This window comes from Salvelinus namaycush, chromosome 34, assembly GCF_016432855.1.
Source record: "Salvelinus namaycush isolate Seneca chromosome 34, SaNama_1.0, whole genome shotgun sequence".
Lineage (NCBI taxonomy): Eukaryota > Metazoa > Chordata > Actinopteri > Salmoniformes > Salmonidae > Salvelinus > Salvelinus namaycush.
In genome coordinates this window covers 16,012,311-16,084,399 of record NC_052340.1, presented here as the reverse complement: position 1 = coordinate 16,084,399, position 72,089 = coordinate 16,012,311, and the positions used below count along the sequence as shown (strand labels likewise).

Below are 72,089 nucleotides of genomic sequence, written 5' to 3'. Positions count from 1 at the left end.
ATACATATAGAGTTTGTTCGAAAATGTGCATATTTAGCGGCACAAATCGTGGTTATACAATGAGAATAGTAGCCAAGCTGCCAACAAAATGTCGGGAGAAATCTTGGGAGAGGCACCTAATCTAATCAGTAACTAATCATAAACTTGACAAAAAAATACAGGTTGGACAGCAAATGAAAGATACATTAGTTCTTAATGCAACCGCTGTGTTAGATTTTTAAAATTAAAGTTACTACGACATACAGCGTGCGTTAAAGCGAGACCGCACCGAAATTAATGGCGGAATAGTAGTTTCACATTTTTCAACAGAACAACGAATTAACATCATAAATAGTTCTTACTTTTTGATGAGCTTCCATCAGAATCTTGGGCAAGTTGTCCTTTGTCCAGAAGAATCGTTGCTCGGTTGTAGATTGTTGCCTTCAACTTTGGAATTAGCAGTAAACATTAGCTATGTGGCGAAGACGTGCCCAACTCACTATAACGCAGCACTAAGAAATATCCGAAAATCGCAATATACTGATATAACTCGGTTTAAAATAACTACATTATGATGTCTTTAACACCTATATCGAATAAAATCAGAGCCGGATATATCTAAGGCCTATAACGAGAGCTTTTCAGAATGCAATCCTGAGGTCTGTCTTGCGTCATGGCGAATGTTGAAAAGAGTGTACCCCACGTACCCAGACCCTTTATATGGCCTCAGATCTGCCTAGCAACTCCATTCCAATTCTCACTACTTGCTGACATCTAGGGGAAGGCGTATGCAGTGCATGTCGACCAATATGCATGTCGACATGCAAATTAATAAACTGACCCTAGAACAGACTGCCTGATTTCAGATTTCTCACTTCCTGACAGGAAGCTTTCTCCAACTTGAGTTCTGTTTTACTCACAGATATAATTCAAACGGTTTTAGAAACTAGAGAGTGTTTTCTATCCAATAGTAATAATAATATGCATATTGTACGAGCAAGAATTGAGTACGAGGCAGTTTAATTTGGGAACGAAATTTTTACAAAGTGAAAACAGCACCCCCTATTGAGAAAAGGTTAAACTTCTTCTTGATAGGGGGCGCAATTTAAACATCTGGCAAAATATGCGTACCCATTTTAAACTGCCTATTTCTCATCCCCCGAAACTAGAATATGCATATAATAGTCAGATTAGGATAGAAAACACTCTGAAGTTTCCAAAACTGTAAGAATTTTGTCTGTGAGTTAAACAGAACTTTTATTGCAGGTGAAAACCTGAGAAAATTTCAAGCAGGAAGTGGCACTAATTTTGAGAGCTCTGTGTTTCAAAGCCTTCCTATTGCATATGTGAAGTCTCATCAAAAATACCTCTTTTTCTATGTCTTCCCTAAGGTGTCAACAGCTTTTAGACGTAGTTTCAGGCCTTTATTTTGAAGGATGAGCTCGCAAGAGCACGTTGAGTAAGTGGACAGGTGGGGGCTCTCCGGGTGAATCATGCGTAAATCTGAAAAGGTAGCCATTGTTTCTCTAGCTTTACTGAAAAGCAAACTGTCCCGGTTGATTTATTATCGAATAGATATGTGAAAAACTCAATGAAGTTGGATCAGAAACAACGTTTGGCATGTTTATGTGGACATTATGGATATAATCTGGATTTTTTTTCGCCGTTGTCGCGAACGCTTTTTCGAGTGGATTCCTGGGTCATGACGCATCAAACAAACTGAGTTATTTGGATATAAAACATATCTTTATGGAACAAAAGGAACATGCTGTCTAACTGGGAGTCTCATGAGTGAAACCAACCGAAAAAGAAATAAGGTAAAAGACTCATTTATTTGCTTTGCTGGTTGTTGTTACCGAATTACCTGACGTTAGCTGTTCTTATTGTTTTGTCGAGTGATCGATACATTTACACAAATGCATGTATTGCTTTCGCTGTAAAGCATCATTTCAAAATCTGAGACGACAGATGGATTAACAAAAGACTAAGCTGTGTATTGCAATGTTCCACTTGTGATTTCATGAAATTATATTTTATGATTACCCTCTGGCGCTTGGCTACGCTATGCTAGTCAGGGTTTTTAATGACAGAAATCCCGGATCCGGGAGGAGTAGCAATGAAAGGTTAATCTACCCATCGTGTCCGATTTAAAAAATGTTTTACAGCGAAAACACAACATATGATTATGTTAGATCACCGCCAAGTCCAAAAAACACACAGCCATTTTCCCAGCCAAAGATAGGAGTCACAAAAAGCAGAAATAGAGATACAATTAATCACTAACCTTTGATGATCTTCATCAGATGACACTCATAGGACATAATGTTACACAATACATGTATGTTTTGTTCGATAATGTGCATATTTATATTAAAAAAATCTCAGTTTACATTGGCGCCATGTTCAGAAATGCCTCAAATATCCGGAGAAATTGCAGCGAGCCACATCAAATAACAGAAATACTCATCATAAACTTTGATGAAAGATACATGTTTTACATAGAATTAAAAATACACTTGTTCTTAACTTCTTTGGGCTGCAAGCCCGAAGCCGGGCACAATATGACAACAGCCACTTCAAGTGCAGGGCGCGAAATTCAAAATATATTTTTTAGAAATATTTAACTTTCACACATTAACAAGTCCAATACAGCATATGAAAGATAAACATCTTGTGAATCCAGCCAACATGTCCGATTTTTAAAATGTTTTACAGCGAAAACACCACGTATATTTATGTTAGCTCACCACCAAATACAAAAAAGGACAGACATTTTTCACAGCACAGGTAGCATGCACAAAACCAACCTAACTAACCAAGAACCAACCAAACTAACCAAGAAACAACTTCATCAGATGACAGTCTTATAACATGTTATTCAATAAATCTATGTTTTGTTTGAAAAATGTGCATATACGAGCTATAAATCAGTTTTACATCACAGCTACCGTCAGAAATAGCACCGAAGCAGCCAGAGTAATTACAGACACCAACGTCAAATACCTAAATACTCATCATAAAACATTTCTGAAAAATACATGGTGTACAGCAAATGAAAGACAGGCATCTTGTGATTCCAGCCAATATTTCCGATTTCTTAAGTGTTTTACAGCGAAAACACAATATAGCATTATATTAGCTTACCACAATAGCCAGAAACACAAGCCATTTACCAGCAGCAAAAGTTAGCGATCGTAACAAACCAGCAAAAGATATATAATTTTTGACTAACCTTGATAAGCTTCATCAGATGACAGTCCTATAACATCAGGTTATACATACACTTATGTTTTGTTCGAAAATGTGCATATTTAGAGCTGAAATCAGTGGTTATACATTGTGCTAACGTAGCATCTTTTTCCCAGAATGTGCGGATATTTTTATGACACTCAACTATTCTGACCAAATAACTATACATAAACGTTACTAAAAAATACATGTTGTATAGGAAATGATAGATACACTAGTTCTTAATGCAATCGCCATGTTAGAATTCTAAAAATAACTTCATTACGACATCCAGCTTAGTTATAGCGAGAGAGTGCCCAAAATCTGGGCGCAAACTACTAGTACAACATGTTCGACAGATATATGAAATAGCATCATAAAATGGGTCCTACTTTTGATGATCTTCCATCAGAATGTTGTACAAGGGGTCCTTTGTCCAGAACAATTGTTGTTTGGATTTAGAATGTCCTCTTCTCCAGTCAATTAGCACGGAAAGCTAGCAAAGTAGCGCGAAGCTCTCCTTCGTGAACAAACGCAGAAAAAGCAACACGCCCAACGTCCCGAAAAAATTTCAATAATCTAATAAAACTATATTGAAAAAACATACTTTACGATGATATTGTCACATGTATCAAATAAAATCAAAGCCGGAGATATTATTCGTCTATAACGACAGCTTTTCAGAAGGCAATACCAGGTCCCTTCTCGCTCGCTCCAGAAAACAGGAAACTGGTGACACGTCATACAAAGAGCTTTTATTCGACCCCAGATCAAGTTATACACTCCATTTCTTCTCTCACTGCCTGTCGACATCTAGTGGAAGACGTATGAAGTGCATGTATACTAATAAATATCAAGGACATTTATAGGCAGGCCCTAGAACAGAGCATCGATTTCAGATTTTCCACTTCCTGTCAGGAAGTTTGCTGCAAAATGAGTTCTGTTTTACTCACAGATATAATTCAAACGGTTTTAGAAACTAGAGAGTGTTTTCTATCCAATAGTAATAATAATATGCATATTGTACAAGCAAGAATTGAGTACGAGGCCGTTTGAAATGGGCACCTTTTATCCAGGCTACTCAATACTGCCCCTGCAGCCCAAAGAGGTTAATGCAACCGCTGTGTCAGATTACGGAAAAAGCACACCATGCAATAATCTGAGATGGCGCTCAGATAGAAATAACATTTCTCCGCCATGTTAGAGTCAAAGGAAATACGAAATTACATCATAAATATTCCCTTACCTTTGATGATCTTCATCAGAATGCACTCCCAGGAATCCTAGTTCTACAATAAATTGTTGTTTTGTTCGATTATGTCCAAGTAGCTACTTTCGTTAGCACGTTTAGTACACATATCCAAACGCTCGTGCAGATCCAGGCGAACGTCGGACGAAAACTTCAAAAAGTTATATTACAGGTCGAATAAACTTGTCAAACTAAGTAAAGAATCAATTTTTAGGATGTTGTTATCATAAATATTGAATAACGTTCCAACCAGAGAATTCCTTTGTGTCTATAGAAGTATTGGAAAGCAAGTCGATATCATGTGGAATGCGCATGACCAGGACCTGGCACTCTGCCAGACCACTGACTCAAACAGCTCCCATCCGGCTCAACATCACAGTAGAAGCTTCATTCAACGTTCTACAGACTGTTGACATCTAGTGGAAGGCGTAGGAAGTGCAAACAGATCCATATCCCACTTGGATTTCAATAGGCGATGAGTCGAAAAACTACGAACCTCAGATTTCCCACTTCCTGGTTGGATTTTTTCTCAGGTTTTTGCCTGCCATATGGGTTCTGTTATACTCAGACATCATTCAAACAGTTTTAGAAACGTCAGAGTGTTTTATATCCAATAATAATAATAATATGCATATACACTGCTCAAAAAAATAAAGGGAACACTTAAACAACACAATGTAACTCCAAGTCAATCACACTTCTGTGGAAGCAACACTGATTGACAATAAATTTCACATGCTGTTGTGCAAATGGAATAGACAAAAGGTGGAAATTATAGGCAATTAGCAAGACACCCCCAATAAAGGAGTGGTTCTGCAGGTGGTGACCACAGACCACTTCTCAGTTCCTATGCTTCCTGGCTGATGTTTTGGTCACTTTTGAATGCTGGCGGTGCTTTCACTCTAGTGGTAGCATGAGACGGAGTCTACAACCCACACAAGTGGCTCAGGTAGTGCAGCTCATCCAGGATGGCACATCAATGCGAGCTGTGGCAAGAAGGTTTGCTGTGTCTGTCAGCGTAGTGTCCAGAGCATGGAGGCGCTACCAGGAGACAGGCCAGTACATCAGGAGACGTGGAGGAGGCCGTAGGAGGGCAACAACCCAGCAGCAGGACCGCTACCTCCGCCTTTGTGCAAGGAGGAGCACTGCCAGAGCCCTGCAAAATGACCTCCAGCAGGCCACAAATGTGCATGTGTCAGCATATGGTCTCACAAGGGGTCTGAGGATCTCATCTCGGTATCTAATGGCAGTCAGGCTACCTCTGGCGAGCACATGGAGGGCTGTGCGGCCCCACAAAGAAATGCCACCCCACACCATGACTGACCCACCGCCAAACCGGTCATGCTGGAGGATGTTGCAGGCATCAGAATGTTCTCCACGGCGTCTCCAGACTCTGTCACGTCTGTCACATGTGCTCATGTGCTCAGTGTGAACCTGCTTTAATCTGTGAAGAGCACAGGGCGCCAGTGGCGAATTTGCCAATCTTGGTGTTCTCTGGCAAATGCCAAACGTCCTGCACGGTGTTGGGCTGTAAGCACCACATGTCCATATATTCTTTTTAATTGTTGTATCATCATATTTAAAATGAACAAGATAAAACAAACATTCAGATATGAATATGGGGACAATTTCAGTGAAAAACATAAGAGGGCAACAGTACTTGTGCAAAGTTTCAGAATAATAACTTCCAAAATGAGTGTGCTACATGACATTTATCATGAAGTCACCCAGGTGTCCCACACAAGTAGCCCAAATGTACCCAAGTGGCCAAATTGGTGAAGGTATACATTTTGAAACAAAATGCTTTTCATCCAAACGTGAAAATGCTATCCATAAGAAGTTAACCACTTCCGGTTGCTCCAGGAAGCTTAGAATCAACACAGGTAGTCCTCATAGTAGCCTGATGGATTGTCATCGAAGACAGTTTTATATGGCATTCATAACCCACATAGGCTTCAGGTTGAAGTTAGGGCAGCAGGCAATGTATTCCTATGGGGAGAGATGTCATTGTAAACTGTTAACAGTGAAGACAGGGTGTTTTCATCTAAGGGTTAATTCTACACGGTCAAGGTTAGGCTTGCGCAGATCAGGAGGACCTTAGGAACGTTCCTGTGGTTGAATTATGCTTTTAGCCTTAATAGGGGGCGCAGTTTTCGCTTTTGGCTAAAAAGGCGTACCCATTTGAAACTGCCAATTTCTCAGCCCCCGAAACTAGAATATGCATATAATAGTCAGTTTAGGATAGAAAACACTCTGAAGTTTCCAAAACTGTAAAAATTTTGTCTGTGAGTTAAACAGAACTGGTATTGCAGGCTAAAACCTGAGGAAAATCCAACCAGGAAGTGGCCCTGTTTTTGAGACCTCTCTGTTCCCATGCATACCTATTGCACATTGAAAGGGATATCAACCAGACTTCTTTTTCTATGTCTTCCCTAAGGTGTCAACAGCCTTTAGACATAGTTTCAGGCTTTTATTTTGAAGAATGAGCGTGAAAGGGCACATTGGATAGGTGGGGGCTCTGAGTGATTTTTGCGCAAAAGTGAAAGGCAGCCATTGTTTCTCTCGGTCCTAGTGAAAAGCCAACTGTCCCGGTTGATATATTATCGAATAGATATTTGAAAAACACCCTGAAGATGGATTATAAACAACGTTTGACATGTTTCTGTGGACATTATGGCTATAATTTGGAATTTCTTCCGTCGTTGTCGCGAACGCTTTTTCCGGTGGATCCCTGGGCATAACAAACGGAGGTATTTGGATATAAAAAATATCTTTATGGAACAAAAGGAACATTTGCTGTCTAACTGGGAGTCTCGTGAGTGAAACCATCCGAAGATCATCAAAGGTAAACGATTAATTTGATTGCTTTTCTGAATTTCGTGACCAAGTTACCTGACGCTAAGTGTTCTTATTGTTTTGTCGAGCGATCGATAAATTTACACAAATGCAAGTATTGCTTGCGCTGTAAAGCATAATTTCAACATCTGAGACGACAGATGGATTAACAAAAGGCTACGCTGTGTTTTGCAGTATTGCACTTGTGATTTCATGAAATTATATTTTATTATATACCGTTCGCGCTAGGCTACGCTATGCTAGTCAGCGTTTCTGATGACAAATATCCCGGATCCGGGATGGGGAGTCCAGAAAGGACGGTTCTGCCGCTGTCACCCAAAAGCACCTCAAATTTAGGTCAGGCATCATTTTGGGCCTACTTTTTGGCACGGTCGCTGGTCAGACCGAGCGTGCTATGGTCAAGTGGGGCATCTCGTTGAACTCGGCATGGCCTAGAGATTATGGTGATGCCATTTGTTTCCATTTCTGTAATGATTTAAGCCTCCCCATTTGGGGATTTCAGCCCTATTTGATGGTAAAGTTCACATTTCCCCTTTAGGATATAAAGGGGACCATTCAATATTTTCATGTTGATATCTGTAGAGGTACAGGTGACCCTGAACATGTGGCAAAAGGAATTTTGAAAATGGCCTGCACAGAAGCAGTTAGAGCATAACCTGTAAACCCATGTTAACACTAGAGAGAAACTCTGATGTGTCAGACTTCATGAACCGGTGCACGCAGCTAGAATAACTCTGTGGTTTGTCCACCCCTACCTCCCCCCGATTAGCCCATCGAAAATGGCATGTCTCTGTGTGACCCAGAGGCCACAATATGTCCAAAGCATCATTAAATCACTACTAGTCAGGCTTCATTCCGGTCCTGCTATTTGCACGGCCGCTGCGGTCAGACAGAGCGAGCTATGGTCAAGTGGGACATCTCCTTGAACTCGGCACAGCCTAGAGACTACGGTGATGCCATTTGCCAAAACTTTCAGTGTTGATTTCAGTCTGTCCATTTGGTGATGGTTCATCACTGTTGAAACTTATTGCAAACTGACAAAAGTCAGCCATCAAGTCAGGATCCGACACCAAACTGATACATATTGACACCAAACCCACTTTGTCCAACTCGTTTAGAAGCCAACTATCACATATTTCAGAGCAGGCCCAAAATTCACAGCGCCTTCTGTTAAAACCATAAAAAAATGTAAACACGTAGTTATGTTCTAGCTGCGGATCCAGTTTCGGCTCAATAGGTCATTCAGAGCCAGAGCAGCGACCTTAATTAGTGCTAGTAAATCACTTTTTCCGGGGGTTTCTGCGGGGTCCCTGAAAGAGCTATCAGACAGAAACTTTAGGGTCCATCTTTATGGGCCGAGGTGGTTTCATTGCACCTAGTCTTGTGATTCTGGGACTTTTCTAAAGGTCGTAATTTTTGCGATGTTCAAAATGAATTGAAGTCATTGCAAATGGATGAGGCTGTTTCTCTGCCTGAGAACCTTCTAGAGCCCCATAACTCACCGTACACTATCGACTTAAGCTCTAGAACATGTATATAATGTTTCAAAGCTCTAGGTCTGACGGTTCTTTGATAGTTCGAACGCAGGTAACCATCTTCAATAAGAATGCCCCATTCAAAAATGTAGAACCAGGAACAGCTATAGCCCTTGGTTCACCCCAGACCTGACTGACCAGCACAAAAACATCCTGTGGCTTACTGCATTAGCATCGAATAGCCCCTGTGATATGCAACTTTTCAGGGAAGTTAGGAACCAATATATTGTATACAGGCAGTTAGGAAAGCAAGGCTAGCTTTTTCAAACAGAAATTGACATCCTGTAGCACAAACTCACAAACAAAAAGTTCTGGGACACTGTAAAGTCAATAGAGAATAAGAGCACCACCTCCCAGCTGCCCACTGCCCTGAGGCTAGGAAACACTGTCACCACTGATAAATCCACGATAATTGAGAATTTCGAAAAGCATTTTTCTACGGCTGGCCATGCTTTCCACCTGGCTACCCTTACCCCGGTCAACAGCTCTGCACTCCCCACAGCAACTTGCCCAAGCCTCCCCCATTTCTCCTTCACCCAAATCCAGATAGCTGATGTTCTGAAAGAGCTGCAAAATTAGGACCCCTACAAATCAGCTGGGCTAGACAATCTGGACTCTCTCTTTCTAAAATTATCCGGCGCGATTGTTGCAACCCCTATTACTAGCCTGTTCAACCTCTCTTTCATATCGTCTGAGATCCCCAAAGATTGGAACGCTGCCGCGGTCATCCCCCTCTTCAAAGGGGGAGACACTCTAGACCCAAACTGCTACAGACCTATATCTATCCTACCCTGCCTTTCTAAGGTCTTCGAAAGCCAAGTTAACAAACAGATCACCGACCATTTCGAATTCCACCGTACCTTCTCCACTATGCAATCTGGGTTCTGAGCTGGTCATGGACAATAGGCCCTCCGTTTTACACACTGAACTCTGTCTGAGAAGCAGTTAGTGAACCAGGCGAGACAGTCATTTGAGAAACCAAGGCTGTTGAGTCTGCCGATAAGAATGCCGTGATTGACAGAGTTGGAAGCCTTGGCCAGGTCGATGAGCGTGGCTGAAGTCCCGCTGGCGGGACGCCTAGCCCTAAGAATTAACTAACCTCCAGACGAGCTTCAATGCTATACAACTCTCCTTCCGTGGCCTCCAACTGCTCTTAAATGCAAGTAAAACTAAATGCATGCTCTTCAACCAATCGCTGCCCACACCTGCCCGCCCGTCTAGCATCACTACTCTGCGCGGTTCTGATTTAGAATATGTGGACAACTACAAATACCTAGGTGTCTGGTTAGACTGTAAACTCTCCTTCCAGACTCACATTAAGCATCTCCAAACCAAAATTAAATCTAGAATTGGCTTCCTATTTCACAACAAAGCATCCTTCACTCATGCTGCCAAACATACCCTCGTAAAACTGACTATCCTACCGATCCTTGACTTCGGGGATGTCATTTACAAAATAGACTCCAACACTCTACTCAGCAAATTAGATGCAGTCTATCACAGTGCCATCCGTTTTGTCACCAAAGCCCCATATACTACCCACCACTGCGACCTGTATGCTCTCGCTGGCTGGCCCTCGCTTCAAATTTGTCGCCAAACCCACTGGCTCCAGGTCATCTATACGTCTTTGCTTTGTAAAGCCCCGCCTTATCTCAGCTCACTGGTCACCATAGCAGCACCCACCCATAGCATGCACTCCAGCAGGTATATTTCACTGGTCACCCCCAAAGCCAATTCCTAGTTTGGCCGCCTTTCCTTCCAGTTCTCTGCTGCCAATGACTGGAACGAATTGCAAAAATCACTGAAGCTGGAGACTCATATCTCCCTCACTAACTTCAAGCATCAGCTGTCAGAGCAGCCTATAGATCATTGCACCTGTACATAGCCCATCTGTGAATAGCCCACACAACTACCTCATCCCCATATTGTTTTTTGTTTTTTGCTCCTTTGCACCCCAGTATCTCTACTTGCACATTCATCTTCTGCACATCTATCACTCCAGTGTTTAATTGCTAAATTGTAATTATTTCGCCACTATGGCATATTTATTACCTTATCTGCCTAATCTTACCTCATTTGCACACACTGTATATAGACGTTTCTATTGTGTTATTGACTGTACGTTTGTTTATTCCATGTGTAACTCTGTGTTGTTGTTTGTGTCGCACTGCTTTGCTTTATCTTGGCCAGGTCACAGTTGGCCTCCCTGGTTAAATAAAGGTGGAAAAAAATTATAATTGCAGGCTCTGTGTGTCTGTAAGCCTCACACTGTGTCACTCCTCATTGACTATGTGTGTGTGTGAGTTCAGAAAATCACATAAATCACGTAGAGCTCCAAATCCCGCCTTAAAACCTCTTGAAGCTAGGGGGCAGAATTTTTATATTCGGAAAAATAACGTTCCCAAGGTAAACGGACTATTTCCAGCAACTTCACACAGCCATTGAAGATGAGTGGGACAACATTCCACAGCCTGATCAACTCTATACGAAGGAGATGTGTCACACTGCATGATGCAAATGGTGGTCACACCAGATACTGACTGGCTTTCTGATTCATGCCCCTACCTTTTCTTAAGGTATCTTTGACCAACATGCATATCTGTACTCCCAGTCATGTGAAATCCATAGATGAGGGTCAAATGAATATATTTAAATAGACTGAACTTTAATTGACTGAACTGTAACCTTACATGAACTGTAACTCAGTAAAATCTTTCAAATTGTTGCATGTTGCGTTTATATTTTTGTTCAGTTTATGTCTATCTAAAAATGTGTCCCAGACATGCTCATAAAGCTGGTTCATTGCTGGTTCTGAGGTTTAATCATTGTTTGAAATGCACTATCCAACTGAGGGATCTGACAGACACGGGAAAATATTTTTAAATCATGAGAACCGCTATTTTTGCAAGCATAAGGACCTCATTCAACAAATGTAAATCGTTTTTCTATGCTGATGATTCTGCTCCACTCGTGTCCCATAAGAACAAAGACTCAGTGGAAGAGATCCTTAGTGCATCCTTAGAGTTATCCAATATCAGTAAATGGCTTTCAGATAACCAACGTTAACCCCAGATAACCAACGTTATTCTACAATGTAGAAAATAGTGAAAATAATGAAAAATCCATGAATGAGTAGGTGTGTCCTATGTAATATATCTGTATCTATATAATGTTTTTGCGCCATGCAATAAAGTGACCATAATGGAAATAAGGCTGACTCAAACTTAGTATTTGCTCCTGAACTTACAAGAGGTGTGAAGACCTTTGCAATCAAGATTTCTTTGTTTTCTGTTTTTTTATTAACTTTTACTGCCTCAGAAACCCGGATCCGGGAGCACCCCCCACCACCCCCCCACTGACTAGCATAGCTAGCATAGCGTCACAAGTAAATTGTAGCTTCTAAATATCATTAAATCACAAGTCCAAGACACCAGATGAAAGATACACTTCTTGTGAATCTAGCCACCATTTCTGATTTTTAAAATGTTTTACAGGGAAGACACAATATGTAAATCTATTAGCTAACCACGTTAGCAAAAGACACCATTTTTTTTACTCCACTATTTTTCCACTCCATCACCAGCTATCACCAATTCGACCAAATAAAGAAATAAATAGCCACTAACCAAGAAAAAACCTCATCAGATGACAGTCTGATAACATATTTATTGTATAGCATAGGTTTTGTTAGAAAAATGTGCATATTTCAGGTATAAATCATAGTTTACAATTGCACCCACCATCACAACTCGACTAGAATAAATACAGAGAGCAACGAGAATTACCTAATTACTAATCATAAAACATTTCTTAAAAATACACAGCTCACAGCAATGGAAAGACACAGATCTTGTGAATTCAGACAATATTTCAGATTTTCAAAGTGTCTTACAGCGAAAACACAATAAATCGTTATATTAGCATACCACATTTGCAAACGTTACCCGAGCATTGATTCAAGGCAAAATGAGCTATAGCGTTATCATCACCAAAATACATTAATTTTTTCACTAACCTTCTCAGAATTCTTCCGATGACACTCCTGTAACATCATATTACACAATCCATATAGAGTTTGATCGAAAATGTGCATATTTAGCGGCACAAATCGTGCTTACACAATGGAAATAGTGTCCAACTACTCAAGCAATCTGCCCGGCGCCATCTTGAAAATACAACTATTTTTATCGAAAACTATTCATAAACTTGACTAAAAAAATACAGGTTGGACATGAAATGAAAGATGCATTAGTTATTAATGCAACCGCTGAGTTAGATTTTTAAAATTAACGTTACTAGACATACAGTGTGCGTTACAGCCAGACTAGTGCCGCAATAATGGCGTCACTAGTCGCCATTATTGAGTTTACATTTTTCCACATAAAAACAGAATAACATCATAAATAGCTCTTACTTTTCGACGAGCTTCCATCAGAATCTTGGCCAAGTGGTCCTTTGTCCAAAAGAATCGTTGCTTGGTTGTAAAACGTTGCATTCAACTTCTGATATAGCAGCTAACAATAGCTAACAATAGCTATTTTGCCCCAACGTGTCCAAATCCTCAAGACGCAATACTGAGGAAATTCCGAAAAATAGCAATATACTCGCATAATCTGATATAACTCGGTTTAAAATAGCTTCGTTATGATGTTTCTAACACCTATATCGAATTAAATTACAGACGGATACATCTAACGTTGATAACTGAGCGTTTGAAAATGGCATCCTGAGGTCCCTCTCTGCGTAATGGTCAGCGTCGAAAAGAAGGCTACCCTCACTCCTTGGCCTTTTATAACCTCTGAGAGCTACGTAGAAAGCCCATTCCACTTCTCATTGGTTACTGACATCCAGGGGAAGGCGGGTGCAGTTCATGTCGTTCCATAGGATACACACAGACCTTTAAAACTGATCTGAGACCAGAGCTTCGCTCTCAGACCTTCGCAGTACCTGTCATGGATTTCGCTGTAGAAAGAGTTCTGGGTCACCCACAGACATAATTCCAACGGTTTATGAAACTAGAGAGTGTTTTCTATCCAATAGAATTAATAATATGCATATTGTACGAGCAAGAATTGAGTACGAGGCAGTTTAATTTGGCAACACCCAGAAAAAAAAAATGCTAACTGCTCCCCCTATTGACAAAAGGTTTTAAGACTCATTTCTATGAGCCTTCCCTTCCTTCTAGATTTTGATGGTTGCTTTCATGGTTTGGTTATATATATATATTGTACGCTTTTTTGTTTATCTTTTATTTTATGCACTTTGAGGTTATTCTTGTATAATGAAAAGCACCTAAAAAATGTAATATATTACTATTATTACATGAACAAAAAAAAACTGAAGTTCATTACTTTGAATTCTTACTTAAATTGACAGCTGTATCTAAGTATGTAACAGCGGATAAACTGATGTACAGTAAATGTGGATAAGGTAAACCCACATGTCACCATTACATCCATCCCTAATGGAAAATAGGCCTGTACAGTACAGACAAGCTTGGGGATTGTTTGACATTTTGAGAGAGAAATTTAGGGGAAATACTGTAGCATGAAAACAAACTACATTCTGTCTGAGACCTGGATGCATGTCATGTTTTCTGAGGGCCAACTGTTCAATGTAACATGATATCTGTGTGCCAGCTATCTGACAGATGACTAGCTTTGGTATTCCTCAGAAATGTTGAGTCATACCAGAAAGAAAACTACCTGGGACACAAGAGTAACATGTTGCCTAATTTGGATAGCTTATTCTGTCCTCACAAAATCCAGATAATTAATTGATAATAACAAATATACTGCATATACTGTTTTGGTTTTATTTATAAATCGGAGGACCAGATTTACATTTATGTCATTTAGCAGACGCTTGTGTCCATAGCAACTTACAGTTAGTGCATTCACCTTAAGATAGCTAGGTGGGACAACCACATACCCATCTTGTTTTTCCAGGGTTACTGTAAGATATGTTTGACCCACAGAATAAAATAATACAGCAAGAGTAATGATGATGGAGTGCATGTATAAAACACATTTGTCATGTACTCTATCCATCCTGTAAAAAGCTGTCAAAAGTTTTGGAGTTCTGTCAATGAAAATTGTGCGAAACACCAGTCATTTGTTTTACTCCATCCATACTTTGCCATGGGGACAGCAGAAGCCAATATCAAGAGCATAATAAACATGTTTATCGAGTCATTAGGTACCAGGTCATTAGTCCACTCTATCACCTCGTTCCCTAGGAACCAATTAATGCAGCTATTAACCTGTAGAGACCCGAGGGGCTCCAGGAGAGGCACGGCTGGTCTTGATTGCATCCCAAATTGTACTCTATTCCCTATATATATTCCCTATTCCCTATATTGATCAGAGGCCTCTGGTCAAAGGTAGTGCACTATATAGGGAATAGAGTGCCATTTGGGACACACACTTCTGTCATCGCCTCTGGGTTGATAGGCTCTGAAACTGTACTGTGGGCCTAGGGAAGCCCAGAGTGTCAATAACAGTCCTAATTTTTACCTGAGCAGGAAAGGCTCTGGGCCTAGGTTTTAGACTATAGCTAGGACTCAGGGTCCTGAGTTATTCCCTGTTTTCCCTGGTTAGATCATATGGTCAGGAAAAACTATAGTGCTCTAATACGCATATAGCCTGGGTACAGGTCTGTTTGTGCTATCATTCCACCCCTTGTCATTCCATACATGACAAGGAGTTGGAATGATAGCACAGATAGATCTGGGGCCAGGCTACCAACGATGACATCTCCTCAGACTGTTGTGTTGCCTCACTCATTCAGACTGAAGCTAACTAGGTTAACTAGGTAGTCCCTCAACAATACCAAGATACCTGACAGTGGTTGGGAACAAGAATAATGGACGGATTCTCCATGAAAGTGTATTTTATTCCAGGACGATACTTAATCTGGGTCCGGGAAACCGTCCATTTGTCAGAGGCTTTGGATTGGTTTCAATTAACTTTTTCTTTACTGTACATGGTGCACAATACATAGCACCCAAACTCCTGCTTAACAGATAATGAGAGAGCTGATAGCATTGCTTGCCCAGCCCATTGGTGATGTTACATACTTCTTCTACATTGTAGAGTACCAGACTAGAGGGTCCCCACACATACATTGTTTTAACAGGATCTTAGACAACTAACACAGCCTGTTCATAACATTAAGGATGTGTATTCTTCTGATGTGCTTTACTATCCTTCCAAACTACTATTTTTATTTAGGAATGTCACTGTGGCCATGTGTAACAGTGTTGCTTCCGTCCCTCACCTTGCCCCAACCTGGGCTTTAACCAGGGACTATCTGAACACATCGACAACCGAAATGGCCTGTCCTTGGTGTATTCTTTTTTCATCAATGCCATCATTTTCTCCCTGAGATTGCAACTGCAATGTTGTGGCAATGTTATAGACAGAGTGTATTGTGAAAACTACTTGCCTGTTCAAATATTACACAAAAATATAATATGGGGTCTTGTAACTGTGCTTTCTTTGGCTATTTCCTCTAAATATGTTAAGGCCTACTTTGAAGGCCCTAACAGTCTGAGCAGCCCTGAGAATGTCAGGAAGGGAGTCCCAAAGGCACAGTGCTTGGGAGCAAAAGAAACGGCCCTCATTGTGTGTATCCAGGTCCTGGTGGCATGGAGCTGTTTGGCATGGCTTTAACTTAATGGAGGTTCATAAGGGGACAGTAGGCCTGACAGGCAGACGAGCCTATCCGAGTCCATTTATTTATAAAGTGAATAAAAGGTAAATGACAATATTTCACAAATTAGCAAATGTTTTACATGTCTGATTGTCACCATCCTCACCCCCATTCATTATGGTAACTATAAGTAACAAAACACACAAGTCAACATCACCTAAATCTAACAATCAGGACAGAAAAGGTCACACTAATGTTTAGCTTATGTTTTAGGGTACAGACCCACAGGTAGTATGTTTTTACAAGCCTGTCTGATTTTAGCCATCCTAACTCCATACACAAGAGGATTAAAAAGTGGCTGGCACATCAGAAAGTACACTGATAAAATAGTGTGAAGTACAGTTGGAACATTTCTCATAGGCCTATCAAATCTACTCTGGAGCAGATTTAAGAAACAGCCGAAAGAGAAGTTGAGCAGCGAGGCCAGGTGAGGAGTACAGGTGCTGAAAGCTTTCTGTCTGGTCTCAATGGAAGATTTCAAACAAATAGACAGAATCTTAATATAAGAAAACAAAATAGTAATTAAAGGGACGGCGACAGACAAAACAACACCGTAGAGTCCATAGATGTTATTAACTGTAGTGTCTGAAGTTGAACAAGCAAGTTTCACTACCAGGTAGTTGTCACAGTACACTTTGTCTATAACGTTCCCACACAATTTCAAACGAATAGTTAAAGACAGTGTTATGATGAATTTTACAAAAGAGTACAACCATATTATACAAACTAAAATACACACCCTGTTTTGTGTCATGACGACATTATACTGTAGTGGATAACATATAGCAAGGTACCTGTCATAGGACATGACCGCTAAATTGCTGAATTCAATAGATCCATATGTGTATATACAAAACATCTGTAGGTAACAGTACACAGTGGAAACTGAATGGGCATCTGAAACCAAATGAGTCATAAGAGCAGGAAACAAAGCAGTGCTCCCATACAACTCATTCACAAACAAACTGCACAGAAACAGATACATGGGTTCATGAAGGCTTCTCTCCATACATATAACCACAATAAGCACTGTGTTCGTAAAAACTATGGAGACGTATAACACAGTTATTAGAATGAAATAGAAGTACTTTAAGTGTCCACTGTCACTATATCCAGCTAGTATAAATGACGTGAATTGTGTTGAGTTCTCCATTTTCCTAATAGTACTTATAGAAATATTTGTAAATATATTTGGTTCACAAGACAAGGGTAACAGTGTCTATGAGGTGAAACTATCAATCTCTTATTGATGTCTCATAAATCCTTCATTCTTAGATTTGCCATCGATTACCAAGACTCTTTGCATTATTGCCACGTTATTACTCTTCAAAGTGTTTAATCCCATAGGCATCCCCATGGAAAAACATTGTTACCTGTGGCTGCAATGGACATTGAGTAGTCTATACAGCAAACTTCATTCATCCCTAGTGTAGTTCAATAATATGAATATATTGAATAACAAATACAATTGACGCAATGTCTCAGCTACCAGTCTTTACTTCTCTGCTACACTTACAAACACTCCCATCATAGTGTGTGAATCAAACAGGAGGCTAGTCGTGCAGACCCATACGGTGGTAAAACTCCCAGGGATAAGTCATATATACATCTCCCCACCAGACCATGGATCAACCCCTGTGTCCACCCATCTCACTCTTTCTCCCACTTGCCTGTCTCCCCCTCTGATGTCCTTACTGTCTGAATATGAAAAGTACAAAAAACACCTAAAACAACAAAAACAGGATTTAAGTCTAAAAAAGGATGTAAGTCCAGATCACCTGGTATCTTTCTCCAGACTGCCGTGGTGTAGACATAGGCATATTGTATGTTCTGTGTCAGTGGGCTATTCCACATAAACTACTGTCACATCACTGACCTTTTATACCTTTAAAAAAACAGATACATTATGCAGCAGTTTGTTTACTCAAACTCTAATGACACCCAGAATAAAATTGTCATGGTGTGGCTCAGCCTCCTGTGGGTGGTTAGGTTAGTGCTCAGGCAATAAGTGCATAAGTGGCTGCTAAATGTTCTCTCTGCCGACATGACAATTTTTTTTTAAGAATTGCAGAAAATGTTCTTTAAAACTGCAATATTTGCTCTCGGCCCCATGACAAAATGTGTAGAATTACGAAATATTACATTTAAAGCTGAGCATTTTTCTCTCCAACACCAAATCCCCCCAAAAAGGCTAGAGCCTGCCCTGGATTGGTGTCACCCACAATGCACTCATGGTCGATCCCCATTTTCATTAGATCTGTTCATGTTCAAGTTTGTTTATTATATACACATGATGTATGTGGAATACACAGTGCAAGGAAATGCTTACTTGCAGGTTTACCTCTCGACAATGCAACAACAATAGGAAAGTAGTTATTAACTGAATAAAAGAGTACAATTTTTGCTAAAATATCTACAAAAAGTCACTCAATTTAATTAAAATAGGATATTTACACATGTGTAGGGACATTGTGCAGTATTATAAATACAGTAGGAGTACAGTAGCAGCAGTCATGGAGTGTGTGTGTAGCGTAGGTGTGTGTGTGTGTGCGTGTGTGCATGTGTTTGAGCCTTTGTGTGAGTGAGTGCACGTGTGTTAAGGTGCAGGGAGTCAGTGCAAAAAACTGTTGTTGTGCAGGGGATCAGTCCCAGTTCAAGAGTTCAGTAGTCTGATGGCTTGCGGGGAAAAACTGTCTATGAGCCTGGAGGTCCGGGACCCGATGCTCCGGTACCTGCAGAAGGGCTTTGAGGTCGTAAACGGAGCAATTTCCGTAACAGGCCGTGATGCATTGGGTCAGGACGCTCTCGATGGTGCTGTGATAGAATTTGGAGAGGACCCGAGGGGGAATGCCTAAATTCTTCAGCCACCTGAGAAAGTATAGGCGCTGTTGCACCTTCTGGACCAGGGCGGTGGTGTTGTCGGTCCATGTGAGGTTCTCGGTGCTGTGGATGCTGAGGAACCTGAAGCTGCTGACTTTTTACACTTCAGTCCTGTCGATGTGGATCGGGGTGTGTCCTCCTCCCTAAAGTCGACAATCAAATCAATTAGTTTTGCTGACGTTGAAGGAGAGGTTGTTGTTTTTGTACCACACGGCCAGAACTCTGACGTCCTCCCTCTAGGCTGACTCGTCATTGTTAGTGATCGGGCCTTCTACTTAGGCTGGTCACTAGAAACAGATTTTGATTTTGGACATTTGAAAAGGTCCTGAGGACGTCGATATATGCCTTCCTCGGGGCTCACCAACATAAACAATGGCACAACACTGGGCTTGAAGCCCAAAACCAGAGCATTCTGGTAAGACCACTATGCCACAGCAGTTCACAATTCCCTAGCAAGCAGGGAGATTACTTGATTGTAACGGATTTCCTCTTCGTCTGAGGAGGAGTAGCAAGGATCGGACCAATGTGCAGCGTGGTAAGTGTCCATAATGAGATATTTAATCAATCAACAGAACACTGAACAAAATAACTAAAAAAACAAACAAACAACCCAAACAGTCCCGTATGGTACTAACACAGGAAACAACCACCCACAAAACGCAATAGAAAATAGGCTACCTAAATATGGCTCCCAATCAGAGACAACGACTGACACCTGCCTCTGATTGAGAACCATACTAGGCCAAACACATAGAAATATAACAACAGAACAAAACATAGAAAAACAACATGGAATGCCCACCCCAACTCACGCCCTGACCAACTAAAATAAAGACATAAAAAAGGAACTAAGGTCAGAACGTGACATTGATGACTAAATGGAAATGTCCATTTATATTTAATGCTTTCCCCAAACCATAGCTTTGACCTTAACCACTGTGAATGAATACCTAAACTAACCCTTTGAGTTGTTTCTGTTTTAACCATGTAACCACACAGAATTAACCCTGTAACCACGTGGAATTAATGAGTAAAAAAATAGACATTCATCCAATTACTGCATATCCGGAAGTGAAACTATGAGATATGGTTGTACAGGGTTGTCGTCAGCAAACTTGATGATGGAGCTGGTGTTGTGCTTCGCCATGCATTCATGGGCGAACAAGGAGTACAGCAGTGGGCTGAGGACACATCCCTGGAGGTCCCGTGTAGAGAGTCAGAGTGAACGAGGTGTTGTTGCCAATCCTCACAAACTGTGGCCTGACAGTCAGGAAGTCCAGGATCCAGTTGCAGAGGGTGGTTTCGAGACCCAGGGCCCTAAGCTTTGTGACAAGCTTGGAGGGAACAATGGTGTTGAATGCTGAACGAGCATCTGCTAAAGGATTAAAATGTAATCTAATGTATTATAGTCAATGAACAGCATTCTTACATAGGTGTTCCACTTGTCCAGGTGTGATAAGGCTGTGTGAATAGCAATGGAGATGGCATCTTCCGTGGATCTGTTGTCATGGTAGGTAAATTGGAATGGGTCCAGTGTGTCTGGCTACTGGCCTTGATGTGGGCCATGACCAGCTTCTGAGGACGTGGCCAGGGATGTCATCTGAGTCGGAGGCTTTGTGAGTATTCACTCACAAAGCGTTTTCCTCAGGTCAGCCTCGGAGTGCAGAAGCACCTGGTTGTCCGGAGCAGAGAGAGAACTCTTGGATTGCTCGGTGTTGGTGGCCTCAAAGCGACCATAGAATGTGTTGAGCTTGTCTGGGAGGGAGGACTCAGTGGGCATCTCACAGCTGGATTTGCCTTTGTAGTCCGGGATGGCCTGTTGTCCTTGCCACATGCGTTGTGTGTCTGAGCTGTCATATTTTGATTCCAATGAGTCTATATTGTCTTTTTGCATCCTTAATGGATTTCCAGAGCTCATACATGCTCGCCTTGTACACATCACGCGCAGCAGTGTCATCAGACTTTGCTTTGCTGAAGTTGAATGCTGCAGTACTGGCTCGCAGCATTGCACGGATTCCTCCGTTCATCCAAGGTTTTTGTTTGGGGTATGTCTGGATTTTTTCTGTGGGTACAACATCATCAACACATTTTTTTATGAAACTTGTGACTGATGATGTGTATTGATATTATTTTAAATATTTTCTTATATTTAACTTTTATTTAACTAGGCAAGTCAGTTAAGTCTTATTTACAATGACGGCCTACACCGGCCAAACCCTGATGACGCTGGGCCCGTTGTGCGCCACCCTATGGGACTCCCAATCTCGGCCTGTTGCGATAAAGCCTGGATTTAACATGTATTGATGTGTAAGATGGTCAGGTTTGGCTTAGTTGGTAGAGAATGGCACTTGTAATGTGTTGTGGGTTTGTTCCCATGGGGGACCAGTACGAAAATGTATGTGCACACTACTTACTGTAAGTTGCTCTGGATAAGAGTGTCTGTAAAATGTCAAATGTATTCCACAATGTTAGCGGATGATTCATGTGTAGACTAGTCCTTGAACGTGTCATGACTGTCCTGATCAGGTCAGATTACAGGAGACCACAACCCTACAGATTATCTCTCAACCCCAACAGATGAGAAGAGATCTAAGGGTCTGAAGATGTGGGGGTTTTATGACCCCTCACACCCATGGTAATTCTGAGGCCACAGGAAACATTCCCTCTCACTATGGAGAACCAGCCTCAGAACTTTAAACATGCAATAAAGGGACTTTGGAACAATGGTTTCCGTCAACTACAATGGTGGTCATGACGATAGATGGAATATGAAAATGTATGTCATTTTTGTTTTGTTATTAAAGGTTAATAGATTACGTTATTATGAAAACATTGTAACGTTAAGAGTTTTCCTCGTATATGCTTGATGTTTATACATTGTACGTTGTGTGGAAAATGTCCAAATCAAAGAGAATGTTTCGGTAGAGATGAAATGTGAAGTTAGTTGTCTAAAATTGGATTTGAGTAAAATCTATACCTTGCCCCTCAAACTTGGTACGCCCAGAGAATTGCCCTGAAGGCGGTTACGCCCACTTCTGACCCGAGGGTATAAAACCTGTGAGTGCAGAATTAACATAGTAGACTAAGTGACCCGAGCTGCAGCCAAAGGTCTAAAAGGTCAACGAACCCAAAACGCAACAAGTTTGAAGACAAATAAATATTTTTCTACCCAAGCTACGGATGAGTAGCGGTCTAAGCGGGTGTATTCAAGCCGAACCACCTAGCCTCCACTCCCCATCGAATCATGGTATCTACACTCTTTCATCTTTACGCTGTGAGCTCTGAGCTACAGAGCTATCTGTCCTCCGAAGACCCCTTCCAGAGCGAGGACAAAGGAACAGGCCAGTAAAGCCAAAGGACACGGACATCGTGTCGTGAGGACACCTAGAGAGGTGCGCAGGAGAAGTGCGTCATTGAGCAGCTTGAATGGTCCACGCGGGAAAATCCACGGAGACCTTCCACAAGTAATAACATCATTATATTCTGACTCATAACAGCGGCAGTTTGGGGCAAGGGTTAGAATGAGCATAGTTGACAATTTCACCCAAATGTATATTCCTCTCGTGTAATCTCTCTCTTTTAAATCCCCATTTTGGGTAACACGCGCCCTAGTGTGTTGGCCCGTTATACTAAGTTCTAATCAATAGCCTAGAATGTGTTTTTGTGTATGTGTATCTTTTATCATCATTTTAGCTTTTTAGTAAATAAACATTCAACTAAGATTGGTGTGGTGCGAATTCATTAGTGAGACCCGGGTCCGTGCAGAATCCCGGGCTATACGACGTTCAGAACGAGACTGTTAGAGGCAACTGGTTAATTAGCGGCTGTGGTAAAATCGATATTCTGATATTCTTTGAGTTAATTTGGGAAATAGAAACTCAATAAAAACTAAAACTAAAAAAAACTTTAAAAAAGTCCCGGATGTTTGTGTAAGAATGGTCCAGCATGTTCCGTTGTCTCGTACAGGGCATAAAATGAACACCCGCCACCTGCCAAATGCAGGTCGATTTAGGTATTGACGGGTAAGACTGTTTATTTCACCAGCCACTTAGGCGGGTGGTCAATTTGCAGGCCTCTACAGTGCTAGCATTACATTTGCAAGAAGAAAAAAGGTGAAGTATGAGCACATGTGCGAGTTATATAGCATTTATAGCAGGAAAATGTTGCAGTAACTGTGTTCAAAGTATTTTTGCCGTTTTGTTTTATAGCTGCTAATCACAAAAATAAATACGAATCTATATCTCGTGCAGCAACACAGCCTGGCTGGGAAGCTTTGTGCACTGCACTGCGCACAGGCATAAACGTTTATCTAATTTACTCAAAAGTCTACAAAGAGAGACTTTGTCCTTGTGTTTATTGGCTATTTACATTGTTTTGTTCACAAGGTCAGTTTTTCAATTTTTGAGTCTGCTGCTTCAACTGATACAAAAGAGTATTCTACTCGTCAGATCCAAAATCACATACACATGAGTGTCACCATTACCACGGTAACCTCCCGCCCTTTAAGTGGCAGATTAACATTTTGTCTCATCTGATATTTTGTTTAAAAGAGGTCGATTTTTCCATCTACCTGCCACAGTGGCTGGTGGACCAAACATTTAATTGTAGGCCCTGCTCTCGTAGGACAGGTGTCACGTTCCTGACCTATTGTTCCTTTTTCTTTTATTTATTTAGTTGGTCAGGGCGTGAGTTGGGGTGGGTTGTCTATGTGTGTTTTTCTATGTTGGGGTTTTGTGTTCGGCCTGGTATGATTCTCAATCAGAGGCAGCTGTAGATCGTTTGTCCCTGATTGAGAATCATACTAAGGCAGCCGGGGTTTCACGTGTTTTTTGTGGGTGGTTGTATCGCGTGTCTGTGTTAGCACCACACGGGACTGTTTGCGGTTTGTCACGTTTGTTGTTTTTGTATGTTAAGTGTTCAGTCTGTTTTCATTAAATAATCATGGACACTAACCACTCTGCATATTGGTCTGATCCTTCTCGCCTCTCCTCCTCGTCCGAGGAGGAGGATTACGACGATCGTTACAACAGGAGACATGTTTGTGATATTTTCGTTTTTTCTCGTTAAATACAGGTGTGCCAAGCTTGTAGTGTCATACCCAAGAAGACTTCAGGCTCTAATCGCTGCCAAAGGTGCTTCAATTTATGTAAATGTGATATTTCAGATATTATTTATTTTATAAATTTCCTCAAATTTCTAAAAAACTTTTTTTGCTTTGTCAATATGGGTTATTATGTGTAGATTGATGAGGGGGGAAAAACAATCTTATCAATTTTAGAATAAAGCTGTAACAAAACAAATGTAAAAAAAGTGAAGTGGTCTGAATACTTTCCGATTGCACTGCACATCCTGACAAAAGCAAAGCTCATTGCTTGTAAGCAGAGATGGTTTGCCGGGCTGGCACCGTACGAGTTTGACATCAAGTACATCGCTGCTCCCACAAATGTCATTGCAGATGCTCTGACCAGAGAGCACTTCATACGACCCAGTGCACTCTACCGCCTGACGAGGTTTCCGTACGAGACATTACTAGCCGAAGCTAATGCTGTGCGCACAGACCGAATGCAAGATGTGTTTCACTGGTCCACTCATCCCTTTGACAAAGCCTCTAACACCAATGAGTTAGTCATTAGCTGCCAGTCTGCTGTTGCCACCCCATCTGTTGCTTTATAAAGACAGGAAGTTGCTGCTGTTCTTCACTCAAACAGGCGCTGGGTGGGGGATGTGTGTTCCCGTGCACTGCTGTTGCCACAGCTTCCACAGGCTGTGATGCCATCAGAGCATTCCGATGTCGATGTCCTGATCTTCTTTGTGAAGCGGAGACAGCGTCCTCACGTGTTTGTCGAGATTCTGCGTCTTCTCAGAAGTCGGGACAAGTTGACCAAAAAGATGGGTGTATTGTATCGCGTTTCAAAGAACATGGTTACAAAGAGGAAAACATACCTGTATGTGGTCCCAGTCGCCATGAGAGACATAGTGTTAAAGCGTGTCCATGATGAAGCTGGCCACCAGGGACAACAGAGGACGATGTACCTGACAAGACATGGTCTGGAGAGGGATGTCAAGGAGTATGTGTGGTGCTGCAGGAGATGCGTCATGAGGAAGACTCCTGATCCGGTGGCCAAAGCTCCACTGGAGAGTATAATCACAACTGAGCCTCTCAAACTATTGTGCATAGACTTTTGGTCTGCAGAACATTCCACTAACAAGTCCCTGGATGTGCTCGTTGTTACTGACCAATTCACCAAATTGGCTCATGCCTTCTTGTGTCCAAACCAGTCTGCTAAGTCTGTGGCTCATCAGTTGTGTAACAACTACTTCTGTGTCTACGGGTTACCTCGTCGTATACACTCAGATCAGGGAGAGAACTTGGAGAATACTCTAATCGCCGAGCTATTGAGTGTTGCAGGCGTACAGAAGTCCCACACCACACCATACCATCTGATGGGCAATGGGTCCTGTGAAATGATGAATAGGACGTTGGGAAACATAACCTGGGCTCTGCCGGCGAGAGAAAAGCACAGATGGCCTCAGGCTCTGAAGTCTCTCACATTTGCATTAGGGATGCACCGATATGACATTTTTGGCTTATACCGATATCCGATATTTTCCTTGCCAAAAAAAGCAGATACCGATAACCGATATTTAAACATTTTGCGGCCTTGTATGCATTCTAGTACAGTTAAATAGTTTACACAAACACATGGACGCAGCGGTCTAAGGCGTCACTACAGTCCCTGGTTGGAATCCAGGCTGTATCTCATCCGGCCGTGATTGGGTCCCATAGGGCGGCGCACAATTGACCCAGCGTTGTCCGGGTTTGGCCGGGGTAGGCTGTCATTGTAAATAAGAATTTGTTCTTAACTGACTTGCCTAGTTAAATAAAGGTTTATAAAATTTCACGTTAACCCGGTTTCTTGTCTGCATCGAACTAGCGGTCCTTGTACCTAGCATCGAGCATGGTGGCGACACAGTAAAGAGGCTCAGAGTACTTTCGTACGTTTTAACCCCACGTTCTGTGTCGGCAGTTTTGTTGAGCAGGCGTTTCAATGCCATGACAAAGGGTATCACGTCTGCTGCAGACGCTGTTGATTAGCTTATTTCTCAAGTCAGTTGTTCGAATGGCGCTAGGAGTGTGTTCATGTTTCCAAGTTTCAAACAAGTTTTGAAATGGCAGCAGCGGTATGAGAACCAGAACATTCTTGAGCATGCAATACGGCTTTCCTCAGTACGAAATCCTTGTCGATCCACTGTACTGTCAGACTCATAATGCTCATGGGGCTAACATCGCTGGTCCAAATGTCAGTCATGAAGCTAATAGAAGTGACGCCCATAGCAAGTAGCTCATGGGTGCGAGTTTAAACAATACTGTGTAGCTCCGGTACGGCAACATCTGAAAAATAGTGTGTATCGGGGCTCGACCAGTCGGCGAAAGCCAACATCATCCACGACAGAGAACGGTTGATTGTCAAGGGCAATGAATTCCATTATCTTTGCGTTAATGGATTTCTCCTTTGAGTTGTCTCGCTGAAATGTTCTTACTCTTTCAAATGACTGCTGGACTTGAACTTGTTCAGTTGTTGGAAGTGCGCGCTTAGTATTTTTCTGCTTTTGTTCTGTGTAGCACTGTATTTTTGTGGCATCATTACATCATCTACCTACGTTACATAGGTATGCCCGTCAGTGCACATTGGTGTTAAACTAGACATCAGGCCGATGCCGATTTTGGCATTTTTAGCTAATATCGGCCGATTCCAATATGCTCACCGATATATTGTCCCTAATGTGCTTACAACTGTACAATCTATGAGACCACAGGCTTTGCCGATTTCCTGCAGTGGATGATGCTGAGTAAAGAACAAATGTGTAGGTGTCGGAGCTGCCCTCTGAAGGAACAGGTGACATGAGCCTGGAGGATGATGTGTGATCCTGGGATGCTCAGGACATTTCACATCTTGATTCTGTTCAAGCTGTATCGCAGCGGAGGAACTGCCTCAACCAGAGTCCTCGAGACTCTGGCTCAGAATTTAACAGTGTAGTGAGTGAGCACACTGACCATACTGACCTACCAAACTCTGACCATTCCTTACCTGACCAGTTACACACTGACTGTGTTGACGCACCCACCATCAACACTGCACACGACACTCTCACCCCTTGTGTAGTTAAACCAGTGTTGAGATTTATTGAGATTATGAATCATTAGAGAGTTAGAGTCTGAAAGGTTTTTATAGCTATGTGGCGGTATCTCTCCACATGAGTATTTTGTTTTCTTAAAGGCCAATATCTTCATACAGGGGGTCAAAGGTATTTACATATTATATTTGTTGTTGTTTTTTTACGTCCCTGTGGACGATGTCACAGGACAAGAATGAGACGAGGATATGTTCAAGTCCCTTATTGTGGTTTTCTTTTTATTTGAGGTCCTTTCAAGTCACTGGGTGTTATTAACATGTGACAGGCATGTTTACATATGAGGGCTGTGGGGACTGATCAACCTCTTTTCACTCAATATATCATGGATAATAGTCTGACGACTGGAATATTTAGTGACTGTTTAAGAAGCAGGGTCTGCACCCTCAATACACATCTCTACCTTTGTTTACTCTTCTAAATGTTTTTTTCTGCATCATTTTGTACATACAGTATGTTGAGTGTTCATGGTATGTTTGCATAGGGCAGTTGTGTATTTTCTGTCTAGTTAGCAAGTGGAATTCAGTAGTGGGGAGTGTAACAGGGTTATTCTTTTTTTGTTTTTTTGTTTTGTATTAACCCATCCACCACCACTCCTCCTTTGAGGACACATATCTTTCTTATTTATTTTTTACAGCTTTTTACATATACATTTTAAATATACATTTTGCATACAGATTTTACATATATGGTACTTTTATATACAGCAATCACATAACAATAATACATTACTGAACATAAACTCCTTAATCCCGCCACTCTCAGCCCATCCCACCTATCACCATAGACCACCTCTAACGTTCGTCCTCCTCCTCGTCTGAGGAGGAGCAAGGATCGGACCAATATGCAGCGTGGTTTGAATACATACTATCGTTTATTAAACGAAGACGAAAAAACAATTGAACAAACTACAAAACAATAAAACGACGTGGCCAGACCTGAACTTGAGAACATAAAACATGAACGCACGAACAGGTAGGAACAAACGACCGAACGAAACGAAACAGTACCGTGTGGTGAAACAAACACAGACACAGCAACAATCACCCACAAACAAACAGTGAGAACAGCCTACCTTAATATGGTTCTCAATCAGAGGAAACGTAAAACACCTGCCCCTGATTGAGAACCATATCAGGCTAATACAATGAACCCAACATAGAAACACATAACATAGAATGCCCACCCAGCTCACGTCCTGAACAACTAAACAAGGCTAAACAAAGGAAATAAGGTCAGGAACGTGACAGTAACCCCCCCCCCCCCCAAGGTGCGGACTCCGGCCGCAAAACCTGAACCTATAGGGGAGGGTCTGTCCACGGTGGCGGCTCTGGCTCTGGACATGGCCCCCACCCCACCATAGTTAATCCCCGCTTCCGTGGCCTCCTCATAATGGTGACCCTCCAAATTAACCCCACTGGACCGAGGGGCAGCACCGGACTGAGGGGCAGCACCGGACTGAGGGGCAGCACCGGACTGAGGGGCAGCTCCGGACTGCGTGGCAGCTCCGGACTGAGGGGCAGCACCGGACTGAGGGGCAGCTCCGGACTGAGGGGCAGCTCCGGACTGAGTGACGGCTCTGGCAGGTCATGGCTGGCTGACGGCTCTGGCAGGTCAGGGCTGGCTGACGGCTCTGGCAGGTCAGGGCTGGCTGACGGCTCTGGCAGGTCATGGCTGGCTGACGGCTCTGGCAGGTCAGGGCTGGCTGACGGCTCTGGCAGGTCAGGGCTGGGCTGGCTGACGGCTCTGGCAGGTCAGGGCTGGCTGACGGCTCTGGCAGGTCAGGGCTGGCTGACGGCTCTGGCAGGTCAGGGCTGGCTGACTGCTCTGGCAGGTCATGGCTGGCTGGCTGCTCTGGCAGGTCATGGCTGGCTGGCGGCTTTGGCTGGTCATGGCTGGCTGGCGGCTCTGGCAGATCCTGGCTGGCTGGCGGCTCTGGCAGCTCCTGGCTGGCTGGCTCTGGCGGTTCCTGTCTGGCGGGCGGCTCTGGCGGTTCCTGTCTGGCGGGCGGCTCTGGCGGCTCCTGTCTGGCGGGCGGCTCTGGCGGCTCCTGTCTGGCGGGCGGCTCTGGCGGCTCCTGTCTGGCGGGCGGTTCTGGAGGCTCCTGACTGACGGACGGCTCTGGCGGCTCCTGACTGACGGACGGCTCTAGCGGCTCCTGACTGACGGACGGCTCTGAAGGCTCAGGACAGACGGGCGGCTCTGAAGGCTCAGGACAGACGGGCGGCTCAGACGGACATCTCAGACGGCGCTGGGCAGACGGGCAGTGCAGACGGCGCTGGGCAGACGGCAGACTCTGGCCGGCTGAGGCGCACGGTAGGCCTGGTGCATGGTGCCGGAACTGGTGGTACCGGGCTAAGGACACGCACCTTAAGGCTAGTGCGGGGAGCAGCAACAGGGAGCACAGGGCTCTGGAGACGCACAGGAGGCTTGGTGCGTTGTGCCGGAACTGGTGGTACCGGGCTGGAGACACGCACCACAGGGCGAGTGCGTGGAGGAGGAACAGGGCTCTGGAGATTCACTGGAAGCCTGGTGCGTGGTGTTGGCACTGGTGGTACTGGGCTGGGGCGGGGAGGTGGCGCCGGATATACCGGACCGTGCAGGCGTACTGGCTCCCTTGAGCACCGAGCCTGCCCAACCTTACCTGGTTGAATGCTCCCCGTAGCCCGACCAGTGCGGGGAGGTGGAATAACCCGCACTGGGCTGTGTTGGCGAACCGGGGACACCATGCGTAAGGCTGGTGCCATGTATACCGGCCCGAGGAGACGCACTGGAGACCAGACGCGTTGAGCCGGCTTCATGGCACCTGGCTCAATGCTCAATCTAGCCCGGCCGATACGAGGAGCTGGAATGTACCGCACCGGGCTAAGCACACGTACAGGAGACACCGTGCGCTTTACCGCATAACATGGTGTCTGCCCGTACTTTCGCTCTCCACGGTAAGCTCGAGGAGTTGGCGCAGGTTTCCTACCTGACTTCGCCACACTCCCTTGTAGCCCCCCCCCCCCCAATAAATTTTTGGGCTTGACTCTCGGGCTTCCTACCGCGTCGTCGTGCTGCCTCCATTCGCCGGTATCCCTCCTCACACTGCGCCAGAGAAACCCAGGCGGGCTCCGGCATTCTCCCTGGGTCAATCGCCCACCTGTCGATCTCCTCCCACGTAGTGTAGTCCAGACTCTGCTCCCATGTCCATTCCTCCTTGCGCTGCTCCTGCTGCCGCTGCCTGTTACCACGCTGCTTGGTCCCGTTTTGGTGGGTAATTCTGTAACGTTCGTCCTCCTCCTCGTCTGAGGAGGAGCAAGGATCGGACCAATATGCAGCGTGGTTTGAATACATACTATCGTTTATTAAACGAAGACGAAAAAACACTTGAACAAACTACAAAACAATAAAACGACGTGACCAGACCTGAACTTGAGAACATAAAACATGAACGCACTAACAGGTAGGAACAAACGACCGAACGAAACGAAACAGTACCGTGTGGTGAAACAAACACAGACACAGCAACAATCACCCACAAACAAACAGTGAGAACAGCCTACCTTAATATGGTTCTCAATCAGAGGAAACGTAAAACACCTGCCCCTGATTGAGAACCATATCAGGCTAATACAATGAACCCAACATAGAAACAAATAACATAGAATGCCCACCCAGCGCACGTCCTGACCAACTAAACAAGGCTAAACAAAGGAAATAAGGTCAGGAACGTGACACCACCCTCGTCGTTTCCATTTTTCAATTGTGCTGTGATGTTTTACATTAATTTTGAACCTTTCTAATCATATAGTATCCACAGATGAAAACCTTTCCTATAAGTTTTATTATATTATTTATTGACTGTCACACCCTGATCTGTTTCACCTGTCTTGTGATTGTCTCCACCCCCTCCAGGTGTTGCTTATTTTCCCTGGTGTATATATCCTTGTGTTTCCTGTCTCTCTGTGCCAGTTTGTCTTGTAAGTTTTTCAAGTCAACCAGTGTTTTTCCCGTACTCCTGCTTCTATTCTCTTTTGCTAGTCCTCCCAGTTTTTGACCCTTGCCTATTTTCTGGACTCCGTACCCGCCTGCCTGACCATTCTGCCTGCCCTGACCTCGAGCCTGCCTGCCACTCTGTACCTCCTGGACTCTGTTTAATAAATATCAAGACTCAAACCATCTGCCTCCCATGTCTGCATCTGGGTCTTGCCTTGTGCCCTTATATTGACTAACTATTGCTTTCCAAATCACCCAACACTGCTATTTGTAAGGTTCATTTTAAGTAAACGTTGTGATTTTTTTTCTCCCATTCCTGAACCTGTGACCAGACACAAGCTACATAGGAGCAATACCAGAATAAATGATCTAAGCTGTGTTTGAATACTCATACTAACCGCACTTACTGTACTATTTGTGACATGAATTGAGTGTATAGTATGCTTATTGGTCATAGTATGGATATAGTTAGTATGCCAAAAGTTCCCAGATGTCGTACTAAATTCGGCAAAATATGAAGTATACACGCAGAGGACACTATTTCCATACTTTAGGGCCCATAATGCAATTATTCAGGAAATGGGTGTGGCTTCATATTTGTTTTCAGTTTTGAAGAAAATGGCGGAAAATATTTAGCCGAAGTACTTCGAGAGCGGATACAAATTCATCGCTTTAACTAATTATGACAAATGTTTAGCAATGTAGTAAAGTAATTACTTTTCAAATAAGTTACTTTACACGTTATGTTGGCTGACAATTTGTTAGCTACGCTGTCCTTAAAAACCACATAGCATATCATTACAGCAGTATGAACCGGTATGTTAGCTAGCTACCTAATGTTAGTTGGCTACTTATACATCAAACTTGCCAGTATATTAACTATAAGCTAACTACCCAACGTTTATTGACTTGATTATTCCTGTCATGCTTAGCTAAATGGTATAGTCGTTGTGCGTTCTCAATGGACATTCGGGTGCTTTCGTAAATTCGCTCTGGCTATCTACTCCGATTTCAGAGAACTCTCGTCTGAGTGTACCAGAGCGCAGAATAATGAATTTACCCCGTTGAATATGGCCGGTGTCAGTAAACGGCGGAAAAAAAGTGTAATTAAATTGTTGCCAGCAGCACAGTTACAGTCAACAACTATCTGGATAACATAACTGCCTAACCAGCTCTGCTAGGGCGAGTAAAATGGTCAGAGTGGTCTCATATGTGTCTAGTAGCTAGCAAGCTAGCCAACGTTAGCTTGGGTGCTTGACTGCCGTTGTAAGGTCAGAACTCTCAAATCAACCCTACTCTTTGGCCCAAGCGTCCAGTGTGCGCTCCGAGAGCAAAACGCTCTGAATTTACGAGCACACTCTGGCACTCCAGATTGAATTTAAGAACAACTAGTAATTTGTTATGCTAAATAGCTAGCAAATTGGTTGCATAGCAACATCAACTTCCCGTAGACAGGTGAAGAGCTAGTACACTCAACTGAAAGGATACTGTTTGTTTACAGTATACTAAAATTAACTGATAGTATATAGTATGTAGTATATACTCATTAAGTATGTAGTATACAGTATGTTAGTATGAAATTCGAACACAGCTCTAGTGATTCTGTCTCTTCATAGTTAAATCTACAGAGCTGATTATCTACAGGTATCAGATATGAAGGTAAGACCCAGATGCAGACCACGTCGGATAACCAATAGTTTAATAATCCCAAAGGGGCAGGCAAATAGACAGGTCAAGACAGGCAGGGGTAAATAGTCCAGAGAAGTGAGGGAAAGGTACAGGACGGCAGGCAGGCTCAGGCAGGGGTCGGTAATCCAGAGGTTGGGCAAAGGTACAGGATGGCAGGCAGAGTGGTCAGGCAGGTGGGCTCAGAGACAGGACAGGCAAGGGTCAAAACCAGGAGGACAAGATAAATAGAGACTGGGGAAGAGCAGGCGCTGAGACAAAATGCTGGTAGGCTTGAACAAACAAGACGAACTGGCACAGACAGACTGAAAACACACTTATAAATACACAGGGGATAATGGGGAAGATGGGTGACACCTGAAGGGGGGTGGAGACAATCACAAAGACAGTTGAAACAGATCAGGGTGTGACAACAGGGTTATTATTGGTGATTCCCCTAGCCACTCTATTGTAAGCCAATGGGTTTATTGGTTTTCATTTTTAGCTTGCCTTCAACCAATCAACATGGAATCTTACTGGCGTAGCTTGCTTATGAGGGGCGATATGTGAGTTAGAATCGTCCCAGTCAACAAGCGCCAAACCAGCGATAAGTTAACTGCTGCAAAGCACTGTACATCAAAGTGAAAATCGGAATGTACAAGTTATATCAATTTGTTTATAAACATTTCTGGAATATTGTACATGAGATGTGGTGTTTGTGAATATTTGTGGTACATTTGTTGAATATAATTTCAGCAAATGCTAGCTGGTTATTCACGGTGTCTGGGGGTGTTTTATGCATTTTGTACAGCGCGGGTGCAGAAAGTAGAATGATTTATGGAGGCTGCATTGCATGACGTACTATCCATGCTGTTTTTCTATCAGATAATAAATCTGTGCCTGGTGCTACATGCTGGAGTCCTTGTCGATGATTGATTGTTTACAATGCAAGAAGAGCACTGTTACACTTGAATATAGATAATATCCCCATAATCTAAAATAAACATAAACACGAACTGGCCAATTTCCTTCCTGTTAACAAAAGTCAGACGTGCTTTGTTTCTGTAAAATAACTTCAACTTCTTCAACAGCTCAGTGACATGTTTATTAAATTACAGTTTGTCATCAAGCCAGATACCAAGATATGTGTAGGAAGGAAGGAACTCAATTTCTGTACCATTAGTAATAACTAGTTATAACAAATTCATTTAAATCTGGCTTATGGGACCGAGAAAAAAACATTGCATTTTGCTGTGTTTGCATTTAGCACAAACTTTAGATCCAATAGTGACTTCTGTATAGTAGGATATTTTTCATCCTGTTATCCCAATAGAAAATATCATAACACTACCACTACATAATAAGAGAGGGAAGGTAAGGCAAAGCTACAATCAATGGTTGGCTAGTCAATATGTCATCCAAATCAAGATGCAAGGTTTGTCCAATAACAAGTGTAAATTGTTTGATTTACAGCCTGAAGCTATACATAGCCTACGTGTTGTCATTGCTAAAACAACAATTCATACCATCATAAGACAGTAAAAATACATCATCCTTTTTTCAGAATATGAGTATTGAATCTACAGTATGTTCAACTTGGATAAAAATACAAATGTAGTGTTTAAATTAAATGGAAATTCAGAATTTGATATTTCTGTTCAGTATTTCTTGTTTATTGAATTTATATCACTCCAAATGTGTGGCCTACATTCAACCATACTTTCTAGTTACATGCATATTATTGTTACTGCACCAATAAAACAATGAATTGCCTTCCAAAGCGGTCGTGAATATACATTTCTTTTGAGAGATGCAGTGAGGAAGAGGCCTGGCTATAAACACATAGATGCATTATCACAACTCAATAACATAAAAAAAAACTATTTTTTACAGAACTGTAACTGCTGCAAAGCACTGTACATCAAAGTGAAAATCGGAATGTACAAGTTATATCAATTTGTTTATAAACATTTCTGGAATATTGTACATGAGATGTGGTGTTTGTGAATATTTGTGGTACATTTGTTGAATATAATTTCAGCAAATGCTAGCTGGTTATTCACGGTATATCACTCCAAATGTGTGGCCTACATTCAACCATACTTTCTAGTTACATGCATATTATTGTTACTGCACCAATAAAACAATGAATTGCCTTCCAAAGCGGTCGTGAATATACATTTCTTTTGAGAGATGCAGTGAGGAAGAGGCCTGGCTATAAACACATAGATGCATTATCACAACTCAATAACATTAAAAAAAACTATTTTTTACAGAACTGTAACCACAAGAATTATTGACATATTATTTTCTTTTTTACTGTGTTGACAATAAACCACCCGGTGGGGAAAATATATATTTAAGAGTAACTGCATAAGGAGTAATATATTTGTGCTACCAATTGCACCCTATTCCCTTCATAGTGCACTACTTTGGCTCTGGTCAAAAGTAGTGCACTCTAAAGGAAATGTGGTGTCATTTGGGACGTGTACAGGCATTTTCCTGCTCAGGAAGTGTGCTACAATTACTCTATTCTTGGAATAGTTGTAAATCACTTTGCCAGACGAGGGCGATAGATACCAAGAAATTACGGGCCCATTTAACCTTGCAACAGTTTTGGCAGATTTTACCTTCTGATATCAGGAAGTCTCCCTGTTGTGTAAGATCATGTAACTAATGTCTCATATCAAAGATTTTATGTGTATTACACATTTTAAAAACTGCACTTCGAATGTGCTGGAGATTAAGTCCATATATGACAGGGTTTAAGACAGGTGGTATAACAAGGAATTGTACACCCATTGCGTTACGCATATTTAGTGTAATATTAACATCACTATTCCACCCTTGCAAAATGTCAAACAGGGTCACTGTGATGAAAATAACCATTGTTATTAAATGTGGCACACATGTCTGTGTGAACTTAATCCTTCCCTCAGCTGACTTTACACAAGTCCTTACAATCTGACAGTAAGAAAAGGCAATGAAAAGTATCTGTAAAACATGAAGCACTATTATACAATAGCTCCAAATATGATTGATGGTAATGGGTAAACATGAATGCTTCAATATAGACGGATTGTCACAGAATATTTTATCAATGCGAGATCCACACAAAGGAATCCTGACGGTTAAAATAACTGTTATGAGTGCTATAAATAAAGGATAACACCAAGACAATAAGAGTAACTTTCTAACAGTTAAAGATGTCACAATGGTATGGTATAGTAATGGTCTGGATATTGCCACATACCTGTCGTAAGACATCACTGTTAGAGTAGAAACTTCACACATGATAGATGTGTATATTACATATGCCTGAGTCAAACATCCACCATAAGATATCACCTGAACATCTGACTGAAGGTCCAGTAAGAACTTGGGGTAGAAACCAGTGGTTCCGTACAATCCATTGACACATAGACTACACAGAAAGATATACATGGGCTCGTGGAGGCCTTTCACCTGAATGATTGTTATGATCAGAGTCAGATTCCCAGTGATGATGAGAAGGTATGTGATAAGAGACAAGATAAAATAGACTGATTTGTTGTTAAATGTCTCTTGTAAGCCACATAGATAAAAGAACTCAACTTGCGTTGAGTTCTCCATAGCCTTTGTTAATTTTCTTTCTTTGGTCAATACAGCAATTCTTAGTCCTTACAAGGCTTGAGTGTGGATTGGTGTGAATGAATGCATGTGAATTGTTGGATTCTGTGTAGGCTCAGACTAAAGAATCATTTTAAAATACATTCACATCCTCCCTCAAACTCTTACTCTTAAAAATTAAAGATCCCGATTATATCTGGAAATTAGACATCTGCGTGAAAGAAAGAAATTAGCTTTGGTCCATGAAATGTCTTCTTGCTTGACAGAGGGATACTGCTCCAATAACTTGTCCTGTTAGCCTCTAAATAGATCTTAGTGTATGCTCACATGGGATTGTAGTTTGTGTCAACATGTAACCACTCCATAGAGATGGATCTGTAATGAGTTTATAACAAGCAACTAATTTGGTTAAATTTACTCAGTCTATTTATGTATTAACCAATCCAAACGTCTGCCAGCAGAATATGATTTTTCACCCAAATACTGGAAACTGTAGAAAACCAGAACAGTCCAAGAACAGAACCATTTTTATTTGGTGAATTATAAAGACCGGGTACCTAAAATGAAATAAAACATTCTCAGTGTCAATACATGATAAACTTGATGCAATGTTTTAAATCATCTCTGGGATACAGAGAAATTACGTGTCACTGGTGTAGAGAGGAGTAGGCAGTCACAGGTTTAGAACTACAGAATAAATTTTAGCACCGTAGATCAAAGCGGCACGAAACCCAAAAGCTGTTGTGCTCAAAATATATCTTCATAAACAAAAAGGCACAGGGCGAACCCAAAGTGCAAAATAAAAAGTACTCAGGAAATAGTAGGAGAGCTTCTTCTCAGGAAAACAAGTAACATTTACAATGACCGACAAAGACAAATGGCAGAGGGAGTATATACAGTTGAAGTCGGAAGATTATACACCTTAGCCAACTACATTTAAACTCAGTTTTTCACTATTCATGACATTTAATCCTAGTAAGAATTCCCTGTTTTTGGTGAGTTAGGATCACCACTTTATTTTAAGAATGTGAAATGTCAGAATAACAGTAGGGTCAGAAGTTTACATACACTCAATTAGTATTTGATAGCATTGCCTTTAAATTGTTTAACTTGGGTCAAACGTTTCAGGTAGCCTTCCACAAGCCTCCCACAATAAGTTGGGTGAATTTTGTTCTATTCCTCCTGACAGAGCTGGTGTAACTGAGTCAGGTTTGTAGGCCTTCTTGCTCGCACACGCTTTTTCAGTTCTGCCCACAGGGCTTTGTGATGGCCACTCCAATACCTTGACTTTGTTGTTCTTAAGCCATTTTGCCACAACTTTGGAAGTATGCTTGGGGTCATTGTCCATTTGGAAGACCCATTTGTGACCAAGCTTTAACTTCCTGACTGATGTTTTGAGAAGTTGTTTCAATTATATCCCCATCATTTACCTCCCTCATGATGCCATCTATTTTGGGAAGTGCACCAGTCCCTCCTGCAGCAAAGCACCCCCACAACATGATGCTGCTACCCCCGTGCTTCACGGTTGGGATGGTGTTCTTCGGCTTGCAAGGCTCCCCCTTTTTCCTCCAAACATAACGATGGTCATTATGGCCAAACAGTTCTATTTCTGTTTCATCAGACCAGAGGACATTTCTCCAAAAAGTATGATCTTTGTGTCCATGTGCAGTTGCAAACCGTAGTCTGGCTTTTTTATGGTGGTTTTGGAGCAGTGGCTTCTTCCTTGCTGAGCGGCCTTTCAGGTTATGTCGATATAGGACTCGTTTGACTGTGGATATAGATACTTTTGTACCTGTTTCCTCCAGCATCTTCACAAGGTTCTTTGCTGTTGTTCTGGGATTATTTGCACTTTTCGCACCAAAGTACGTTCCTCTCTAGGAGACAGAACGCATCTCCTTCCTGAGCGGTATGACGGCTGCGTGGTCCCAGGGTATTTATACTTGCGTACTATTGTTTGTACAGATGAACATGGTACCTTCAGGAATTTGGAAATTGCTCCAAAGGATGAACCAGACTTGTGGAGGTCTACAATTTTTTTTTACGAGGTCTTGGCTGATTTCATTTTATTTTCCTATGATGTCAAGCAAAGAGGCACTGAGTTTGAAGGTAGGCCTTGAAATACATCCACAGGTATACCTCCAATTGACTCAAATGGTGTCAATTAGCCTATCAGAAGCTTCTAAAGCCATGACATAATTTTCTGGAATATTCCAAGCTGTTTGAAGGCACAGTGAACTTAGTGTATGTAAACTTCTGACGCACTGGAATTGTGATACAGTGAAATAATCTGTAAACAATTGTTGGGAAAAATGACTTGTGTCATGCACAAAGTAGATGTCCTTACCGACTTGCCAAAACTATAGTTTGTTAACAAGAAATTTGTGGAGTGGGTGACAAATTAGTTTTAATAACTCCAACCTAAGTGTATGTAAACTACCAACTTCAACTGGGTTCACAGGATGACAGAAAGTACACAAGATCAGTTGGATAACAAAGCAGTCTGGAGTTAATCAGACATATGTTTCATGAGGTGAAGATTATTGCAGATGATTTTGAGCATTAGCGTTACATCTGTAAAGAATGTTGTCAATAGTTTCCTTGTTTTAGATGTCAGTACCAAATTCAGTGTGGTTAATCTTAAGGACATCCATGATAGCGACAACACGTTTCAAGTTGATAAGCGACTATTTACAGTGGTTTAAATGGACACGTAAAATCTGATATTTGATTTGTCAATAACTCAGCCTATCCCTTAGTTTTTCTCAAACTAAGTATAGACATGGTGTCATTTGGTCCTGTATTTTTTTTAAGTTTTTAAGCATATTAGCATAGCCGCGGGAAGTAGGGGTACTGAGGGTGCTGCAGCGCCCCCTGAAAAGCAAAAAAATATATATACAGTACCAGTCAAAGTACCAGTACCAGTACCAGTCAAACCTACTCATTCAAGGGTTTTTCTTTATTTTTACAATTTTCTACATTGTAGAATAATAGTGAAGACATCAAAACTATGGAATAACACATTTGGAATTATGTAGTAACCAAATCAAAATATATTTTATATTCTTCAAAGTAGTCACCCTTTTTCTTGATTACAGCTTTGCACACTCTTGCCATTCTCTCAACCAGCTTAATGAGGAATGCTTTTCCAACAGTCTTGAAGGAGTTCCTACATACAGTATGCTGAGCACTTGTTGGCTGCTTTTCCTCCACTCTGTGGTCTAACTCATCCCAAACCATCTCAATTAGGTTGAGGTCGGGTGATTGTGGAGGCCAGGTCATCTGATAGAGCACTCCATCACTCTACTTCTTTGTCAAATAGCCCTTACACAGCCTGGAGGTGTGTTGGGTAATTGTCCTGTTGAAAAACAAATTATAGTCCCAAAAAGTGCAAACCAGATGAGATGGCATACCGCTGCAGAATGCTGCGGCAGCCATGCTGGTTAAATGTGCTTTGAATTCTAAATAAATCACAGACCGTGTCACCAGCAAAGCACCCCAAACACCATCACACCTCCTCCCCCATGCTTCACAGTGGGAACCACATTTGGAGATTAAACGTCCACCTACTCTGCGTCTCACAGAGAAAAATATCAGAAATGGGCTTCCTGCTTGAACACAGCCATGTAGTCATCTTGTTACCCTGACCAATTAATGTCCCACTGCAGTCAAAAAAGTCATTTTCCTGTATTTTATATATATTCCCCCACTATGAGGTTGGAATAATACTGTTAAATTGTACAAATTATGATAATGCCCTTTTAGAATAAGAGCTGTTTGAAAGTGCTAGAGGCGTCAATACAGACACCCTGGTTCGAATCCAGGCTGTATCACAACCGGCTGTGATTGGGAGTCCCATAGAGCGGTGCACAATTGGCACAGCATCGTCCGGGTTTGGCCGGTGTAGGCCGTCATTGTAAATAAGAATTTGTTCTGAAGTGAAAATAGATGTTTATAGGCCTACTGTATATATCCTGTTCTTATATTTGACTTAAGAAGACATTTCCAGTTATGTGGATAATTGTTATCTTAGGCCTACTACTGATTCAAGTTAATTTCCACCTATTGTTGAAGCACTAACTTTAACATTGATCTTGTGTCTAATCCTCTGACTGATAAAAAGTCATGTTTGTCTGGGGAGAATTACTACAAACATCAAGCCACCATAAAACACTGCCTTCCTCTCTCATAGGCCTGAAAGTTCAGACATACAGTACATTTTTCCCATTGACATAACTGCACGATTGAGGCAAAAAATGGCGAAGTTCCAAATGTATTTTTCAAGTTAGAATTCTATGCATACTCCCTTGATCAAAGCATCCGGCCCATACACAATACTAAGCACTTCATATGTGACACAGTAAGGCCCAATCAATATAATGATCATAAACAAGCCTATCTAAGTTACAATTTAATTATGAACTTTTCCCAAAACAGGGGAATTAGCTTCCTTTGTGCTCCTTACTGTTTGCACTAGAGACATATGTACCACCTATGCTTCACTATTTTCTAATATGCCCACCAATTTTCAATCCTATTATATGGAGAGAGGCTGGCCAAAATAAGACAGGCTTGTAAAAACATACTACGTCTGTACCCTAAAATAAGAATCTTCCTGATTGTTTCATTGTGCCATTGAATTAAGTGGCTATTTGCTTATAGTTGTAATCACTGACTGTACACATGGCAATGGACTTTCACTGTTGCTCAAAGACTATTAAACGTTTGCATCAGTTTGCATTGTATTTAACCTTTACATGTCTCTTGCCATATCATCTTCATATTCAGACCCAGTAACAGCACAAAGGCAGTAATTCAATCAATTTCAGATAAAGTAGAATCACACTGTGGTTCACTTAGAATGTTATTCTGTACCAGAGGTGTTCTCCATGTTAACACTGACACACCCCACAAACTTTTCCTCTCAGGGACTGTATGTAGGGACATTATCATGGGATATTGGTGTGAAACAACACCTGTGCTTAAATTACAGTGTGAACATATCTTGAAGAATTAAGCAGAAACAGACTGGCCAGGCAGTTAGGGCAAATGCCAGATGGGCTGGACAATCTTTAGCTCAGTGGCCGGTCTAAAAAGTTTGTAAGCATAGAGATAAAGAACTCTTGTGGCCAAAAGCCACTAGAGTAGTAACTGGTTTGGACTTCCTATGGGTTAAGGAAGGATCACATCATTCCATAAAGGTTACCATGAGGGATCAGTCAATGAATCATACTTGTGGGCAAACTGCAGGTGGCAGTAAATCACCAACTTTATACCTGTTCAAACAACACTCTCCGAGTGGCATTATGCAGCCTATCAGATTGTGTGCCAACTCATAGAAGTATTAGAAGAAGAAAATTGACAACTTCAAAATGGAGATGGCCTCAATGTCGCTGCCCGTACTCTCACAGACGCCGTATTGGGACAGATACACTGATGCGATGTCTATGTTTGTAACACAGACTGAGGTGTCTTTAGATTAAGTGTATTTGAGTGGGGAATTGGGCTGATCTTCCTCATTTTACATGAAGCTATTTAAAAAATGCATTGGAATTATTTTCAATTACATAAACAATAAATAATGCAATAATAGTTGTATTTATTTTAGGATGACTAAATGAATAAAATGTTTGATCAAGAAAATGCATACATCCCTTTTTTACAGGAAATTATTTGTTTATTTCACTTGCTAATTTACATTTCTTCAGAATATCTACTAGATCCGTCATGTCTAGAAGAATACTTTACTGCCCATTTGTGGAAACAGAACTTATTGCATCCTTACATTCTTTTTCTCTTTCTCCAACCCCCCTGAAACACACATACATGCCCACTGACATGCTAAAGTAGAAGGACTTCGGGTCAGCGACACAGCAGCATCCCTTATTTGACTTTCCTACAGTAAAATAGACTTAACAAAATGCATAATAATTCACAAAAATAAAATGCAATTCAAAGGAGAAACAAGCGATTAGGTTGATGATAAAAACATTCAGTTCTGGCGGCTCACATTCTGTCATAAGTTCTTGTGAGACTGGGATTCAAACCGGCAACCCTTGCCCTGCTGCTGTACCATCTAAAGTCATAATTGGTACCAGTTTACGTTCAGATTTTAGATGAGGAAAGTCAAGAGAGTTAGGAAAGATTCTTGTTCTTATAATTTTTGTAATACATGTTCTGATCTCCTTGGTCCTAATACCATATATGATAGGGTGTACCAGTGGTGGGAACAGAATGAACAGTACTGATATTAATACATTAACCTCCTTGCTGACTGTACTGTGCCTGTTGTAAACAAAAGAAAAAAGGATGGCTGTAGAGAAGTTGATGAAAGTGATCAAGTGGGGAGCACACGTATTAAAAGCCTTGTTTCGTGACTCCTTTGAGACTTTCAAGCAAACAAGTAATATTTTGATGTATGAGAGCACAACTAACACAAAAGGTAAAACCACTAGACTTGCTATCATACATATACCATACAGGTTACTCAGTGCACTTTCAACGCAGGAGAGTTTAACAACTGCTAAGTTATCACAAAAAAGCTTATTGATGTTGTAGCTGCACACAGGGAGCCTAGAAGTGATAAATATTTGAAAAGCAAGCATAGTTATGGGAATAAAATATACCAAGGCTACCAACATCTTCACTTTAGAAGGAGTCATAATGCTATGATATTGCAATGGCTTACAAATTGAGACATACCTGTCATATGCCATCACTGCTAGAATAACGTAAGCACACGATGCATATACACTGCTGAAAAACACCTGCAATAAACAACCTTTGTGAGAGATGCCTTTTATGTCATTAACAAGATTGTCCATGATCTTCGGACAGACGGATAAACACCCAATCAGTCCATTCACCGCCAAGTTGAACAGAAATATGTACATGGGCTTGTGTAAGTGTGATTCTAAGTAGATGACAAGCATGAGACTGATGTTGGTAAATATTGTAATGAAGAAAAGCAAAAATGTTAAGAAAAAAGCTGCGTAGTTGAGTGGGCCTGGAGGTCCATACACAGTGAAAAACACAGTGCTATGTAAGACAGTCTGGTTCATATTTCCTGAGTAAAAGACAATTATAATCAGAAGTTATCAGACATCATTTTACATATAATATAATGCATTAATAAAATAAACGTTTCGAAAATGTGCAAATGTCAAAATAGTTACCATCAGGTTAGTACACTAGAGTTGGTGTGAGGGGTTGACAGAATGAATTTGATGAAGATGAGAACATTCTAAAATGAACAGTCTTCCAAGTAAGATGTTGGCTGGCATGATACATTTTAGACTTTTTTATACCTTCACCATATCATAATTGACATGAGTATTTTTAGTATTTTCCAAATTAAACCAATGTCTTAGAGAGATGTCACCCAATGGCATTAATTAAGGATGTATTTGTATCACTTCATTTGAGCTCAGGGAGGTGTTTGTTTGACTATATTCACATTATTTTGGTTCACTTAAATGGGCAATCTTGCTAATACATTTTCAAACTTTTAAAAGAATGATATACACCCATTGATTCTTGAAAAATATAACTTAGTCAACTGTCTTACCCCATAAGAACCAAAAATATAAGCTTGTTTCACGCCATTGTTTATAAGCAATATAACTGAAAACAAACACTGTATAGCCTCAAAACATGGTTAAAACTATGATTTTGATATCATGGATGGTCAGTCCTTGCTTCTATGAATTTGGACGATATATACCACCGCCAACAACAGGTTGACTTTATTAGGGGTCATGATGGTGTGGTACTGCAAGGGCTTACAAATAGAGTGAAACAGGTCACAGGCCGTCACTGTTAGAATCAGATATGAATAGACTCTACTGAAAGAGATTGGATTAAACAGCCAAGCTAGACATCTTGGATTCCCACGAGGAGGTATCTCATGATCTTTGGACAGACTGAAGAACTTTCAATTACAGCCAAGTGGAACAAAAACATGTAGACTTGTTTCAATGTAGATGACCATGAGAAACAGGTTAAGAGACAAAGTTTAGACATACAGTATAAGTTCATTTCCAGGTGTTATGATAATTATAATGCATGTATTATGTATTTATAATTGTAATATTATATTATAAATACAAGTTCAATCTGTACTTCAATGCACATATGGTGTGCATTATAAAACGAGGAAGAAAGACGAGGTGGGGAGAGAGGTGTAGAAGACAGAAAGGGAAAGAGGTAAGAACAGAGGCAGACAGCATATGATTAATGAATTACAGTGCTACCCTAATATTCTCTCAGTTCACCACAATTACAGTGTCTCTAGCGGTGTCTCCTAACCAGCCTTGGGCCCCCAGGTAACCCGAAGGTTATCTTAACTTCTTATGGCTGGGGGCAGTATTGAGTAGCTTGGATGAATAAGGTGCTCAGAGTAAACTTACTGCTACTCAGTCCCAGAAGCTAAGATATGCATATTATTAGTAGATTTGGATGGAAAACACTCTGAAGTTTCTAAAACTGTTTTAATGATGTCTGTGAGTATAACAGAACTCAAATGGCAGGCAAAAATCTGAGAAACAATCCAACCAGGAAGTGGGACATCTGAGGTTTGTAGTTTTTCAACTCATTGCCTATCGAATACACCGTGTCTATGGGGTCATATTGCACTGCCTAAGGCTTCCACTAGATGTCAACAGTCTTTAGAACCTTGTTTGAGGCTTCTACTGTGAAGTGGGGGCGAATGAGAGGGGATTGAGTAAGGTCTCTCCCAGAGTGCCATGAGCTGACCATGCGCGTTCACGTGAGAGGTAGCTTGCGTTCCATTGCAATTCTAAAGACAAAGGAATTCTCCAGTTGGAACATTATTGAAGATTTATGTTAAAAACATCCTAAAGATTGATTCTATACATCGTTTGACATGTTTCTACGGACTGTAACGGAACTTTTTGACTTTTCGTCTGCACCTAGTGATCGCGCCTCATGAATTTTAATTACTGGGCTAAACGCGCGAACAAAAAGGAGGTATTTGGACATAAATTATGGACTTTATCGAACAAATCAAACATTTATTGTGGAACTGGGATTCCTGGGAGTGCATTCTGATGAAGATCATCAAAGGTAAGTGAATATTTATAATGCTATTTCTGACTTCTGTTGACTACACAACATGGCGGATATCTGTATGGCTTGGTTTTGTGTCTGAGCGCTGTACTCAGATTATTGCATGGTGTGCTTTTTCCGTAAAGTTTTTTGAAATCTGACACAGCGGATGCATTAAGGAGAAGTGGATCTAAAATTCCATGCATAACAGTTGTATCTTTTAGCAATGTTTATTAAGAGTATTTCTGTAAATTGATGTGGCTCTCTCTAAAATCACCGGATGTTTTGGAACTACTGAACATAACGCGCCTGTCACGTTCCTGACCTGTTTTCTGTTATTTTTGTATGTGTTTAGTTGGTCAGGGCGTGAGTTGGGGTGGGCATTCTATGTTTTGTGTTTCTATGTTTAGGTCAGGTGTAATTAGCCTTATATGGTTCTCAATCAGGGACAGGTGTTTGACGTTTCCTCTGATTGAGAACCATATAAAGGTAGGCTGTTCACACTGTTTATTTGTGGGTGATTGTCTTCCATGTCTGTGTATGTTGCACCACACGGGACTGTTTCGGTTTGTTCGTTCGTTTGTTGTAGTCTGTACCTGTTCGTGCGTTCTTCGTGTTATATGTAAGTTCTCATGTTTTAGGTCAGTCTACGTGCGTTTGTTATTTTGTAGTTTGTTGAAGTGTTTTCGGTTTTCGTCTTTACTTTAATAAACTTCGTTATGTCAAATCATCATGCTGCGCTTTGGTCCAATCCCTACTCCTCCTCTTCTTCCGAAGAGGAGGAGGACACCCGTTACAGAATCACCCACCAACCATGGAGCAAGCAGCGTGAGAGGAACCAGCAGCAGCGGCCAAAGAACCAGGACTCGTGGACATGGGAGGATGTTTTGAACGGCAAGGGTTGCTACACATGGGAGGAGATCTGGGCTGGAAGAGATCGCCTCCCATGGGAACAGCTGGAGGCGATTAGGAGAGCAGAGGCAACCGGAGAGAGGAACCGGAGTTATGAGGGTACTCGACTAGCAAGGAAGCCTGTGAGTAAACCCCAAACATTTCTTGGGGGGGGGCTAAAAGGGAGAGTGGCGAAGTCAGGAAGGAGACCTGCGCCCACTCCCTGTACTTACCGTGGAGAGCGAGAGTACGGGCAGACACCGTGTTACGCAGTAGAGCGCATGGTGTCTCCTGTACGTGTGCATAGCCCGGTGCGGTACATACCAGCTCCTCGTATCGGCCGGGCCAGATTGAGCATTGAGCCAAGTGCCATGAAGCCGGCTCTACACATCTGGCCACCAGTGCGTCTCCTCGGGCCAGCTTACATGGCACCAGCCTTACGCATGGTGTCCCCGGTTCGCCTACATAGCCCGGTGCGGGTTATTCCACCTCCCCGCACTGGTCGGGCGACGGGGAGCATACAACCAGGTAAGGTTGGGCAGGCTCAGTGCTCAAGGGAGCCAGTACGCCTACACGGTCCGGTATTTCCGGCGCCACCTCCCCGCTCCAGCCCAGTACCACCTGTGCCTACACCACGCACCAGGCTTCCAGTGCGTCTCCAGAGCCCTGTTCCTCCTCCACGCACTAGCCCTATGGTGCGTGTCTCCAGCCCAGTACCACCAGTGCCTACACCACGCACCAAGCCTCCTGTGTGTCTCCAGAGCCCTGTACGCACTGTTCCTTCTCCCCGTACTCGCCCTGATGTGCGTGCCCTCAGCCCGGTAACACCAGTGCCGGTACCACGCACCAGGCCTATAGTACGCCTTGAGAGTCCAGTGTGCCCTGTTGTTGTTCCCCGCACTAGCCTGATGATGCGTGTCCTTAGCCCGGTACCTCCAGTTCCGGTACCACGCACCAGGCCTACAGTGCGTCTCAGCCGGCCAGAGTCTGCCGTCTGCCCAGCGGCGCCTGAACTGCCCGTCTGCCCAGCGGCGCCTGAACTGTCCGTCTGCCAAGCGTCGCATGAACTGCCCGTCGGTACTGAGCCTTCAAAGCCGCCCGTCTGCCATGAGCCTGCAAAGCCGCCCGTCTGCCATGAGCCTGCAAAGCCGCCCGTCTGCCATGAGCCTACAGAGCCGTCCGCCAGACAGGAGCCGCTAGAGCCTTCCGCCAGACAGGATCAGCCAGAGCCTTCCGCCAGACAGGATCAGCCAGAGCCTTCCGCCAGACAGGATCAGCCAGAGCCTTCCGCCAGACAGGATCAGCCAGAGCCTTCCGCCAGACAGGATCAGCCAGAGCCGTCAGCGAGCCATGACCAGCCAGAGCCGTCAGCGAGCCATGACCAGCCAGAGCCGTCAGCGAGCCATGACCAGCCAGAGCCGTCAGCGAGCCATGACCAGCCAGAGCCGTCAGCGAGCCATGACCAGCCAGAGCCGTCATCCAGCCATGACCAGCCAGAGCCGTCATCCAGCCATGACCAGCCAGAGCCGTCATCCAGCCATGACCAGCCAGAGCCGTCATCCAGCCATGACCAGCCAGAGCCGTCATCCAGCCATGACCAGCCAGAGCCGTCATCCAGCCATGACCAGCCAGAGCCGTCATCCAGCCAGGATCCGCCAGAGCCAGCCAGCCAGGATCCGCCAGAGCCAGCCAGCCAGGATCCGCCATCCAGTCCGGAGCTGCCGTCCCTCAGTCCGGAGCTGCCGTCCCTCAGTCCGGAGCTGCCCCTTATCCCGGTGCTGCTCCTTATCCCGGTGATGCTCCTTATCCCGGTGATGCCCCTTAATTTAGGTGGGGTTATTTGGAGGGTGGTCATTGAAAGGGGGATACGAAAGCGGGGATTGACTATGGTGGGATGAGGACCACGCCCAGAGCCTGAGCCGCCACCGTGGACAGATGCCCACCCAGACCCTCCCCTAGACTTTTGGTGGTGCGTCCGGAGTTCGCACCTTGAGGGGGAGGTTCTGTCACGTTCCTGACCTGTTTTCTGTTATTTTTGTATGTGTTTAGTTGGTCAGGGCGTGAGTTGGGGTGGGCATTCTATGTTTTGTGTTTCTATGTTTAGGTCAGGTGTAATTAGCCTTATATGGTTCTCAATCAGGGACAGGTGTTTGACGTTTCCTCTGATTGAGAACCATATAAAGGTAGGCTGTTCACACTGTTTGTTTGTGGGTGATTGTCTTCCGTGTCTGTGTATGTTGCACCACACGGGACTGTTTCGGTTTGTTCGTTCGTTTGTTGTAGTCTGTACCTGTTCGTGCGTTCTTCGTGTTATATGTAAGTTCTCATGTTTACGTGCGTTTGTTATTTTGTAGTTTGTTGAAGTGTTTTCGGTTTTCGTCTTTACTTTAATAAACTTCGTTATGTCAAATCATCATGCTGCGCTTTGGTCCAATCCCTACTCCTCCTCTTCTTCCGAAGAGGAGGAGGACACCCGTTACAGAATCACCCACCAACCATGGAGCAAGCAGCGTGAGAGGAACCAGCAGCAGCGGCCAAAGAACCAGGACTCGTGGACATGGGAGGATGTTTTGAACGGCAAGGGTTGCTACACATGGGAGGAGATCTGGGCTGGAAGAGATCGCCTCCCATGGGAACAGCTGGAGGCGATTAGGAGAGCAGAGGCAACCGGAGAGAGGAACCGGAGTTATGAGGGTACTCGACTAGCAAGGAAGCCTGTGAGTAAACCCCAAACATTTCTTGGGGGGGGCTAAAAGGGAGAGTGGCGAAGTCAGGAAGGAGACCTGCGCCCACTCCCTGTACTTACCGTGGAGAGCGAGAGTACGGGCAGACACCGTGTTACGCAGTAGAGCGCATGGTGTCTCCTGTACGTGTGCATAGCCCGGTGCGGTACATACCAGCTCCTCGTATCGGCCGGGCCAGATTGAGCATTGAGCCAAGTGCCATGCCAGGTGGATGGATTATATTGGCAAAGGAGAAATGTTCACTAACAGGGATGTAAACAAATTTGTGCACAACATTTGAGATAAATACGCTTTTTGTGCATATGGAACATTTCTTTGATATTCGATTTCAGCTCATGAAATATGGGACAAACACTTTACATGTTGCATTTATATTTTTGTTCTGTATATTTTATAGTGAAAAATCTGTGTCTCAGCATCACTCTGTTATCGTGGAATTACCCTGTACCAATCCACCATACCTGTCAGTAAGCATGGCTCAGTATTGAACAGCCTGCTGTAATTTCATGCCCAACCCACCTTGTGGAGAGCAATCCACCAATAGGTTTTCACTTAATCTTTTACCTACACTACTCATATTGATAAGCAATGACTATCAAATACATTCAGTCTAGAACCATCTTTCTAACCAATAGACAGCAGCTGGTCATCATCCTCTCTATGTGACAAATGTCCTATGCACAATAAGCTGACATTAGGAATTGATTTAAGATGGTCATACCATGGATCATTTAGATATTTGATTTAGAATTTTACCAAAAGTCATAGAAACGCTGTCACGTTCGTAATAATGAGCGGACCAAGGTATAGTTCCACATAATTTTAATCTCCGTGAAACAAACAAAACAATAAAGAAACAACGAAACGTGAAGTCATGACGTGCACACAGGCAACTAAACACAAACAATATTCCACAAAACACAGGTGGGGAAATGGCTACCTAAATATGATCCCCAATCAGAGGCAATGATAAACAGCTGCCTCTAATTGGGAACCATATTAGCACCAACATAGAAATAGACATACTAGAACACACCCTAGTCACGCCCTGACCTACTACACCATAGAGAACCAAGGGCTCTCCATGGTCAGGGCGTGACAGTACCCCCCCTAAAGGTGCGGACACCGGCCGCAAAACCTGAAACCAAATGGGGGGGTTAGGTGGGGTGACTAGTGTCGGTGGCGGCTCCGGTGTAGGTCGTAGCCCCCGCCCAGACTCCGGATCCGGCCATGGCGCCGGGCTGAACGCCGTGCCTGGACTGGGCACCGGCGCAGAGGAGGGCTCCGGCCCTGGAGCGGGACGACACCATGCCTGGACTTGGCATTGGCGCAGAGGAAGGCTCCGGCCTTGGAGCTGGACTGGACGCCGTGCCTGGACTGGGCACCAGCGCAGAGGAAGTCTCCGGCCTAGGAGCGGGACTGGGGAGGCGCACTGGAGGCCTGGTGCGTGTAGCTGGCACAGGTGGCACCGGACTGGTGACACACACTTCAGGGCGGGTGCGGGAAGCTGGCACCGGACGTACCGGGCTGGGGAGACGCACTGGAGGCCTGGTGCATGGAGCCGGCAAAGGTGGTACCGGACTGGTGACACGCACTTCAGGAAGAGTGCAGGGAGCTGGCATAGGACGTACCGGACTGGGGAGGTGAACTTGAGACCTGGTGCGTGGAGCCGGCGCAGGTGGTACCGGACTGGTGACACGCATTTCAGGGAGAGTGCGGGGAGCTGGCACAGGACGTACCGGACTGGGGAGGCGCACTGGAGGCCTGGTGCGTGGAGCCGGCACAGGTGGTCCCGGACTGGGGAGGCGCACTGGAGGCCTGGTGCGTGGAGCCGGCATACCGGACTGGTGACACGCACTTCAGGAAGGGTACGGAGAGCTGGCACAGGACTCACCAGACTGCTGACAGGCTCTTCAGGTCGGATGCCGTGCAGAACACACCTACATAACATTTCTCTCATCCCTCTCCCAACTTCTCCATCGCCTCCCTGACGGTCTCTGGCTCTTCCCGCGGCTCAGCCGCCAGCTCCATGTGCCCCCCCCCCCCCCCAAAATAATCTTGGTTTCTTTGGCAGCGGACTGACGACACGCTCCTCGTGGCGAGTGCGAGGAACTGGCACAGGACATACCGAGCTGGGAAGGCGCACTGGAGATCTGGTGCGTGAAGCCAGCACAGATGGCACTGGACTGATGACCCGCTCTTCAGCCCGCCTGCGCTGCAGCCTACTCCTTGCTAACCCCTCTCTCCGGTATCCTTCCTCACATTGTTCCATCGACTCCCAGGCAGGCTCTGGCACTCTCCTCGGCTCGACCGGCCACCCCTCGTGCCCCCCCCCCCCACAAAAAATCTTGGAGTTTCTTTGGCCGTGGTCCCCGGCGTCGTCGCTGTCCTTCCATGCTCCTTGGCGACTCCCGCCAAGGAAGGGTCTCGTGTCCTCCCATGATTTCCTCCCATGTCCAAACACCTTCTCCTCCATGGCACGCTGCTTGGTCATTGCGTGGTGGGATATTCCGTCACGTTCGTAATAATGAGCGGTCCAAGGCGCAGCGTGAGTATGGTTCCACATATTTTTAATCTCCGTGAAACAAACAAAACAATAAAGAAACAACGAAACGTGAAGGATTGACGTGCTCACAGGCAACTAAACACAAACAATATCCCAGAAGACAAAGGTGGGGAAATGGTTACCTAAATATGATCCCCAATCAGAGGCAACGATAAACAGCTGCCTTTAATTGGAAAACATATTAGCACCAACATAGAAATAGATATACTAGAACACCCCCTAGTCACGCCCTGACCTACTACACCATAGAGAACCAAGGGCTCTCTATGGTCAGGGCGTGACAAACGCATTGAATAACACATTCAGAAATGGCAAAAAAAACTGTAAAAAAATGTATAATAAGGAATACGGTTTTGAAGTGTCTGTCCTATATCCAGGAGATATAAGAAAGCTCAGAAAATATTTATATATTTTTTACACATACAGTAGCATCTTTGTTGAACGTCTCCTCTGGCTGGTTATTTGTGATACCACAAGACATATGACACTGCACATCTTCCACCTATACTTTGCACTATTTAATTATTTTAATTTGTTTCCAATATGGCCACCACTTTTCAATCCTTTTATGTATGGTGTTAGGATGGCTTGAACCAGACAAGCTTCTAAAAAGGTCCAGAGAGATGGAGGGAAAGGACTGCCAAGGTTGCTGTACTGTACGTGTCGCTTCAGCCGCTGTGACCACTGCAGACGTGGATCAATGGAAGGAGAACATGCGCGCTGAGCTACGGCAGAAAGTTTTGCATCTGGTGAGATCAGATGCACCTGCAGCGAGTTGGCTAATCAGACAGATAGCTCGGGATTGGCTGTTATTTCCTTTAAAAGCCCCTTGATGTGTGTTGTTCGGCCACTGGGAGTTGAGCGGAGAATGTTTCTCAGAAGGGATCGGTCCCCTATGCATGTGTCCATGTCTTGTCTGTTTCCATGTTTGCTGTGATTGCACTGGACCAGCGTCTGCGGGACAATAAGTCTTACCGGCAAATTTGAGTGAGGAAGTGGGAGAGGAACTGGGTGGTGATCCGAGAGCGGCATTGGTACAACACACATCTAGGCCCTTTAGCTCCACCAAGTAAGGGACGTGATTCTTCCTGTGTTCCCTTTACACTGCTCTTTGATTTCTCTGTGCCATTTTTGGCACACTATTTTTGCCACTATTGTTGGTAGGTTTTCCTGCCGTCTGTCTCCCTCTCGTTCAGCACCAGAGGCAGGGCCATCGGTGACATCACCAAGCAGAGTCTCAGACAGGGCGCTTTCCTGGACAGTGTGGGTCTGGGGATAAGGTTCTCGTCTGGTCCTAGAAATCGAGAACCTATGCTGTGGAAAAATTCTTACACAGGGACACTCAAAGTCAATCTTATTGTCAGCGCACTGGAGAGGTTCCAACCAACTCAATGTACCATAGTACACATTTCACCTTTATTTAACCAGGTAGGCCAGTTGAGAACAAGTTCTCATTTACAACTGCGATCTGGCCAAGTGTGACACAAACAACAACACAAAGTTACACATGGGATAAACAAACGTACAGTCGATAACACAATAGAAACGTCTATATACAGTGTGTGCTAATGTAGTAAGATTAGGCACGTAAGGCAATAAATAGGCCATAGTGGTGAAATAATTACAATTTAGCAATTAAACACTGGAGTGATTGATGTGCAGAAGATGAATGTGCAAGTAGAGATACTGGGGTGCAAAGGAGCAAAAAAACAAAAACAATATGGGGATGAGGTAGTTGGGTGTGCTATTTACAGATGAGCTATGTACAGGTGCAATGATCTGTAAGCTGCTCTGACAGCTGATGCTTGAAGTTAGTGAGGGAGATATGAGTCTTCAGCTTCAGTGATTTTTGCAATTCGTTCCAGTCATTTGCAGCAGAGAACTGTAAGGAAAGGCGGCCAAAGGAAGAATTGGCTTTGGGGGTGACCAGTGAGATATACCTGCTGGAGCGCGTGCTGCAGGTGGGTGCTGCTATGGTGACCAGTGAGCTGAGGGAGGGCTTTACCTAGCAAACACTTATAGATGACTTGGAGCCAGTGGGTTTGGCGACGAATATGAAGCGAGGGCCAGCCAATGAGAGCATACAGGTCGCAGTGGTGGGTAGTATATGGGGCTTTGGTGACCAATTTCTGTGTTCATGCAAGTGGCTGACTGTACAAATCACACCTATGTGTGTCACACACGAGCTCTCCTGTGGTAGTCCCAACAGTTGTCTTATATATGGCTATACACAGACAAGTTATATTTGCATGATTTAACGTAATTAATTAATCTTTACCGCGTTGTTTCATTTGTGTGACCGACCAATACTATTTCATAATGTGACAGACCAACACCTCACGAGGCTTCTCGTCTTGAATCTGAGATATCTTTAGTTTGTTCTCAAAACAACATCTGGGCGTACTGCCAAATTGCAGCTACTGATAGGTGTGATTTGTACAGTCAACCACTTCCATGAACACAGAAATTGATTATTAGAACAGTACATGAATAGAACACAGAAATTGTTTATTAGCACAAACATTACAATTCCCATTACACCTATCCCCACCCTCTCTATGTTCTCATGCCTGTCTTTACCCCTCCCTATTTTGACCAATAGCAGTAGAGAGTCCTTTAGAGGGGTTGACATAGTAAAGCAGGGCCAAGGGTGTGTCCATATTGTGTGCATAACCAGAGTGACATTTATACAAGCACCAGTTTTGTTTGATCTCAAAAATATTTCAGAGTGCAGTTTACAATTGAAATGTTTTAAATTAAATAAAATAAAATCATCCATCCATGCAAAAACTGTCTACTTCCAAAGTTCAGCTATCATCTGTTTCACTTCCTGGAACTTAACAATATCAAAATTGGACAGATGTAAGCTAAACTTTGCTGAGATCTGTGCATTTTGCGGACAGTGTTTAGAGTCCAAATACTAATTGGGAGTTTGGCTATTGGTAGGCCGTCATTGAAAATATGAATTTGTTCTTAATTGACTTGCCTAGTTAAATAAAGGTAAAAAAAAAAATAATTAAGTAAAAAAAATAAAAGATCTAAACAAGTTCTGTTCAAAATATAGCAAGGTGGCAAATTAACTGGAACAATGTTACCTTGAAAAACATGTTTTTGCACGGATGTGAGCTAATCTTTACATTTTGTAGAGAGAGTGAATATGATCTTGAACAATATTATTTTGCTACTGTTTAGGAAACTATCTCATTATAATTGTCTTATTGACGTGGTCTCATTAGGAATGTGACCTCCAGAGTGAGCAGTGTGTGTCTGAGGGGTTCACCTGTCAGTCACTCCATACATCTCACACGTTGCTATGGCAGTTCAGCAGTGGTTGAAAAAAGTACCCAATTCTCATACTTGAGAAAAAGTAAAGATACCTTAATAAAAAATTACTCAAGTCAAATTGAAAGTCACCCAGTAAAATACTACTTGAGTAAAAGTCTAAAAGTGTTTGGTTTTAAATATACTTAAGAATCAAAAGTAAATGTGATTGCTAAAATAAAAGTAAAAGTAGAAATCATTTCAAATTCTTATATTAAGCAAACCACACGGCACAATTTTATTTTTTTATTTTTTATTTACGGATAAACAGGGGCACACTCCAACACTCAGACATAATTTACAAAAGGAGCATTTGTGTTTAGTTACTCCGTCAGATCAAAGGCAGTAGGAATGACCAGGGATGTTCCCTTGATAAGTGTGCTAATTGGATAATTATCCTCTCCTGCTAAAATGTATTCAAACTGTAACGAGTAAGATACGATTTCTTGAGTAATTATGCCAAAAATACAATGTATTTGTACAGTCAAAAGAAGCAAAAAGAAGCAGCAACACACATTATTAATTATTTCCCCAAAAAATAACAATCAGGTTATGTTTTTAGGTCAAAGCCTCAATACCTTTTTACAAGCCTGCCTGATTTTAGCCATCCTAATGCCATACATAATAGGATTGAAAAGTGGTGGACATATTAGAAAATAAACTAATAAAATAGTGCGAAGTATAGGTGGAAGATGTGCAGTTTCATATCTGCCTTGTAGAATCACAAATAACCAGCCAAAGGAGAAGTTCAGCATAGAGGCTATATGTGGCGTACAGGTATTAAATGCTTTCTGTTTAGTCTCTTTAGAAGACTTCAAACATATTCGTAGAATTCTTACATATGAGTATATGGTAGGAAGTATAGTACAAGAAAAAGAAAGCACAGTGGCAACAAGACCCCATATGTTATTCAGCATAGTATTTGAACAGGCAAGCTTGACTACCGAGTAGTTATCACAATACAGTCTGTCTAGAACGTAACCACAAAATTGCAGTCGCAAACTCAGGGAGATAACGATGGCATTGAGGAAAAAAGAATACAACCAGGACAGCAGAATTAAGCTACAAACTCTTTCAGGTGTCATAATATTGTTATACTGTAGAGGAACAAATAGACATGTACCTGTCATAGGACATAACTGATAAATTACAAAATTCTGTTAAACCGTATGTGTACAACACATAAATCTGGAGATAACAATAAAGAAGGGAAATATCATGTGTGTCAGAGAGTAAGTAAAACATGAGAGCAGGAAACAAACCAGTGCTCCCATACAACTGATTAACAAACAAAGCACATAGAAACAGATACATGGGTTCATGAAGGCTTCTTTCAATGCAGATAACTCCAATAAGTAAAGTATTGGCAAGAATGATGACAAAATATAATACAGTCACTACAGTAAAGTAGAAATACTTCATTTGTCCGATATCACCGTATGCAGCAAGCCTAAAGACCTTAAAGTGAGTAGAGTTTTCCATGGTCCTGGTAGATGGTAAAGGTGTGCTGTCAAATTTTGATGAAGAGTAGATAACCCTCTATAGTACTGTAGCTTAAATATAAATTGAAACAATGAAATCACAAAGACCAGACAACCTAAATGGATCATTCATTGACCTGTTCTTCTTACCGTGATAGATTTTCCCACATCTGTACTCACCAATATAGATGGTTTTTCATTCTCCTGATAACATAATTCATAGCCTAAATCAAACAATATTATACTTTGTATCCTGCACTCATATTATTGATTACATCTAAAGTATGCTAAGTCCTACATTTATACCTACCATTTCTAATCCATGTTGAACTGCTTAAACTCAGCTCCTCACTTGATTATTATACTTGTGAGAAGAAACAAAGTATGTCATGGTGTGATATGCAAATAAGCACCAATACCTGGGGAAAATGTGATATTTTCAGAGTCAAGGAAACCATATTGAGAAAAACAAACAGATACAATTTTGTAACACAGGCCCTCCAAGGGGTTCAAAACCTTTCTTAAATTCTATAGAAATACAACAATTCATAGAGAATAGTAGATTAAACATGGCATGTCCAGCCAATGTGAAATGGCTAGCTGGTTGGCGTTGCATTTGGGAGAATATATACAGGGGGTACTGGTATGGAGTCAATGTGCGGGGGCACCGGTTAGTCGAGGTAATTGAGGTAAAATGTACATGTAGGTAGAGTTACATTGACTATGTACAGATAATAAACAGAGAGTAGCAGCAGCGTAAAAGAGGGGTCTGGGTAGCCCTTTGATAAGCTGTTCAGGAGTATTATGGCTTGTGGGGTAAAAGCAGTGAAGAAGCCTTTTGGACCGAGACTTGGCGCTCCGGTACCACTTGCTGTGCTGTAGCAGAGAGAACAGTCTATGACTAGGTTGGCTGGAGCCTTTTCATGTAGTCCACAATCATCTCCATTGTCTTGATCACGTTGAGTGAGAGGTTGTTGTCCTAGCACCACACGGCCAGGTCTCTGACCTCCTCCCTATAGGCTGCCTAATCGTTGTCGGTGATCAGGCCTACTACCGTCATCGGCAAACTTGATGATGGTGTTGGAGTCGTGCCTGGCCATGCAGTCATGAGGGAACAGGGAGTACAGGAACGGACTGAGCAAGCACCCCTGAGGGGCCCCCGTGTTGAGGATCAGAGTGGCGGATGTGTTGTTACCTACCCTTACCACCTGGGGGCGGCCCGTCAGGAAGATCCAGTTGCAGAGGGAGGTGTTTACTCCCAGGGTCCTTAGCTTAGTGATGAGCTTTGAGGGCACTATGGTGTTGAACGTTGAGCTGTAGTCAATGAACAGCATTCTCACATAGGTGTTCCTTTTGTCCAGATGGGAAAGGGCAGTGTGGAGTGCAATAGAGATTACATCATCTGTGTATCTGTTAGGATGGTATAAAAATTGGAGTGGGTCTAGGGTTTCTAGGAAAGTGGTGTTGATGTGAGCCGTGACCAGCCTTTCAAAGCATTTCATGGCTACAGACGTGAGTGCTACGGGTCGGTAGCCATTTAGGCAGGTTAGCTTAGTGTTCTTGGGCACAGTGACTATGGTGGTCTGCTTGAGATATGTTGGTATTACAGACTCAGACAGGGAGAGGTTGAAAATGTCAGTGAAGACACTTGCCAGTTGGTCAGCGCATGCTCGGAGTACACGTCCTGGTAATTCATCTGGCCCTACGGCCCTGTGAATGCGGACCTGTTTAAAGGTCTTAATCACATCGGCTGTGGAGAGCATGATCACATAGTCGTCCGGAACAGCTGTTGCTCTCATGCATGTTTCAGTGTTACTTGCCTCAAAGCGAGCATAGAAGTAATTTAGCTGGTCTGGTAGGCTCGTGTCACTGGGCAGCTCTCGGCTGTGCTTCCCTTTGTAGTCTGAGTAATAGTTTGCAAGCCCTGCCACATCCGACGAACGTCTGAGCCAGCGTAGTACGATTCGATCTTAATCCTGTATTGACGCTTTGCCTGTTTGATGGTTCGTCGGAGGCCATAGCGGGATTTCTTATAAGCTTCCGGGTTAGAGTCCCGCTCCTTGAAAGCTGCAGCTCTACCCTTTAGCTCAGTGCGGATGTTGCCTGTAATCCATGGCTTCTGGTTGGGGTATGTACGTACAGTCACTGTGGGGACAACGTCATCGATGCATTTATTGATGAAGCCAGTGACTGATGTGGTGTGCTCCTCAATGCCATCGGAAGAATCCCGGAACATATATTCTCTGCTAGCAAAATTGTCCTGTAGCTTAGCATCTGCTTCATCTGACCATTTTTTTATTGACCGAGTCACTGGTGCTTCCTGCTTTAATTTTTGCTTGTAAGCAGGAATCAGGAGGATATAATTATGGTCAGATTTGCCAAATGGAGGGCAAGGGAGAGCTTTATACACATCTCTGTGTGTGGAGTAAAGGTGGTCTAGAGTTTTTTCCCCTGTGTTTGCACACTTAACATGCTGGTAGAGATTTGGTAAAAACGGATTTAAGTTTCCCTGCATTAAAGTCCCCGGCCACTAGAATTTATTTGGGTTATTTGTTTGGGTTTGGGTTAAACCCTAACCCTAACCCTAACCCTAACCCTAACCCCATTTATTTGGGCTGCAATTTCTGAGGCTGGTAACTCTAATGAACTTATCTTCTGCAGTAGCGGTAACTCTTGGTCTTCCTTTCCAGTGGCGGTCCTCATGAGAGCCAGTTTCATCATAGCGCTTGATGGTTTTTGCCACAGCACTTGTATAAACTTTCAAAGTTCTTGAAATGTTTCGGATTGACTGACCTTCATATCTTAAACTAATGATGGACTGCCGTTTCTCTTCGCTTATTTGAGCTGTTCTTGCCATAATATGGACTTGGTCTTTTACCAAATAAGGTAATCTTCTGTATACCACCCCTACCTTGTCACAACACAACTGATTGGGTCAAACGCATTAAGAAGGAAAGACATTTCACAAATTAACTTTTAACAAGGCACACCTGTTAATTGAAATGCATTCCAGGTGACTACCTCATGAATCTGGTTGAGAGAATGCCAAGTGTGTGCAAAGCTGTCATCAAAGCAAAGGGTGGCTACTTTGAAGAATCTCAAACATAAAATATATTCTGATTTTGTTTAACATTTCTTTGGATACTACATGATTCCATATGTATTATTTCATAGTTTTGATGTCTTCACAATTATTCTACAATGTAGAAAATAGTAAAAATAAAGAAAAACCCTGGAAGGATTAGGTGTGTCCAAACTTTTGACTGGAACTGTATTTTTAAGAATTAAGCTTTATCAGACCGGCCCAGTAATTAGGGCAAATGCCAGATGGGTCATTCCTTTAGCTCAGTGGCCAGTCTAAAAAGTTTGCAAGCGTAGAGATAGATAGAGGACTCGCATGGCCAAAAGTCACTAGAGTAGTAACGGGGTGGGACTTCATATGGGTTAAGGAAGGATCACATAATTCCATAAAGGTCACAATGAGGGATCAGCCAATGAATTATACTTGTGAGCAAACATTCCATAACTGCTGGTGTCAGTAAATCGCCAACATTGGCTTCACACCTGTTCTAACAACACTCTCCAGGTGGCAGTATGCACCCTTCCAGTATGTTTGAAAACTCATAGAAGTAGTAGAAGAAAATGGACTACTTCAAAATGGAGATGGCCTCAATGGAGCTTCCAGTGATCTTACAGACTCCGACTAGAGACCCACAGTGGAGGTGTCATAATACCCATAAAACCTAGCCGTCAAACAGAGAAATGGTTCCAATTGTTTAAAAAATCCCCTATGGAACCATTTCCCTATTTGACTGCTAGGTTTCATGGGTATAATGTGGTACTCTATTGGGACCGACTGAGGTGTCTTTAGATTAAATGTAGCTGAGTGGGGAATTGGACTGATCTTCCTCATTGTGCATGAAGCTATTTCAAAAATGCATTGGAATTATTTTCATTGGCAAGAAAAAATGCAACTGTTTGATCAAGAAAATGGATTCATCCTTTTTATTTTACAGGAAATTATTTGTGTTTTTCACTTGCTAATTCAAATTTCTTCAGAATATCTGCTAGATCTGTCATGTCTAGAAGAATACTTTATTGCTCATTTGTGGAAACAGAACTTATTGTATCCTTATATCCTTTTACTCTGTCCCCAACCCCCCTGAAACACACGTACATGTGTTGTTCTTCTAGCAGCATCCCTGATTTGACTTTCCTACAGTAAAATACATTTAAAGGAAATGCAGAAGAATTCACAGAAATAGAATGCAATACCAAGGAGAAACAAGAGATTAGGTTGATGATCAAAACAAATGTATAAGCATTCAGTTCTGGCAGATGATCCTGTCAGACCTGGGATTCAAACCGGCAACCCTGTCTTGCTGCTGTACTTTCTAAAGTCATAATTGGTACCAGTTTAGGTTCAGATTTTTGATGAGAAAAATCAAGAGAGTTTGGAAAGATTTTTCTCTAATATTTTTGTAATACATGTCCTGATCTTCTTGGTCCCAATACCATATAAGATAGGGTGTACCAGTGGTGGGAAAATAATGAGCTGTACTGATATTAATAGATTAAGCTCTGTGCCTGTTGTAAACAACAGAAAAAATGGTTTGCAGAGAAGTTGATGAATATGATCAAGTGGGGAGCACACACATTAAAAGCCTTCGTTCGTGACTCCAAACAATATCTTTACATATGAGAGCACAACTAATACCAAAGGTAAAACCACTAGACTTGATATGATACATATATCATACAGGTTGATCAGCGCACTTTCAACACGAGAGAGTTTAACAACTGCTTAGTCATCACAAAAAAGCTGTTGTACTTGCACAAAGGGAGCCTTTGATACACATTTGAAAAGAGTTATGGGAATAAAGTATACCAAGGCTAACAACATATTCACTTTAGAAGGAGTCATAATGCTATGATATTGAAATGGCTTAAAAATGGAGACATACCTGTCATAAGTCATTACTGCTAGAATAACGTAAGCAAACATTACATATATATTGCAGAAATATTTTTGTACGGTGGGCCAAGAGACCAGAGCCAAGAGACCAGGGCCAAGAGACCAGAGCCAAGAGACCAGACCCAAGAGACCAGAGCCAAGAGACCAGGGCCAAGAGAACAGAAGAGGCAGAACGGGTTGGGGCGTAGGGTCATCCCAAGGATCCCACTTAGCATCTATTTGAGCACAGCTTGAAGGTAGGGAGGGCCTCTCCCCTTGATGCTCTGTAGTTATGCAGTTAAATAGCTAATATGTTACAATACATTATAAACTTTACAATAATATTTGGGCTACAGAGAAATTATTCCAAAATGACACGTATCTGTACCATCAATAATAGCAATTATAAGTAATAAAACACATAATTAAATGTTACAAAAAAATTACAACCAGGTTATGTTTTAGGGTAACGGCCTAGTACCTTTTTACAAGCCAACCTGATTTTAGCCATCCTAATGCCATACATAAAGGGATTGAAAAGTGGTGGACATATTGGAAAATAAACTAATAAAATAGTGCGAAGTATAGGTGGAAGATCTGCAGTTTCATATCTGCTTTGTAGAATCAAAAATAAACAGCCAAAGGAGAAGTTCAGCAAAGAGGCTATATGTGGTGTACAGGTGTTAAATGCTTTCTGTTTCGTCTCTTTAGAAGACTTTAAACATATCTGTAGAATTCTTACATATGAGTATATGGTAGGAAGTATAGTACAAGAAAAAGAGAGCACAGTAACAACAAGACCCCATATGTTATTCAGCATAGTATTTGAACAGGCAAGCTTGACGACTGAGTAGTTGTCACAATACACTCTGTCTAGAACGTTACCACAAAATTGCAGTCGCAAACTCAGGGAGATAATGATTGCATTGATTAAAAAAGAATACACCCAGGGCAGTAGGATTAAGCCACAAATGGTTTTAGGTGTCATAATATTGTTATACTGTAGAGGATAACAAATAGAAATGTACCTGTCATAGGACATAACTGCTAAATTACTATATTCTGTTAAACCATATGTGTACAACACATAAATCTGGAGGTAACAATAAAGAAGGGAAATATCATGTGTGTCAGACAGTAAGTAAAACATGAGAGCAGGAAACAAACCAGTGCTCCCATACAACTGATTAACAAACAAAGCACATAGAAACAGATACATGGGTTCATGAAGGCTTCTTTCAATGCAGATAACTCCAATAAGCAAAGCATTGGCAAGAATGATGACAAAATATATTACAGTCACTAGAGCAAAGTAGAAATACTTCAATTGTCCGATATCACCGTATGCAGCAAGCCTAAAGATCTCGTAGTGAGTAGAGTTTTCCATGGTCCTGGGAGTTGGTAAAGATGTGCTGTCAATGTTTGAAGAAGACGAGCAAATCCTCGATAGTACTGTAACTTTTCTCACTCTGGATAGGAGCTTCTGCTAAATGACTAAAATGTAAATGTTCAAAACCTTTCTTAAATTCTCTAGAAATACAGTAGTTCATAAAGAATAGTAGATTAAACAGGGCATGTCTAGCCGATGTGAAATGGCTTGCTAGTTTGCGTTTCACACTTGAGTTCAATCGGAGACGTTACCCTCTCTGAGACCAAGAAGTAGTTGTTTCCCTTTCTTTGCAAGGGCTGTGGCTTTTGTTAAAACAATGTAGCCTGGTACTCTACACTGTAGAAGTATGTGACATAATTTTCACACTTTAGTCATTTAGCAATCAGGATTAAGTGCTCAAGGGAACATCGACAGAATTCTCACCTAGTTGGCTCAGGGATTCAAACCAGCAACCTTTTGGTTACTGGCCCGATGCTCTTGACCGCTAGGCTACCTACCACCCCATGGACTGGGCAGGCTACACTCTCTAACATTTTAGCAGGAGTTTGTTTTCCATGTATTGTGCACCATGTACAATAAATAAATTGTTCCGTGAAACCAATCCAAGTCTCTGACAAAGAGTTGGTTTCCCGGACCCAGAGTCTACTCCTGAACTAAACCACACTGTCAATGGAGATTCTCCATTGAGAATATATTTTATTCTAGGATCAGTCTTAATCTGGGTCTTGTTTTCCAGCCCTTAGTCTTGTTCCCAACTGCTGTTAGGAGCCAGGTCCTCGGGGCATGAAGCAGTTTGGCATTGCTGGAACTTCGGGTGCGTGGAGGTTCATAGGGGAGAGTAGGTCTGACAGGTAGGCTGGTCCGATGACATTTAGAGCCTAGTAAACAAGGAGAATTTAAAACTAATTTCTTTGAGGGACAGGTAGCCAATGGAGATCAGCAAGTGAATAAAAGGTATGACAATATTTCACAAATTAGCAAATGTTTTACATGTCTGATTTTCACCATCCTCACCCCCATTCATGATTACACTGAACTAAGTACACAAAACAAAAATATAAACGCAACATGTAAAGTGTTGGTCCCATGTTTCATTAGCTGAAATGAAAAATATCCATACGCACAAAAAGCTTATTTCTCTAAAAATGTTGGACAAATGTGTTTACATCCCTGTTAGTAAGCATTTCTCCTTTGCCAAGATAACCCATCCATCTGACAGAGGTGGCAAGAAGCTGATTATACAACATGCTCATTACACAGGTGCACCTTATGCTGGGGACAAGAAAAGGCCACTCAAAAATGTGAAGTTTTGTCACACAATGCAATGCCACAGATGTCTCATGTTTTGGACCCGGCTCTCTAGTGGGATGGCCTATGCCCTCCCAGGCACACCCATGACTACTCCCCTGCCCAGTCATGTGAAATCCATAGATTAGGGTCTAATTAATTGATTTCAATTGACTGATGTCCTTATCTGAACTGCAACTCAGTAAAATCTTTGAAATTATTGCATGTTGCGTTTATATTTTTGTTCAGCTTACGTATTAACCCAGCAAACAGGGGATGTCCTAAGGACATTTGGAAATGTTCTCATTAGGTCCCTTTTAGGTAGTGTTTCCCAAAGTTGGTCCTTTGCACGTTTAGTTTTTTGCCCTAACACTCCATAGCAGATTCAAATAATCAAAGCTTGATGATTAATTAGTTCATTATTTGAATCAACTGTGTAGTGCTAGGGCAAAAACCAAAACGTGCACCCCTTGGGGTCCACAGGACCACGTTTGGGAAACATTGCTTTAAGGGTTTGAGCGAGACGTTATCCCACTGACATTCTGAGAAAATCTTAGGAACTTTAAAACATGACGTTAACCTCGGTAAGAGGACATTCAGTACAGATCCCGGTTTGGACGCAGTATAATGTTATAATAATTTATTTTTAAGTCCATTAGGGAACATTATGAAAAGGTTCCTATTTGTGTCTGACATGACGTTATCCGTGGGACATTCAATGACCACAAGGAGACGTTTCATGATGGTCAATGGGACGTCATATGATGGTCCCAAGGGAACGTTTTTTTGGGGACCTTTATCTAGTTCCCTGTAAGTTACCAGGATGTCACTGAGGACCATATCATGACCTTTTTAGGACGTTCTCAGTACTTTAATTTTAGTAGTCATTAGGATGCCCTGTGATGGTCTCAAGGGAATATTCTCTGGGGGGGCTTTTGTGTAGTTCCCTGTAAGTTACCAGGATGTCACTGAGGACCATATCATGACCTTTTTAGGACGTTCTCAGTACTTTAATTTTAGTAGTCATTAGGATGCCCTGTGATGGTCTCAAGGGAATATTCTCTGGGGGGGCTTTTGTGTAGTTCCCTGGAAGTCACCAGGATGTCTCAGAGGATCATGTCAGGACCTTTTTAGGATGTTCTCAGGACTTTAATTTTACTAGTCAGTAGGACGTCGCGTGATAGACCCAAGGGAATGTCTCTGGGGGACTATTGTCTAGTTCCCTTTAAGTTACCAGAACGTCACTGAGGACCATATCATTATTTTTTTAGGACGTTCTCAAGACTTTCATTTTACTAGTCATTACGACGTTGCGGGATGGTCTCAAGGGAACGTCCCTGCAAACAAAAATGTGTCTTTAGAACGTCCCCAGAACGTCACAAAATGGTCATCTAAAGAGGTCAGGATGTTGTGTCATGGTCCCCTGAAGGTTTTTGTCACAAGATGGTCCCAGGTGTCCCAAGGTAACTAAATAATTAAATGGTATGGAGGTTTTAAGGTAAGTGGTACGCTGTTCAGCTAAAAAAATCTTTATTCAGCGACAATATGATCACATTTGACATGATCACTTCGAACTGAAATTTCATTATTTCATACCTGGGATATCAAACTCACAACCTTTGGATTTGGGGGTATATAGATAATTTTTTTGCTGCACCACAATATGTAGAATTTCTGAAGTCCCATACATGTTCATTACCTATAATACATCTCTGCACTTAGCAAAATAGTGCCATCTGCACTGTTATTTTAGTTATCAGTTAATCTGACTATTCTCTCATCATTGAGTTCATTTACTTATTTCAGCTATTTGAGTTTGGGTTTTCACTATAGTTGTCTGTTTTAATCATACTCCTGAATCACTATGATAAGTATAATAGTTTTTCTTGAGTGCATTTTTAACAGACCTGATATTTACTTTGAAGTGCAAAGTGTAGGAATACAAGTGAAATCAGTCATTGACATAGACAAGGTGGCATAGCATGAAGATCGGAATGTTGTGAGTTCAAATCCCAGGTGAGGACATGTTTGAATAATAATTACTGTATAAATGAACATGCACAATGTAATCATGTATGTCAAATATGTGAGTTGAAAACAGTGTATGGTAAAAGCACTGTGTATGGGGGGGATGCCCCTAACATTGTCAAAAGACAAAGGGCTGTGACTGGACCAGTGGTTTACAAATCAGGAACTTGATGGGCTTGGCAACAATAACAAGTGATGTGTAATGAAACTAGGATATACATGCCCTTCGTAAACATGGATAAAGTTTCTTTGCTACCATCAAGTGAACTGTGACTATCGAACCAAGGCCTTCAGAGGGAACAAAAATCTTTCAATAGCCTACGTTGAATCAAACTTTAAAAATCTAGAAATTAACAGACAACATAGCATCACTAAATGCGCTGAAATCCGAAGGGGATGGACAGCAGAGATAGGTGGGATGGGATGAGGGAAACCGAAATCTGGAATCTGGAGATGAGTGAGAGTGAAGTTGCTGAGTGAGTGGTAAAGTGACGGCAAAAATATAAAAATGAAGAAAGACACTAAAAAGGAAGGTTGTTGGTTGGGTGCGAAGGGTGCTGGACCGGTGGCTGTGAGGTTGCTGGTTCAGTTCCTCGAGTTAGCTGGCAGGGGGATCTGTCGATGTGCCCCTGAGCTGGGCGCTTGACCGTGGTCGCTCTGGATGGGAGCATCTGCTAGATGACTTAAATGTAATGCAAATGTGGAGCAGCTTCTCTGCAGGTGGATTGTATATTTTAAAAGTCAATGAAAATACGGAAAATGAAAACACCTGCTGCTGCAGCAGCCGTCGTTGCCAATGTCACACTACTGCAACAACTAGCGTGGTAAGATTACAGCTTGCTATCGCCGGTTAACGCTTGATCTGATTGAATCTAGGCCTTCATTTCACCCCATTGTTGAAGAACTGACTTTAACATTGATCTTGTGTCTAATCCTCTCACTGATAAACAGGCATTTTCATATCTGTTGATGGTCCTTTAGGTGCCTTTTGGCAAACTCCAAGCGGGCTATCATGTGCCTTTTACTGAGTATTTTTCGTCTGGCCGCTCTACAATAAAGGCCTGATTGGTGGAGTGCTGCAGAGATGGTTGTCCTTCTGGAAGGTTCTCCCATCTCCACAGAGGAACTCTGGAGTTCTGCGGAGTGACCATCGGGTTCTTGGTCACCTCCCTGACCAAGGCCCTTCTCCCCCGATTGCTTAGTTTGACCGGGTGGCCAGCTCTAGGAAGAGTCTTGGTGGTTCCAAACTTCTTCCATTTAGGAATAATGGAGGCCACTGTGATGTTGGGGACCTTCAATGCTTCAGAAATGTTTTGGGTACCCTTCCCCAGATCTGTGCCTCGACACAATCCTGTCTCAGAGCTTTATGGACAATTCCTTCAACCTCATGACTTGGTTTTTGCTCCGACATGCACTGTCAACTGTGGGACCTTATATAGACCGGTGCAGTTGTGTAAAGTACTTAAGTAGTATTTTAAAGTATTTTTACTCAAGTAGTTTTGGGGGGGTATCTATGCTTTACTTTATATATTTTTGACAACTTCTGCATTTACTCCACTACATTCCTAAAGCAAATAATGTACTTCTTACTCCATATATTTTCCCTGACACCCAAAAGTACTCATTACATTTTGAATGCTTAACAGGACAGGAAAATGGTCCAATACACGCACTTATCAAGAGAACATCCCTGCTCATCCCAATTGCCTCTAATTTGGCAGACTTACTAAACACAAATGCTTCATGTGTAAATGATGTCTGAGTGTTGTAGTGTGCCGTTGACTATCCATACATTTTAAAAACAAAAAAGATTTGCCAAATATAAAGAATTTGAAATGATTTATACTTTTACTTTTGATACTTAAGTATATTTAAAATCAAATACTTTTAGTATTTTACTCAAGTAGTATTTTACTGGGAGACTTTCACTTTAACTTGAGTCATTTTCTGTTAAGGTATCTTTACCTTTACTCAAGTATGACAATTGGGTACTTTTTCCACCACTGGACAGGTGTGTGCCTTTCCAAATCATTTCCAAGTCATGTCCAATCAATAGACTCCAATCAAGTTGTAGAAACATCTCAAGGATGATCAATGGAAACAGGATGCACATGTGCTCAATTTCGAGTCTCATAGCAAAGGGATTGAATACTTTAAAAAAATGTTTATACATTTGCAAAAATGTCTAAAAAACGTTTTTTTTCCATTATGGGGTATTGTGTGTAGGTTGATGAGGGAAAAAACATTTAATCGATTTTAGAATAAGGCTGTAACCTAACAAAATGTGGAAAAAGTCGAGGGGTCTGAATACTTTCCAAATGCACTGTATATAACGTTGGCTATATACAGTTATTTTTAGTTTGTTGGTCAAGGTAACAAGATGACTCCATGAAGCCAAACACCTGAATCTCAGTCATTGACAACAAATAAGAGGGGCAAAGTTATTCCACACGACATCCATGAAAAATTATTCTGACAAAGGCCATTGACTGCTAGAACATCATTATTTTAATATTTAGATAAAATAAAGCACCAAGATTTTAATTGTGAGCGAGAGTTGCACATTTTCCTTCCTAATGTCTATGAAAATTTACAAATGAAAATTGTCAATATAGCTTTATAGATCAACAAGAAAGATATGTTGATACACACAAGCGCATCACCACAATACATTTAGATTAGGGCAGCAACTTTCCGGTTGAACATCTGTACAACTCTATTCCGAACCCGAGTGAGTTTCATCCCGTATATGATAGGGTTCACCAGAGGAGGCACAACTAGGAACTCCACCGCCATGATATTCCTCAGGGCCAGCAGGCTGGTGTTGCTGCCGTAGCGAGCGTACATCACATCGAAGGTGAGGGATATGGTGAAGTTAGTCAGGGTGATCAGATGAGGCAGACAGGTCTGCATGAACTTCTTTCTCTGCACACGGGAATGCAAAGACGCTTTGATGATGTTCATGTAGGATATCAGGATGAGTATTGTTTGAGAAACATGAGAAAACGTGAGAATGAAGCCGTAGAGGTTGTTCAGAGTGGTGTCAACGCATGAGAGCTTCACGACGGCCCAGTTTGAGCAGTAGAGTTTATCGATGTCGACGCCACAGAGGGGTAACCTAGCTGTTAGTCCCATCCCAATGCTACTTTCTAGCCATGAGAAAAGCCACGTAAGAAGAAGCAGTGTCCACACTTTTCGAGTAGTCATGATAGAGTGGTATTGTAACGGCTTACAGATGGCAACATACCTGTCATATGCCATCACTGTCAAGCTGGTGAATTCACAGAAAGCATAGGAGTAGATTACCAATATCTGGGTCATGCACCCAGGGTATGATATCACATGAGAGTCAAATAAAAGGTCATAAAGTATCTTTGGGTAGAAAGCTGAAGCGCCATAGATACCATTAATACACAGATTACAGAGAAATAAATACATAGGGTCATGCAACATTTTCTCCAGAAAAATGGTAACGATCAGTATCAGATTCACAAAAATGGTGAAGATGTATAGGATGAGAGTAAATGAGAAGTAGATGTGTTTGTTTGTCTGTGTCACGTTCAGTCCATGCAGCACAAACACTATCTCCTGGGAGGAGTTGAAATCCATTGTCATTGACAGCAGGCACACATGGCTGGTGTACACAGGACCTGAGAATGTTCAGTTTATCCAAGTTTTGTTGGTTGGTCTATTTAAAAACAATTTGATTACATTTTAACAGTAACTGCCACCCATACAGCAGTCTGTCAGCCTCTCAACGATGATAGCTCTCCTTCAAACAATGGTGTTGGTATTCAGATCTCAAACAAGTCAACCCAAAACCACCCAGCTTCAGCAGCCACCTACATTACAATGCAGTGAGCACACAGACCAGTATTCAACCCGTATCCCATTCTGGTGAGCATGAAGCATTATATATATATTTTTTTATGATCTTCACAGATCTTCACTTAATTTAACTCAAAGTTAGAGAGAAATCCTAAACAATATTAAACTGAATTAGTTAGATGATTAATCGAAACAAAGTAAGTATTTTCAAAGTCTTCAAAGTAGGTTCTCCTTGAAGATGATCATTTGTATGGTTTGTGTATTTGTATGGTCTCTGTATCTCTGTACTGAGGGCCAGAGCAGAACACCTCCACCTGAGCAGACCAGATCATACCTACAGTAGGTATGACACTTCTCCGCTCTCCGCACCACACCTTTATGGGGCAGTATCTGAGTATCTCAACTGCCATAGCAACGTGTGAGATGTATGGAGTGATAGACAGGTGAACCCCTCAGACACACACTGCTCACTCTGGAGGTTACCTTCCTAATGAGACCACGTCTATAAGATCGATTATGAGATGAGGTATACGATAGAATAGGATGTTGTTTATGTAGCAAGGTAATATTGTTGAAGTTCATATTCACGCTTTCCATAAAATGCAAAGATATCAGCAAAGTTTAGCTCACTTCTGTGCAATTTTTATATTTTCAAGTTAATGTTCAAGTTTTTTGGGCTATATTTTGAACAGACCTTGTTAGAGCATGGCCAAATTCCTATTTAGTAATTGGACCACAAGGGTTAATTTTTCTTTGTCTCTAAAGGCTTTCCACAAAATGCACAGATTTCAGCAAAGTTTAGCTCACACCTGTGCACATTTTTTGCACCACTGCTCAGCTCCAGGAAGTGAATCAGAGAAGGGCTAGACTAGTAGTAGCCAGTTTTTGCATGAATTAATGATAAAAATGTATGTAATGAAAAACATTTCAATTGCAAAATTCACTGTAAAATATTGTCAGAGCGTATAAAAATTGTTCTTTGTACAAAGTACTATAACCTTCATAAAGTTCATATTGAAGTGGTCCGTATCATCTATCTACCCCCAGCGGACTGCTTACGTCTTGATTGACACAACCCATCCAGCCAGGGACATCATGCTCCCCAAAATGTTGAGGTGGTACCGATTAGCAAAATGTATATCTTTGAATGTACCCACAAGTGTCACGGGATGATAACGCTGATGTGCCAACTTCTGTCTGTACCGTTTAAGCTACAAACTAATATGACCCCACTATGGAAAGATGAGACTCTCACTAGTTCTCCGTTTTGCTCACAAGTGTCACAGACTCGTCTGAATGTAACCCATACATATTAATGAAAGTATGGAGGTAGTTTTGTGCCAAAAACACACATATTTCCTGAGCTTTCTTATATCTCCTAGATATAGGACAGACACTTCAAAACCTTATTCCTTGTGATTTATTTTTTTACTGTATTTTTTGCCATTCATGAATGTTATTCATTGTGTTTCTTTGGGCTAAAGTAATAAAGTCCAAATTCAATATTTTATGAAATTATTTGTCAATATGTTTTTATTAATATACCTAAAGGGGTCCTAAAATTCAAAATCAAATATGATATGACCATCTTAAAACATTTTCATATCTTCACTTACTTTTATTTTTTTTAAATTCTCCCCAATTTTGTGGT

At 42.2% G+C, this 72,089-nt stretch overlaps 5 protein-coding genes and 2 pseudogenes across 5 annotated transcripts; all 7 read right to left on the bottom strand.

The window, feature by feature from the left end:
• Window positions 1–16,762: 16,762 nt before the first annotated feature.
• Window positions 16,763–17,713, bottom strand: LOC120029220 (olfactory receptor 11A1-like). The gene has a single exon (XM_038974511.1). It carries the CDS (start codon window positions 17,711–17,713, stop codon window positions 16,763–16,765), a length of 951 nt encoding a protein of 316 aa, XP_038830439.1.
• An 18,236-nt stretch (window positions 17,714–35,949) lies between these two features.
• Window positions 35,950–36,888, bottom strand: LOC120029219 (olfactory receptor 1D2-like). Its single transcript, XM_038974510.1, has one exon. The coding sequence runs from the start codon at window positions 36,886–36,888 to the stop codon at window positions 35,950–35,952; it is 939 nt and encodes a 312-aa protein (XP_038830438.1).
• Window positions 36,889–42,923: 6,035 nt separating this feature from the next.
• On the bottom strand, window positions 42,924–43,943 carry LOC120029218 (olfactory receptor 52E4-like). Its single transcript, XM_038974509.1, has one exon. The coding sequence runs from the start codon at window positions 43,941–43,943 to the stop codon at window positions 42,924–42,926; it is 1,020 nt and encodes a 339-aa protein (XP_038830437.1).
• A 12,090-nt stretch (window positions 43,944–56,033) lies between these two features.
• Window positions 56,034–56,952, bottom strand: LOC120029217 (annotated as a pseudogene).
• Window positions 56,953–61,395: 4,443 nt separating this feature from the next.
• Window positions 61,396–61,956, bottom strand: LOC120029215 (annotated as a pseudogene).
• A 403-nt stretch (window positions 61,957–62,359) lies between these two features.
• LOC120029214 (olfactory receptor 11A1-like) lies at window positions 62,360–63,292 on the bottom strand. The gene has a single exon (XM_038974508.1). The coding sequence runs from the start codon at window positions 63,290–63,292 to the stop codon at window positions 62,360–62,362; it is 933 nt and encodes a 310-aa protein (XP_038830436.1).
• Window positions 63,293–69,283: 5,991 nt separating this feature from the next.
• On the bottom strand, window positions 69,284–70,219 carry LOC120029213 (olfactory receptor 8I2-like). The gene has a single exon (XM_038974507.1). It carries the CDS (start codon window positions 70,217–70,219, stop codon window positions 69,284–69,286), a length of 936 nt encoding a protein of 311 aa, XP_038830435.1.
• Window positions 70,220–72,089: the final 1,870 nt, after the last annotated feature.

What these genes read in the sequence shown, in the direction of transcription:
- LOC120029214 (XM_038974508.1), bottom strand. Translation starts at nt 63,292, where the DNA reads ATGGAAAACTCTACTCACTACGAGATCTTTAGGCTTGCTGCATACGGT.
- LOC120029213 (XM_038974507.1), bottom strand. Translation starts at nt 70,219, where the DNA reads ATGGATTTCAACTCCTCCCAGGAGATAGTGTTTGTGCTGCATGGACTG.
- LOC120029218 (XM_038974509.1), bottom strand. Translation starts at nt 43,943, where the DNA reads ATGAACCAGACTGTCTTACATAGCACTGTGTTTTTCACTGTGTATGGA.
- LOC120029219 (XM_038974510.1), bottom strand. Translation starts at nt 36,888, where the DNA reads ATGGAGAACTCAACGCAAGTTGAGTTCTTTTATCTATGTGGCTTACAA.
- LOC120029220 (XM_038974511.1), bottom strand. Translation starts at nt 17,713, where the DNA reads ATGGAGAACTCAACACAATTCACGTCATTTATACTAGCTGGATATAGT.